Source organism: Oncorhynchus tshawytscha, unplaced genomic scaffold, assembly GCF_018296145.1.
Source record: "Oncorhynchus tshawytscha isolate Ot180627B unplaced genomic scaffold, Otsh_v2.0 Un_contig_2903_pilon_pilon, whole genome shotgun sequence".
Lineage (NCBI taxonomy): Eukaryota > Metazoa > Chordata > Actinopteri > Salmoniformes > Salmonidae > Oncorhynchus > Oncorhynchus tshawytscha.
Window position 1 is genome coordinate 115,001 of NW_024609804.1, and position 65,000 is coordinate 180,000.

General features: G+C 50.5%; 4 protein-coding genes across 9 annotated transcripts in view; 3 read left to right on the forward strand and 1 right to left on the reverse strand.

Moving 5' to 3' along the window:
* LOC121845946 (transmembrane protein 255B-like) overlaps nt 1-7,672 on the forward strand; it is a 20,062-nt gene extending 12,390 nt beyond the window's left edge. Inside the window, exons 4-6 of the mRNA XM_042318394.1 lie at nt 4,530-4,610; nt 6,546-6,631; nt 7,447-7,672. Coding sequence (XP_042174328.1) covers nt 4,530-4,610; nt 6,546-6,631; nt 7,447-7,672 — 393 coding nt within the window. The remainder of the gene's footprint in view (nt 1-4,529; nt 4,611-6,545; nt 6,632-7,446) is intronic.
* An 891-nt stretch (nt 7,673-8,563) lies between these two features.
* Nucleotides 8,564-10,095, forward strand: LOC121845943 (transmembrane protein 255B-like). The gene is made up of 2 exons (XM_042318341.1): nt 8,564-8,671; nt 9,577-10,095. The coding sequence occupies exons 1-2, from the start codon at nt 8,573-8,575 to the stop codon at nt 9,820-9,822; spliced, it is 345 nt and encodes a 114-aa protein (XP_042174275.1). The 5' UTR covers nt 8,564-8,572; the 3' UTR covers nt 9,823-10,095.
* An 11,239-nt stretch (nt 10,096-21,334) lies between these two features.
* On the reverse strand, nt 21,335-53,855 carry gas6 (growth arrest-specific 6). Of its 2 annotated transcripts, none has more exons than XM_042318391.1 (15): nt 53,177-53,855; nt 52,774-52,934; nt 41,482-41,506; nt 40,367-40,429; nt 36,888-37,010; nt 33,511-33,630; nt 33,251-33,373; nt 29,603-29,721; nt 28,806-28,924; nt 27,966-28,155; nt 27,501-27,665; nt 27,250-27,418; nt 25,909-26,051; nt 24,340-24,547; nt 21,335-22,947 (listed from the first exon to the last, which is right to left on the reverse strand). In XM_042318391.1, exons 1-15 carry the CDS (start codon nt 53,244-53,246, stop codon nt 22,796-22,798), a joined length of 1,950 nt encoding a protein of 649 aa, XP_042174325.1. In that variant the 5' UTR covers nt 53,247-53,855; the 3' UTR covers nt 21,335-22,795. The 2 variants fall into 2 exon arrangements, with proteins under 2 accessions (XP_042174325.1, XP_042174326.1); XM_042318392.1 differs by having other exon boundaries at nt 25,909-26,048; nt 53,177-53,851.
* Nucleotides 53,856-59,841: 5,986 nt separating this feature from the next.
* The window catches only part of LOC112254764 (LIM and senescent cell antigen-like-containing domain protein 1), a 17,624-nt gene continuing 12,465 nt past the window's right edge, over nt 59,842-65,000 (forward strand). The window contains exons 1-4 of one of the 5 annotated variants that reach the window (XR_006082886.1): nt 59,842-59,937; nt 63,651-63,810; nt 64,040-64,106; nt 64,375-64,495. Coding sequence is in view for 1 of the 5 variants with exons in the window: in XM_042318393.1 (XP_042174327.1) it covers nt 61,748-61,776; nt 63,651-63,810; nt 64,040-64,106; nt 64,375-64,495 (377 nt within the window). In the remaining 4 variants the exon portion in view is untranslated. Of the gene's footprint in view, nt 59,938-61,574; nt 61,796-63,650; nt 63,811-64,039; nt 64,107-64,374; nt 64,496-65,000 lie in introns of those variants that run through there. The other 4 variants (XR_006082884.1, XR_006082885.1, XR_006082883.1 and 1 more) reach the window with 4 other exon arrangements.

Consider the following 65,000-nt stretch of genomic DNA (forward strand, 5'->3'; position numbering starts at 1 on the left):
CTGTGTTCTTGGGGACCTTCATTGCTGCAGACACTTTTTGGTACCCTTTCCCAGATCTGTCCCTTGACACCATCCTGTCTCGGAGCTCTACGAACAATTCCTTCAACCTCATGGCTTGGTTTTTGCTCTGACATGCACTGTCAACTGTGGGACCTTATAAAGACAGGTGTGTGCCTTTCCAAATCATGTCCAATCAATTGAATTTACCACAGGTGGATTCCAATCACGTTGTAGAAACATCTCAAAGATGATCAATGGACACAGGATGCACCTGAGCTCAACTTCTAGTCTCAGAGCAAAGGGTCTGAATACTTATGTAAAAAGGGCTTTATAAATACATTTGATTGATTGATTGATTTATGCAAACAATCCATTTGCCACAAGGACCTGCCAGGGCCTCCCGAGTGGTCTAAGGCGTTGCATCACAGTGCTAGCTGTGCCACTAGAGACCTGCCAGGGCCTCCCCAGTGGTCTAAGGCGCTGCATCACAGTGCTAGCTGTGCCACAAGGACCTGCCAGGGCCTCCCCAGTGGTCTAAGGCGCTGCGTCACAGTGCTAGCTGTGCCACTAGAGACCTGCCAGGGCCTCCCCAGTGGTCTAAGGCGCTGCATCACAGTGCTAGCTGTGCCACACCTGCCAGGGCCTCCCCAGTGGTCTAAGGCGCTGCATCACAGTGCTAGCTGTGCCACTAGAGACCTGCCAGGGCCTCCCCAGTGGTCTAAGGCGCTGCATCACAGTGCTAGCTGTGCCACAAGGACCTGCCAGGGCCTCCCAGTGGTGGCTGCATCACAGGCGCTGCATCAGGGCCTCCCCAGTGGCTAAGGCGCTGCATCACAGTGCTAGCTGTGAGGACCTGCCAGGGCCTCCCCAGTGGTCTAAGGCGCTGCATCACAGTGCAGCTGTGCCACAGAGACCTGCCAGGGCCTCCCCAGTGGTCAGGCGCTGCATCACAGTGTGAGACCTGCCAGGGCCTCCCCAGTGGCTAAGGCGCTGCATCACAGTGCTAGCTGTGCCACTAGAGACCTGCCAGGGCCTCCCCAGTGGTCTAAGCTGCATCACAGTGCTAGCTGTGCCTGACCTGCCAGGGCCTCCCGAGTGGTCTAAGGCGTTGCATCACAGTGCTAGCTGTGCCACCAGAGACCTGCCAGGGCCTCCCCAGTGGTCTAAGGCGCTGCATCACAGTGCTAGCTGTGCCACTAGAGATTCTGGGTTCGAGTCCCGGCTCTGTCACAGCCGGCCGCGACCGGGAGACCCATGGGGCGGTGCACAATTGGCCCAGCGTCGTCCGGGTTAGGGGAAGGTTTGGCCGGCAGGGATGTCCTTGACCCATCACTTGCGGGTTAAGTTGTCATTGTTTCAAGAAGCAGTGCTGCTTGGTTGGGTTGTGTTTCGGAGGACACACGGCTCTTGACCTTCTCCTCTCCCGAGTCCGTACGGGAGTTGCAGCGATGAGACAAGACTGTAACTACCAATTGGACACCACGAAATTGGGGAGAATATTTAAAAACAAAGGACCTGCCATCATTCACTTTGAACTGGACTGTGTGTTTACAGGCAGTAGGACCTGCCATCATTCACTATGAACTGGACTGTGTGTTTACAGGCAGTAGGACCTGCCATCATTCACTATGAACTGGACTGTGTGTTTACAGGCAGTAGGACCTGCCATCATTCACTATGAACTGGACTGTGTGTTTACAGGCAGTAGGGCCTGCCATCATTCACTATGAACTGGACTGTGTGTTTACAGGCAGTAGGACCTGCCATCATTCACTATGAACTGGACTGTGTGTTTACAGGCAGTAGGACCTGCCATCATTCACTATGAACTGGACTGTGTGGTTACTGGCAGTAGGACCTGCCATCATTCACTATGAACTGGACTGTGTGTTTACAGGCAGTAGGACCTGCCATCATTCACTATGAACTGGACTGTGTGTTTACAGGCAGTAGGACCTGCCATCATTCACTATGAACTGGACTGTGTGTTTACAGGCAGTAGGACCTGCCATCATTCACTATGAACTGGACTGTGTGGTTACTGGCAGTAGGACCTGCCATCATTCACTATGAACTGGACTGTGTGTTTACAGGCAGTAGGACCTGCCATCATTCACTATGAACTGGACTGTGTGTTTACAGGCAGTAGGACCTGCCATCATTCACTATGAACTGGACTGTGTGTTTACAGGCAGTAGGACCTGCCATCATTCACTATGAACAGGACTGTGTGTTTACAGGCAGTAGGACCTGCCATCATTCACTATGAACTGGACTGTGTGTTTACAGGCAGTAGGACCTGCCATCATTCACTATGAACTGGACTGTGTGTTTACAGGCAGTAGGACCTGCCATCATTCACTATGAACTGGACTGTGTGGTTACTGGCAGTAGGACCTGTCATCATTCACTTTGAACTGGACTGTGTGTTTACAGGCAGTAGGACCTGTCATCATTCACTATGAACTGGACTGTGTGTTTACAGGCAGTAGGACCTGCCATCATTCACTATGAACAGGACTGTGTGTTTACAGGCAGTAGGGCCTGCCATCATTCACTATGAACAGGACTGTGTGTTTACAGGCAGTAGGACCTGCCATCATTCACTATGAACTGGACTGTGTGTTTACAGGCAGTAGGACCTGCCATCATTCACTATGAACAGGACTGTGTGTTTACAGGCAGTAGGACCTGCCATCATTCACTATGAACTGGACTGTGTGTTTACAGGCAGTAGGACCTGCCATCATTCACTATGAACTGGACTGTGTGTTTACAGGCAGTAGGACCTGCCATCATTCACTATGAACTGGACTGTGTGTTTACAGGCAGTAGGACCTGTCATCATTCACTATGAACAGGACTGTGTGTTTACAGGCAGTAGGACCTGCCATCATTCACTATGAACTGGACTGTGTGTTTACAGGCAGTAGGACCTGCCATCATTCACTATGAACTGGACTGTGTGTTTACAGGCAGTAGGACCTGCCATCATTCACTATGAACTGGACTGTGTGTTTACAGGCAGTAGGACCTGCCATCATTCACTATGAACTGGACTGTGTGTTTACAGGCAGTAGGACCTGCCATCATTCACTATGAACTGGACTGTGTGTTTACAGGCAGTAGGACCAGCGCCGCTTTAGATCATTAGAACGCATTCGCAAAAAGCCACAAAATACACCTTAAATACATTCAGAAAGTATTCAGACCCCTTGACATTTTCCACGTTTTGTTACGTTACAGCCTTATTCTAAAATTGATTAAATAAAAACAATTCCTCAGCATTCTACACACACTACTCCATATTGACATCACAATACCCCATAATGACATCACAATACCCCATAATGACATCACAATACCCCATAATGACATCACAATACCCCATAATGACAAAGCAAAACATGTTTTTTAGATTTTTGGGGGGCAAATTGATTGAAAATAAAAAACAGATGCCTGATTTACATCAGCCAATGTCACAAATTGCTATCAAGAAACCCAGCCTCAATCCCCAAACAGCAAGCAATGCAGGTGTAGAAGCACGGTGGCTAGGGAAAACTCCCTAGAAAGGCAGGAACCATGGAAGAAACCTAGAGAGGCACCAGGCTCTGAGGGGTGGTCAGTCCTCTTCTGGCTGTGCCGAGTGGAGATTATAAACCTAGAGAGGAACCAGGCTCTGAGGGGTGGCCAGTCCTCTTCTGGCTGTGCCGAGTGGAGATTATAACAGAACATGGCCAAGATGTTCAAACGTTCCTAGATGACAAGCAGGGTCAGATAATAATAATCACAGTGGTTGTAGAGGGTGCAACAGGTCAGCACCTCAGGGGTAAATGTCATTTAGCTGATCATTCAGAGTTAGAGACAGCAGGTGCGGTAGAGAGAGAGAGTCGAAAACAGCAGGTCTGGGACAGGTAGCACATCCGGTGAACAGGTCAGGGTTCCATAGCCGCAGGCAGAACAGTTGAAACTGGAGCAGCAGCACGACCAGGTGGACTGGGGACAGCAAGGAGTCATCAGGCCAGGTAGTCCCGAGGCATGGTCCTAGGGCTCAGGTCCTCCGAGAGAGAGAGAGAAAGAGAGAATTAGAGAGAGCATACTTAAATTCACACAGGACACCAGATAAAACAGGAGAAATACTCCAGATATAACAGACTGATCCTAGCCCCCGACACAGAAACTATATGACTACTGTCGCTCTGATTGGCTGTAGCACACCGAACAGTCTGCGTAGACTCCGGTCTGTTATTAGGTTTGATGTCCTGCAGTGTCTATTAATTGTCCAAACACACAGCCATGTTCCCACTATATATTGCTATAGAATGTTCATATATGCCTGACTCTACGTAATTCCTAAACATTCTAAGAATTTATGAAAACGTCAAAATTACCATATCTAATGGCTCGCTTGTCAGATAATGATTCATATTCTTCCTGGGGGTGTATATATGAACACATTTCAATAAGATTTCATGTTGTTAAAATGCTGTTAGTTTCAACTTGAATCTCCTCTCTGTTTCCTCTCTCAGGACAGTAGGCCTCTGCTGGAGGACAGGTGTGAGTTCTACGCCAGTGGATCAGGGTACGCCTACGACAACTATTATACTGAGGTGAATCAGAGCACACACACACACACACCACACACCACACACACACACACACACACACACACACCACGTCCTCACACACACACACACCCCACCACACAAACACACACACACACACACACCACACACACACCCCCTCACCACACACACACACCTCCACCCCCTCCCACCACACACACCTCCACCTCCCACCACACACACACCCACCACACACACCTCCACCTCCCACCAGACACATCCTTCCTAAGTATACTGTGTGTGAGAAACGTTGAATGACTTGCTTATGGCTTTCAGAATTCATTAAAGCTCGATGAAGTCTTTACAGAGTTAGTAAAAGTCGTGGGATCTTTCCCTTCCCACTCAGTACAGCGTGTTCACAGTGTTACCATGGAGATTGAGCCTGTGTCCGAAATAACACCCTATTCCTTTAATAGTGGGGGGGGAGGGGTCTATTTTTAATAGTGGAGGGGGAGGCGTAGGTCTATTTTTAATAGTGGAGGGGGGGGAGGTCTATCTTTAATAGTGGAGGGGAGGCGTAGGTCTATTTTTAATAGTGGAGGGGGAGTGGGGGGCGTAGGTCTATCTTTAATAGTGGAGGGGGGCGTAGGTCTATTTTTAATAGTGGAGGGGAGGCGTAGGTCTATTTTTAATAGTGGAGGGGGCGTAGGTCTATTTTTAATAGTGGAGGGGGGGGTCTATCTTTAATAGTGGAGGGGGGTAGGTCTATTTTTAATAGTGGAGGGGGGGGTTGTAGGTCTATCTTTAATAGTGGAGGGGGGCGTAGGTCTATCTTTAATAGTGGAGGGGGACGTAGGTCTATCTTTAATAGTGGAGGGGGGTAGGTCTATCTTTAGAGTCTGAAATAACACCCTAATCCTTTAATAGTGGGGGGGGCGTAGGTCTATCTTTAGAGTCTGAAATAACACCCTAATCCTTTAATAGTGGAGGGGGGACGTAGGTCTATCTTTAATAGTGGATGGGGGGGGGCGTAGGTCTATCTTTAGAGTCTGAAATAACACCCTATTCCTTTAACAGTGGAGGGGGGGGGCGTAGGTCTATCTTTAGAGTCTGAAATAACACCCTAATCCTTTAATAGTGGAGGGGGGACGTAGGTCTATCTTTAATAGTGGAGGGGGCGTAGGTCTATCTTTAGAGTCTGAAATAACACCCTAATCCTTTAATAGTGGAGGGGGGGGGTAGAGTCTGATAATAATATGGGGGGGTAGGGGGGGGTAGATAATACATAGTTAGGGGTTATGGGGGTAGATTACATAGTTAGGGGTTATGGGGGTAGATAATACATAGTTAGGGGTTATGGGGGTAGATAATACATAGTTAGGGGTTATACATAGTTAGGGGGGGGGTAGATAATACATAGTTAGGGGTTATGGGGGGTAGATAATACATAGTTAGGGGTTATGGGGGTAGATAATACATAGTTAGGGGTTATGGGGGTAGATAATACATAGTTAGGGGTTATGGGGGTAGATAATACATAGTTAGGGGTTATGGGGGGGTAGATAATACATAGTTAGGGGTTATGGGGGTAGATAATACATAGTTAGGGGTTATGGGGGTAGATAATACATAGTTAGGGGTTATGGGGGTAGATAATACATAGTTATGGGGGGGTTATAGGGGTTATGGGGGTAGATAATACATAGTTAGGGGTTATGGGGGTAGATAATACATAGTTAGAGGTTATGGTTAGGGACGGGTTCGCTGGTTGGGGTTTTGGGCTCTCTGGCACCATCTACTGACAATGACACATTCTGTTATTTGCTGCCATAGTAATGTAATGTAATGTAATGTAATGTAATGTAATGTAATGTCTGTCTGTCTGTCTGTCTGTCTGTCTGTCTGTCTGTCTGTCTGTCTGTCTGTCTGTCTGTCTGTCTGTCTGTCTGTCTGTCTGTCTGTCTGTCTGTCTGTCTGTAGGTGATGTGCAGCTCATTCAACAGTGAGTGTAAAGTGAGAATGAAGAGCAACACCTGCTACTGCTGTGACCTGTACAACTGTGAGAGGTAAGGAAAAACACCTGTGTGTGTGTGTTCGCGTTCAAGCACGGAGGTGTGTGTGTGACTGTCTGTTGTCTCCTCTCTCTCCTCCAGTCCAGACTACCATACCCATTACTATGAGTTCACTCTGTCTCCTGTCTCTCCTCCAGTCCAGACAACCATACCCATTACTATGAGTTCACTCTGTCTCCTGTCTCTCCTCCAGTCCAGACAACCATACCCATTACTATGAGTTCACTCTGTCTCCTGTCTCTCCTCCAGTCCAGACTACCATACCCATTACTATGAGTTCACTCTGTCTCCTGTCTCTCCTCCAGTCCAGACTACCATACCCATTACTATGAGTTCACTCTGTCTCCTGTCTCTCCTCCAGTCCAGACAACCATACCCATTACTATGAGTTCACTCTGTCTCCTCTCTCTCCTCCAGTCCAGACTACCATACCCATTACTATGAGTTCACTCTGTCTCCTCTCTCTCCTCCAGTCCAGACTACCATACCCATTACTATGAGTTCACTCTGTCTCCTCTCTCTCCTCCAGTCCAGACTACCATACCCATTACTATGAGTTCACTCTGTCTCCTGTCTCTCCTCCAGTCCAGACTACCATACCCATTACTATGAGTTCACTCTGTCTCCTGTCTCTCCTCCAGTCCAGACTACCATACCCATTACTATGAGTTCACTCTGTCTCCTCTCTCTCCTCCAGTCCAGACTACCATACCCATTACTATGAGTTCACTCTGTCTCCTCTCTCTCCTCCAGTCCAGACTACCATACTCAGTACTATGAGTTCACTCTGTCTCCTCTCTCTCCTCCAGTCCAGACTACCATACCCATTACTATGAGTTCACGGGGGTGAGTAGCTGCTGGGATGTGGTCCATCTCCATCGTCTGCTGTGGGCCTGTGTGGTGCTCAACATAATGGGCCTGTTCCTGGGAATCATCACAGCTGCTATACTGGGGGCTTACAAGGACCTGGTGGGCACACACACACACACACACACACACATACACACATACCTAGAACACACGTCTGTTTGTTAGGTACCTATTTCATTTGTTATTGTTTACACTAACTATATGTATTACCCTCTCTCTTCCCCCTTCTCTCCCCTCTCTCTTTCTCCCCCTTCCCCCCCCTCCCCTCCCCCCCTCTCTCTTTCTCCCTTCTCCCCTTCTCTCTCCTCCCCAAATCTCTCCCCTCTCCCTCTCCCCTTCTCTCCCTTCCTCCTTCCCTCCCCTCTCTCTTTCTACCTCCCTCCCTCCCCCCCCTCTCCTCCCTTCACCCTCTCTCCCTCCCTTCGCTCTCCCTCTTTCCCTCCTCTCTCCCTTCGCCCCTTCTCTCCCCTCTCCCTTCCCCTTCCCTCCCCTCTCCCTTCACCCTCTCTCCCTCCCTTCCTCTCCCTCTTTCCCTCCCCCTCTCCCTCCCTTTCCCTCCCCTCTCCCCTTCCCTCCCCTCCCTCTCCCTCTCCCTCTCCCCCTCCCCTTCCCTCTCTCTTTCTCCCTCCCCTCCCCCTTCCCTCTCTCTTTCTCCCTCCCCTCCTCCTTCCCTCTCTCTTTCTCCCTCCCCTTCCCTCCTCTTTCTCCCTCCCCTCCTCCTTCCCTCTCTTTCTCCCTCCCCTTCCCTCTCTCTTTCTCCCTCCCTGCCCTCTCCCTTCCCCTCTCTCTTTCTCCCTCCCTCCCTGCCCTCTCCCTTCCCCTCTCTCTTTCTCCCTCCCTCCCTCCCATCTCCCTTCCCCTCTCTCCTTCTCCCCCTCCTCTCCCCTCTCCCTTCCCTCTCCCCTTTCCCCCTCCCCTCCCCCTTCCCTCCCCTCTCCCTCCCTCCTCTCCCTCCCTCCCTCCCTCCCCCCCCTCCCTTCCTCCCCCTCCCTTCCCTCCTTCTGTCTCCCTTTATCTCAGGCTCCCGCCCCCAGATGTCCCCCAGTCCGGCCCCACCCCCACATCATGTATAACCCCACCCAGCATGTGGTGACCTACGCTGGCTTCTGCCCCAACGGACAGGCCCTGCCCGCCTACCCCAACTACCCCGCTTTGCCCATGCAGGTAAAAAAATACCCCAACTACCCCGCTCTGCCCCTGCAGGTTAGACCCCAACTACCCCACTCTGCCCCTGTAGGTTAGACCCCAACTACCCCACTCTGCCCCTGTAGGTTAGACCCCAACTACCCCACTCTACCCCTGCAGGTTAGACCCCAACTACCCCACTCTGCCCCTGTAGGTTAGACCCCAACTACCCCACTCTGCCCCTGCAGGTTAGACCCCAACTACCCCACTCTGCCCCTGCAGGTTAGACCCCAACTACCCCACTCTGCCCCTGTAGGTTAGACCCCAACTACCCCACTCTGCCCCTGTAGGTTAGACCCCAACTACCCCACTCTGCCCCTGTAGGTTAGACCCCAACTACCCCACTCTGCCCCTGTAGGTTAGACCCCAACTACCCCACTCTGCCCCTGTAGGTTAGACCCCAACTATCCCAATCTGCCCCTGCAGGTTAGACCCCAACTACCCCACTCTGTCCCTGTAGGTTAGACCCCAACTACCCCACTCTGCCCCTGTAGGTTAGACCCCAACTACCCCACTCTGTCCCTGTAGGTTAGACCCCAACTACCCCACTCTGCCCCTGTAGGTTAGACCCCAACTACCCCACTCTGCCCCTGTAGGTTAGACCCCAACTACCCCACTCTGCCCCTGTAGGTTAGACCCCAACTACCCCCACTCTGCCCCTGTAGGTTAGACCCCAACTACAATAGTATTTCCAAAGCTCCTCGTCACCCAGTGATATGAATGTCTCCTCTCTGTCGTCTCTCTCCTCTGTTGTCTCTCTCTCCTCGCTCTCTTCTCTCTATGTCTCTCTCTCTCGACCTCGGTCTCTCTCTCTTGACCCCGGTCTCTCTCTCTCTCGTCTGTTGTCTCTCTCTCCTCTCCTCTTCTCTCTCTGTCTTTCTCAGCACCACAGCAGTTACCAGGCCCCCTCCACCCCCCAGCCCGGCCTGGAGATGACCCTAACCCCCTCCTCTCCGTCAGAGGAGAGCCAGAGCCAGCCTTCTGCCCAGGCCCCCAGCCAGCCCACCTTCCAGACTGGCTCCCAGGACCCTGGTCAGGGTTACATGCTAACACCCAACGCCCCTGCCCTCTACCCTGGCCCCGTCTACGGGCCCTCCGGCTTCGAGAAGCCCCCTCCTTATGCATGCTGAATGCCAACCTGACCTTTAGGCCAGGGTAAGAGAGGCTAATGTCCAGAAACAACACCTAGCCTCTGTCACCGGGTCAGCACAGACATGAAGGAATCAGCTCGGTGTGACAGCTTCCATATATACTTCCAACCAATCAGATATGGCTTCCATATAACAAATATATCCTTTCAACCAATCAGATATGGCTTCCATATAACAAATATATCCTTTCAACCAATCAGATATGGCTTCCATATAACAAATATATCCTTTCAACCAATCAGATATGGCTTCCATATATATCCTTTCAACCAATCAGATATGGCTTCCATATAACAAATATATCCTTTCAACCAATCAGATATGGCTTCCATATAACAAACATATCCTTTCAACCAATCAGATATGGCTTCCATATAACAAACATATCCTTTCAACCAATCAGATATGGCTTCCATACAACAAACATATCCTTCCAATCATTGCTTCTTACGGCCAGCTATGTGATTCCTTTAGATCTGCACACAACAACGAGTTAGGGAATAAAAGGGACTAGGAGACATGGGGCTAGGAGACAAGGGACTAGGATAAGGGACTAGGAGACATGGGGCTAGGGGATAAGGGACTAGGGCTTCTTTCTGGACTAGGCCAGAGAATGTAGCACAAGCAGGGTTGGGGAGGTTACTTTTAAAATGCACCTGTCCAAAATAGTAATGATTGGATTACTCAAACTAAGTCATGTAATCTGATTACTTTTACTGTTGCAATTAGATTAGAAGCATTTGAAGAAGACAAACTGGCATACTACCAATTGAACAACATTTATTGCAGGATAAATCAATGGGAAGAGGTCCAGATACAGCCTCTAGCCTCTCAACTGGTTAGCAGTTAGCACAGACCTGAAGGAACCAGATGGTGTGATGGCTTCCATATACCCTTCCAACCAATCAGATATGGCTTCCATTTACCCTTCCAATCAATCAGATATGGCTTCCATATACCCTTCCAATCAATCAGATATGGCTTCCATATACCCTTCCAATCAATCAGATATGGCCTCCATATACCCTTCCAATCAATCAGATATGGCCTCCATATACCCTTCCAATCAATCAGATATGGCCTCCATTTACCCTTCCAATCAATCAGATATGGCCTCCATATACCCTTCCAATCAATCAGATATGGCCTCCATATACCCTTCCAATCAATCAGATATGGCCTCCATTTGGCTTCCAATCAATCAGATATGGCCTCCATATACCCTTCCAATCAATCAGATATGGCCTCCATATACCCTTCCAATCAATCAGATATGGCCTCCATCTACCCTTCCAATCAATCAGATATGGCCTCCATTTACCCTTCCAATCAATCAGATATGGCCTCCATATACCCTTCCAATCAATCAGATATGGCCTCCATCTACCCTTCCAATCAATCAGATATGGCCTCCATATACCCTTCCAATCATTGCTTCTTACCCAGCTATCAGATTTATCCAGAACTCCACACAACAACGAGGTAAGAACTAGAAGGGACTAGGAGTCTAGGGACTAAGAGATTATGGGCTAGGAGACAAGGGGCTAGGAGACAAGGGGCTAGGAGACAAGGGGCTAGGGCGTGTTTTTGGACCAGGCCAGAGAATGTAGCAGAAGACACCTCACAGACAGATAAGCCATGACAGAGAGAAGACCTCTGGACTTTAATAATCATCTATTAATGTAGTGCAGGTTAGACCCCAACTACCCCAAACTACCCCAAACTACCCCACTCTGCCCCTGTAGGTTAGACCCAAACTACCCCAACTACCCCAAACTACCCCACTCTGCCCCTGTAGGTTAGACCCCAACTACCCCCAACTACCCCATTCTGCCCCTGTAGGTTAGACCCCAACTACCCCCAACTACCCCACTCTGCCCCTGTAGGTTAGACCCCAACTACCCCCAGCTACCCCACTCTGCCCCTGTAGGTTAGACCCCAAAACTCTGCCCCTGTAGGTTACCCAAACTACCCCAACTACCCCAAACTACCCCACTCTGCCCCTGTTGGTTATACCCCAACTACCCCAACTACCCCACTCTGCCCCTGTTGGTTATACCCCAACTACCCCACTCTGCCCCTGTAGGTTAGACCCCAAACTACCCCAAACTACCCCACTCTGCCCCTGTAGGTTAGACCCCAACTACCCCAAACTACCCCACTCTGCCCCTGTAGGTTAGACCCCAACTACCCCAAACTACCCCACTCTGCCCCTGTAGGTTAGACCCCAACTACCCCACTCTGCCCCTGTAGGTTAGACCCCAACTACCCCACTCTGCCCCTACAGGTTAGACCCCAACTACCCCAAACTACCCCACTCTGCCCCTGTAGGTTAGACCCCAACTACCCCACTCTGCCCCTACAGGTTAGACCCCAACTACCCCAAACTACCCCACTCTGCCCCTGTAGGTTAGACCCCAACTACCCCAAACTACCCCACTCTGCCCCTGTAGGTTAGACCCCAACTACCCCAAACTACCCCACTCTGCCCCTGTAGGTTAGACCCCAACTACCCCACTCTGCCCCTGTAGGTTAGACCCCAACTACCCCCTACCCCACTCTGCCCCTGCAGGTTAGACCCCAACTACCCCACTCTGCCCCTGTAGGTTAGACCCAAACTACCCCAACTACCCCAAACTACCCCACTCTGCCCCTGCAGGTTATACCCCAACTACCCCAACTACCCCCTCTGCCCCTGCAGGTTAGACCCCAACTACCCCACTCTGCCCCTGTAGGTTAGACCCCAACTACCCCAAACTACCCCACTCTGCCCCTGTAGGTTAGACCCCAACTACCCCAAACTACCCCACTCTGCCCCTGTAGGTTAGACCCCAACTACCCCAAACTACCCCACTCTGCCCCTGCAGGTTAGACCCCAACTACCCCACTCTGCCCCTGTAGGTTAGACCCCAACTACCCCACTCTGCCCCTGCAGGTTAGACCCCAACTACCCCAAACTACCCCACTCTGCCCCTGCAGGTTAGACCCCAACTACCCCACTCTGCCCCTGCAGGTTAGACCCCAACTACCCCAAACTACCCCACTCTGCCCCTGTAGGTTAGACCCCAACTACCCCACTCTGCCCCTGCAGGTTAGACCCCAAACTACCCCACTCTGCCCCTGTAGGTTAGACCCCAACTACCCCACTCTGCCCCTGCAGGTTAGACAACCCAACTACCCCACTCTGCCCCTGTAGGTTAGACCCCAACTACCCCACTCTGCCCCTGTAGGTTAGACCCCAACTACCCCACTCTGCCCCTGCAGGTTAGACCCCCAAACTACCCCACTCTGCCCCTGTAGGTTAGACCCCAACTACCCCACTCTGCCCCTGCAGGTTAGACCCCAACTACCCCACTCTGCCCCTGTAGGTTAGACCCCAACTACCCCACTCTGCCCCTGTAGGTTAGACCCCAACTACCCCACTCTGCCCCTGCAGGTTAGACCCCAACTACCCCACTCTGCCCCTGTAGGTTAGACCCCAACTACCCCACTCTGCCCCTGTAGGTTAGACCCCAACTACCCCACTCTGCCCCTGTAGGTTAGACCCCAACTACCCCCACTACCCCAAACTACCCCCCTGCCCTAGGTTAGACCCCAACTACCCCACTCTGCCCCTCTAGGTTAGACCCCAACTACCCCACTCTGCCCCTGTAGGTTAGACCCCAACTACCCCAAACACTCTGCCCCTGTAGGTTAGACCCCAACTACCCCAAACTACCCCACTCTGCCCCTGTAGGTTAGACCCCAACTACCCCAAACTACCCCACTCTGCCCCTGTAGGTTAGACCCCAACTACCCACTCTGCCCCTCTAGGTTAGACCCCAACTACCCCACTCTGCCCCTGTAGGTTAGACCCCAACTACCCCCACTCTGCCCCTGTAGGTTAGACCCCAACTACCCCACTCTGCCCCTACAGGTTAGACCCCAACTACCCCCTACCCCACTCTGCCCCTGTAGGTTAGACCCCAACTACCCCAAACTACCCCACTCTGCCCCTGCAGGTTAGACCCCAACTACCCCAAACTACCCCACTCTGCCCCTGTAGGTTAGACCCCAACTACCCCACTCTGCCCCTGCAGGTTAGACCCCAACTACCCCAAACTACCCCACTCTGCCCCTGTAGGTTAGACTACCCCAAACTACCCCACTCTGCCCCTGCAGGTTAGACCCCAACTACCCCACTCTGCCCCTGCAGGTTAGACCCCAACTACCCCAAACTACCCCACTCTGCCCCTGTAGGTTAGACCCCAACTACCCCACTCTGCCCCTGCAGGTTAGACCCCAACTACCCCACTCTGCCCCTGTAGGTTAGACCCCAACTACCCCACTCTGCCCCTGCAGGTTAGACCCCAACTACCCCACTCTGCCCCTGCAGGTTAGACCCCAACTACCCCACTCTGCCCCTGTAGGTTAGACCCCAACTACCCCACTCTGCCCCTGCAGGTTAGACCCCAACTACCCCACTCTGCCCCTGTAGGTTAGACCCCAACTACCCCACTCTGCCCCTGTAGGTTAGACCCCAACTACCCCACTCTGCCCCCTAGGTTAGACCCCAACTACCCCACTCTGCCCCTGTAGGTTAGACCCCAACTACCCCACTCTGCCCCTGCAGGTTAGACCCCAACTACCCCAAACTACCCCACTCTGCCCCTGTAGGTTAGACCCCAACTACCCCACTCTGCCCCTGCAGGTTAGACCCCAACTACCCCCCCCTGGCCCTGCAGGTTAGACCCCAACTACCCCACTCTGCCCCTGTAGGTTAGACCCCAACTACCCCACTCTGCCCCTGTAGGTTAGACCCCAACTACCCCACTCTGCCCCTCTAGGTTAGACCCCAACTACCCCACTCTGCCCCTCTAGGTTAGACCCCAACTACCCCACTCTGCCCCTGTAGGTTAGACCCCAACTACCCCACTCTGCCCCTGTAGGTTAGACCCCAACTACCCCACTCTGCCCCTGCAGGTTAGACCCCAACCCCAACTACCCCACTCTGCCCCTGTAGGTTAGACCCCAACTACCCCACTCTGCCCCTGTAGGTTAGACCCCAACTACCCCACTCTGCCCCTCTAGGTTAGACCCCAACTACCCCACTCTGCCCCTCTAGGTTAGAGACCCCAACTACCCCACTCTGCCCCTCTAGGTTAGACCCCAACTACCCCACTGCCCCTCTAGGTTAGACCCCAACTACCCCACTCTGCCCCTGTAGGTTAGACCCCAACTACCCCACTCTGCCCCTGTAGGTTAGACCCCAACTACCAAACTTCCCCCTCTGCCCCTGTAGGTTAGACCCCAACTACCCCAAACTTCCCCACTCTGCCCCTGTAGGTTAGACCCCAACTACCCCACTCTGCCCCTGTAGGTTAGACCCCAACTACCCCACTCTGCCCCTGCAGGTTAGACCCCAACTACCCCACTCTGCCCCTGCAGGTTTGAACACGTTTTAAATGCCCTACTGTGTGGCTACGATGTTGACTTTGGCATGTTATTTATCAATCTGTTAATAGCAATATTGAAATGCTTATAACGTTGTTATAATAATCATGTATTGACCTATTGCCTTTATCGTGGATGTCATACAGATTTACCTTTCAACAGTTCCTGTCTCTAGACTTCCAGGCTGACTGTCCACAGTATTTATCAAACCGTCATGTGCAATTATTAAACTGAACCAGTAGCTTTTAGAGTCTTCTAACTATATAGTGTATATAAAATTATATATATACCAACAGACTGGTGATCCCAGTAACTTATAGACCTACTGTATCTCCTATGTTATAATATACCACCAGACTGGTGATCCCAGTAACTTATAGACCTACTGTATCTCCTATGTTATAATATACCACCAGACTGGTGATCCCAGTAACTTATAGACCTACTGTATCTCCTATGTTATAATATACCACCAGACTGGTGATCCCAGTAACTTATAGACCTACTGTATCTCCTATGTTATAATATACCACCAGACTGGTGATCCCAGTAACTTATAGACCTACTGTATCTCCTATGTTATAATATACCACCAGACTGGTGATCCCAGTAACTGAGACATACTGTATCTCCTATAATGGTTATTAACAGTCTTATTTAATCTTCATATATAGTTTATAAAGTGAATATACAGTACCAGTCAAAAGTTTGGACACACCTCCTCATTCCAGGGTTTTTCTTAATTTTTTAAACCATTTTCTACATTGTAGAATAATAGTGAAGACATCAAAACTATAAAATAACGCATATGTAATCATGTAGTAAGCAAAAAAGTGTCAAACAAATCTAAATATATTTTAGATTCTTCAAAATAGCCACCCCTTTGCCTTGATGACAGCTTTGCACACGCTTGGTATTCTCTCAACCAGCTTCACCTGGAATACTTTTCCAACAGTCTTGAAAGAGTTCCCACATATGCTGAGCACTTGTTGGCTGCTTTTCCCTCACTCTGTGGTCCCAACTCATCCAAACCATCTCAATTGGGTTGAGTTCGGGTGATTGTGGAGGCCAGGTCATCTGATGCAGCACTCCATCACGTTCCTTCTTGGTAAAATAGCCCTTACACAGCCTGGAGGTGTGTTGGGTCATTGTCCTGTTGAAAAACAAATGATAGTCCCATTAAGCGCAAACCAGCTGGGGTGGCATATCGCTGCAGAATGCTGTGGTAGCCATGCTGGTTAAGTGTGCCTTGAATTCTAAATAAATCAGACAGTTCACCGGCAAAGCAACCCCACACCATCACACCTCCTCCTCCATGCTTTACGGTGGGAACCACACATGTGGAGATCATCCGTTCACCTACTCTGCGTCTCACAAAGACATAGCGGTTGGAACCAAAAATCGAACATTTTCACTCATCAGACCAAAGGACATATTTCCACCGGTCTAATGTCCATTGCTCGTGTGTCTTGGCCCAAGCAAGTCTCTTCTTCTTATTGGTGCCCTGTAGAAATTTGACCGTGAGGCCACAAGGCTCCCTAAATTCTATCAGCATATCGAATGCGTGACACGAGCTGGTAGCATTCTGGACCATTGCTACTCTAACTTCCGCGATGCATACAAAGCCCTCCCCCACCCTCCCTTCAGCAAATCTGACCATGACTCCATTTTGTTGCTCCCAGCCTATAGACAGAAACTAAAACAGGAAACGCCCATGCTCAGGTCTATCTAATGCTGGTCTGACCAATCAGATTCCACGCTTCAAGATTGCTTCGATCATGTTCCGGGTAGCCTCAGACAATAATATTGGTGTATACGCTGACTCAGTGAGGGAGTTTGTTAGCAAGTGCATCGGTGATGTTGTACCCACTGTGACTATTAAGACCTTCCCCAACCAGAAACCGTGGATTGATGGCAGCATTCGTGCAAAACTGAAAGCTCGAACCACAGCTTTTAATCATGGCAAGGCAACTGTAAACATAACCGAAAACAAACAGTGTAGCTATTCCCTCCGCAAGGCAATCAAACAAGCAAGGCGTCAGTATAGAGACAAAGTAGAGTTGCAATTCAATGGCTCAGACACAAGACGTATGTGGCAGGGTCAACAGTCAATCACGGATTACAAAAAGAAAACCAGCCCCGTCGCGGACACCGATGTCTTGCTCCCAGACAAACTAAACAACTTCTTTGCTCGCTTTGAGGACAATACAGTGCCACTGACACGGCCCGCTACCAAAGCCTGTGGGCTCTCCTTCACCGTGGCCAACGTGAGTAAAACATTTAAACGTGTTAACCCTTGCAAGGCTGCCGGCATCCCCAGCCGCGTCCTCAGAGCATGCACAGACCAGCTGGCTGGTGTGTTTACGGACATATTCAATCAATCCCTATCCCAGTCAGCTGTGTCCACATGGTTCAAGATGGCCACAATTGTTCCTGTTCCCAAGAAAGCGAAGGTAACTGAACTAAATGACTATCGCCCCATAGCACTCACTTCTGTCATCACGAAGTGCTTTGAGAGACTAGTCAAGGATCATATCACCTCCACCCTACCTGATACCCTAGACCCGCTCCAATTTTCTTACCGCCCCAAGAGGTCCTATCCCACCCGGACAAGAGGAATACCTATGTAATGCTGTTCATTGACTACAGCTCAGCATTCAACACCATAGTACCCTCCAAACTCGTCATTAAGCTTGAGACCCTGGGTCTCGACCCCACTCTGTGCAACTGGGTCCTGGACTTTCTGTCGGGCCGCCCCCAGGTGGTGAGGGTAGGTAACATCTTCACCCCGCTGATCCTCAACACTGGGGCCCCACAAGGGTGCGTTCTCAGCCCTCTCCTGTACTCCCTGTTCACCCTTGACTGCGTGGCCATGCACACCTCCAACTCAATCATCAAGTTTGCGGACGACACTACAGTGGTAGGCTTGATTACCAACAACGATGAGACGGCCTACAGGGAGGAGGGAGGGAGGAGGTGAGGGCACTCGGAGTGTGGTGTCAGGAAAACAACCTCTCACTTAACGTCAACAAAACAAAGGAAATTATTGTGGACTTCAGGAAACAGCAGAGGGAACAGCTCCCCATCCACATCGACGGGAACGTGGAACATCACCGTCTGGTACGGCAACTGCTCCGCCCACAACCGTAAGGCTCTCCAGAGGGTAGTGAGGTCTGCACAACGCATCACCGGGGGCAATCTACCTGCCCTCCAGGACACCTACACCACCCGATGTCACAGGAAGGCCATAAAGATCATCAAGGACAACAACCACCCGAGCCACTGCCTGTTCACCCCGCTGTCATCCAGAAGGCGAGGTCAGTACAGGTGCGTCAAAGCTTCTATCTCAAGGCCATCAGACTGTTAAACAGCCATCACTAACATTGAGTGGCTGCTGCCAACATACGGACTCAAATCTCTGGCCACTTTAATACATTTCATAAATGGATGTAATAAAGGTATCACTAATCACTTCAATAATGTCTACATATCCTACACATCTCATGTATACTGTATACTGTACCATCTACTGCATCTTGTCTATGCCGCACGGCCATCTCTCATCCATATATTTATGTACATATTCTTAGTCATCCCTTTACATTTGGGTGTGTAAGGCAGTCATTGTGAATTTGTTAGATATTACTGCACTGTCGGGACTAGAAGCACAAGCATTTCGCTACACTTGCATGAACATTTGCTGAACATGTGAATGTGACCAATAAAATTTGATTTGAAGGCCTGTCTCTGAATAGTTGATGTTGAGATGCATCTGTTACTTGAACTCTGTGAAGCATTTATTTGGGCTGCAATTTCTGAGGTTGGTACCTCTAATGAACTTATCCCCTGCAGCAGAGGTAACTCTAATGAACTTATCCCCTGCAGCAGAGGTAACTCTGGGTCTTCCTTTCCTGTGGCGGTCCTGATGAGAGCCAGTTTCATCATAGAGCTTGACAGTTTTTACGACGGCACTTGAAGAAACTTCCAAAGTTCTTGACATGTTCCGTATTGACTGACCTTTATGTCTTAAAGTAATGATGGACTGTCATTTCTCTTTGCTTATTTGAGCTGTTCTTGCCCTAACATGGACTTGGTATTTTACCAAATAGGCCTATATTCTGTCACAACACAACTGATTGGCTCAAACGCATTAAGAGGGAAAGACATTACACAAATTAACTTAAGGCACACCTGTTAATTAAAATGCATTCCAGGTGACTACCTCATGAAGCTGGTTGAGAGAATGCCAAAATTGTGCAAAGCTGTCAAGGCAAAGGGTGGATACTTTGAAGAATCTCATATTTGGTTACTACATGTTTCCATATGTGTTATTTCATAGTTTTGATGTCTTCACTATTATTCTACAATGTAGAAAATAGTTACACAAAAAAAACTAGAATGAGTAGGTGTGTCCAAACTGAAATAGAAATTAGAGTTATATACACACTGCTGTAGAGAGAAGGAAGGGCCTGGGTCAGAAAGTAGGAAGGGCTTGGTTCAGAGAGTAGGAAGGGCTTGGGTCAGAAAGTAGGAAGGGCTTGGGTCAGAGAGTAGGAAGGGCTTGGTTCAGAGAGTAGGAAGGGCTTGGGTCAGAGAGTATGAAGGGCTTGGGTCAGAGAGTATGAAGGGCTTGGGTCAGAGAATAGGAAGGGCTTGGGTCAGAGAGTAGGAAGGGCTTGGGTCAGAGAGTAGGAAGGGCTTGGGTCAGAGAGTAGGAAGGGCTTGGGTCAGAGAGTAGGAAGGGCTTGGGTCAGAGAGTATGAAGGGCTTGGGTCAGAGAGTAGAAGGGCTTGGGTCAGAGAGTAGGAAGGGCTTGGGTCAGAGAGTATGAAGGGCTTGGGTCAGAGAGGAAGGGCTTGGGTCAGAGAGTAGGAAGGGCTTGGGTCAGAGAGTAGGAAGGGCTTGGGTCAGAGAGTAGGAAGGGCTTGGGTCAGAGAGTAGGAAGGGCTTGGGTCAGAGAGTATGAAGGGCTTGGGTCAGAGAGTAGGAAGGGCTAGGAAGGGGGTCAGAGAGTAGGAAGGGCTTGGGTCAGAGTAGGAAGGGCTTGGGTAGGAAGGGCTTGGGTCAGAGAGTAGGAAGGGCTTGGGTCAGAGAGTAGGAAGGGCTTGGGTCAGAGAGTAGGAAGGGCTTGGGTCAGAGAGTAGGAAGGGCTTGGGTCAGAGAGTAGGAAGGGCTTGGGTCAGAGAGTAGGAAGGGCTTGGGTCAGAGAGTAGGAAGGGCTTGGGTCAGAGAGTAGGAAGGGCTTGGGTCAGAGAGTAGGAAGGGCTTGGGTCAGAGAGTAGGAAGGGCTTGGGTCAGAGAGTAGGAAGGGCTTGGGTCAGAGAGTATGAAGGGCTTGGGTCAGAGAGTAGGAAGGGCTTGGGTCAGAGAGTAGGAAGGGCTTGGGTCAGAGAGTAGGAAGGGCTTGGGTCAGAGAGTAGGAAGGGCTTGGGTCAGAGAGTAGGAAGGGCTTGGGTCAGAGAGTAGGAAGGGCTTGGGTCAGAGAGGAAGGGCTTGGGTCAGAGAGGAAGGGCTTGGGTCAGAGAGTAGGAAGGGCTTGGGTCAGAGAGTAGGAAGGGCTTGGGTCAGAGAGTAGGAAGGGCTTGGGTCAGAGAGTAGGAAGGGCTTGGGTCAGAGAAGGGCTTAGGAAGGGCTTGGGTCAGAGAGTAGGAAGGGCTTGGGTCAGAGAGTAGGAAGGGCTTGGGTCAGAGAGTAGGAAGGGCTTGGGTCAGAGAGTATGAAGGGCTTGGGTCAGCGATTAACTGGAACATAAATTGAGAGAACCAAATGTTTGAAATGTGAACCAACTTCTCTCACTGTGGTGGGATCCTGGTATTAAAATGTTTTACATGATAAAAAAAACACTGACTGAACCATGTGATTTGTTATTACGCTTCTGGTTCCACCTAGTGGTCATATGATGTAGTTGCAGTGTTCAGCTCTGATGACCAGGGCCCTGTTCAAAACTAGTGGACTACATCGGGTCCCATTTGGGACATTATCATAGTCACACTGGGCTAAGACATAATGAGCAGCACAATGAAAAAAAATAAAGAAAAATAAATCTCTCCACAACCAGTTTTAAAACTCCCATGTCATCATCTTTATTACGTTTTCAAATCAGACTGAATTGATGTGATCAGGGATGTAAAGACTTAAAGACAGGAGAACAAATCAGCAGCCAAACAAACCTATAGTATAATAACACACAACGCAGAAGAGAAAACCATTGATCGCTCCATTGTGAAACTCATCAAGAAACTCTAGATCCCAGAGGAGGAAATACCTTTCTGGCCTAATGAAATGATGAAAGAGGTTTGTTCTGACATTCTGTAGAGAAGTGAAACTGTTTTGGGTGATTCTCTCAATGTGTTCAGGTCTTTGTTTGTTTCCTTTTGTCTTTTTTTCTAAAAAGCATCACATTATTTACACATACAGTATATTACAACACTTCCACTCCTATTCTCTCAGTAGCTCAGTGGGGTGAAGCAGTGCTCCCTTCCCGTGTGTCTGATTGGTTACTGCATGTTAATTAGCCTCGTCTGATTGGCTTAAAGTGTGTTCCTGGCGTGTGCTGATTGGTGATACTGAGGGAAGGAGGGCGGGGCATGTGAAAGGGGGACAGTATGGAGTGTTTCATTGGCTGACGGTGGGTGGATGTAACTGTGGAGGACTAGAAGCATGGTTTGGGAGGGGAAGGAAGGGTCTTTAATGGGGTCATATTAACAGAAGGCCTTATGTTGTAATCTGTAGGCAGTGTGCAGAGCTAAATTGCAGGTAGACTAAGTTTGCATTAAGTTGGAAAGCACCGAACAGATGTTTTTATTAAACTCAGTCCATTTTCACCTGCGATGGTGTGCAAGTTTTACAACAACAAAGCCTTGTGCTACTGAATTACACCCCACACACCTTATAGGGTTTGTTCCACAATGGACTGGGTCAGTTGACCAAACCTCTTCTGGAGTACTGCCAGTTATTCCACTTATGGATCCAGTTTGATCACCGTGAGCTCTGACGAAGGCCGTGAGGCCGATACATAAGCTTATTACACTAAAACATACTGTCAAGAGCCGTGTGAAATATTGGCTTTTTGTTTTCAAGATATCACTGAATTTTCCTCTACGCACCTGCAACCTCAGATGTGAGAGTGCTGCTCCTACATTCAATCACGCTGAGGGCAGAATGACTGAGGGTTGGTCAGGAGAAGGGTTGGCCACTCGGCCAGCTCCTGGGTACATTCCAAATGGCACCCTATTCCCTAAATAGTGCACTAGTTTTGACCAGAACCCATAGGGGTCATATAGGGAATAGAGTGCTATTTTGGACTCAATCCTTGCTTAGGTTAAGGCCCTGTGGGTTATGGTGGACTGTAGTGGACAGGGTGAAGTCTCCCCTTGCTACAGATCTAGGATCAGCTTCCACTCCCCCTAATCCTAACCTTAACCATCTGTGGGGGAAATGTCAAACTGACCCAAGATCAGTGTCTAGGGGCAACTCCCCCCTGCTCCATTGAGGACGGGGCTGAAGGGGACTGCAGCGGTCACAAGGCCCCCCCCAGCAGAGGACAGGAGTGGGAGCGGATGTCGTTGTGTTTGTGGAAGGCCTCGTCCAGGTCCAGAGCCAGGCCGTTGATCGTCACCTCCATGCAGCCGCGGTAGAACGACGACACCAGGGTCGACACCAGGGGCACGTCTGGTACAGGGGTTAGAGGTCACAGGTCAGGGGTCAGAACGGAAATTAATGACACCAGGAGAAGTGGTTAATGGTAATGGCGAAACTCTGTGTGTGTGTGTGTGTGTCTCTTTATTCGTAACTGGGTGTTTGTCTAGAGTACAGTAGTAATGAGTGTGTGTTGTTGCATGTCTCTCTCTGCCTATACCCGTCTAACTCACCGGGGAGCCCTCCCATACCCGTCTAACTCACCGGGGATCCCTCCCATACCCGTCTAACTCACCGGGATCCCCCCATACCCGTCTAACTCACCGGGGATCCCCCATACCCGTCTAACTCACCGGGGATCCCCCCATACCCGTCTAACTCACCGGGGATCCCCCCATACCCGTCTAACTCACCGGGATCCCTCCCATACCCGTCTAACTCACCGGGGATCCCTCCCATACCCGTCTAACTCACCGGGGATCCCTCCCATACCCCGTCTAACTCACCGGGGATCCCTCCCATACCCCGTCTAACTCACCGGGGATCCCTCCCATACCCCGTCTAACTCACCGGGGATCCCTCCCATACCCCGTCTAACTCACCGGGGATCCCTCCCATACCCCGTCTAACTCACCGGGGATCCCTCCCATACCCCGTCTAACTCACCGGGGATCCCTCCCATACCCCGTCTAACTCACCGGGGATCCCTCCCATACCCCGTCTAACTCACCGGGGAGCCCTCCCATACCCGTCTAACTCACCGGGAGCCCTCCCATACCCGTCTAACTCACCGGGATCCCCCCATACCCGTCTAACTCACCGGGATCCCCCCATACCCGTCTAACTCACCGGGATCCCCCCCATACCCGTCTAACTCACCGGGATCCCCCCATACCCCGTCTAACTCACCGGGGATCCCCCATACCCGTCTAACTCACCGGGATCCCCATACCCCGTCTAACTCACCGGGATCCCTCCCATACCCGTCTAACTCACCGGGATCCCTCCCATACCCGTCTAACTCACCGGGGATCCCTCCCATACCCGTCTAACTCACCGGGGATCCCTCCCATACCCGTCTAACTCACCGGGGATCCCTCCCATACCCGTCTAACTCACCGGGGATCCCTCCCATACCCGTCTAACTCACCGGGGATCCCTCCCATACCCGTCTAACTCACCGGGAGCCCTCCCATACCCGTCTAACTCACCGGGAGCCCTCTATACCCGTCTACCTCACCGGGAGCCCTCCTATACCCGTCTACCTCACCGGCGAGCCCTCCTATACCCGTCTACCTCACCGGGGAGCCCTCCTATACCCATCTAACTCACCTGGGAGCCCTCCTATACCCATCTAACTCACCGGGGAGCCCTCCTATACCCATCTACCTCACCGGGGAGCCCTCCTATACCCATCTAACTCACCGGGGAGCCCTCCTATAAAGGTGGTTGAAGGCAGGCTGAGGTCAACCGTCTCCTGTCCAGGTGTGGTGTGACTCTGTCCAGGCTGACCGTCCACCTCTAGTATGGTCAGGTTCCCACTGACCGTCACATTGACCTCATGAACCTCTGCATCACACAGGAAGGCCGGGGCGCTGGCCACAATCACGTCACCCACAGAGACCAGGACATACTGGGGGGGGGAAGAGAGAAACAGACAGTCAGACAGACATCACACTCGAGACAAACAAAACATGAATTCAGACAGCCAGAGAGAGGTCAGAGTCAGACAGACAGAGAGAGGTCAGAGTCAGACAGACAGACAGAGGTCAGAGTCAGACTGCGAGTCAGACAGCCAGACAGAGAGAGGTCAGAGTCAGACAGCCATGCAGGGCAGAATTAGACCAATATCCATTTATAATAAAAACTAAAAAAAGAACAATTCAGTTTCGGAAACATACAGTGACATATCATATCATTACCGAGCCCTGCAATACCAAGAGCTGAGCAAAGAAGAGAGTCCCTTCATCCAGCTGGTCCTGAGTTCACACACCTGTTCTACTAACAAACTGAAGCCTCAGTCCCCTCATCCAGCTGGTCCTGAGTTCACACACCTGTTCTACTAACAAACTGAAGCCTCAGTCCCCTCATCCAGCTGGTCCTGAGTTCACAAACCTGTTCTACTAACATACTGAAGCCTCAGTCCCCTCATCCAGCTGGTCCTGAGTTCACACACCTGTTCTACTAACATACTGAAGCCTCAGTCCCCTCATCCAGCTGGTCCTGAGTTCACAAACCTGTTCTACTAACATACTGAAGCCTCAGTCCCCTCATCCAGCTGGTCCTGAGTTCACAAACCTGTTCTACTAACATACTGAAGCCTCAGTCCCCTCATCCAGCTGGTCCTGAGTTCACACACCTGTTCTACTAACACACTGAAGCCTCAGTCCCCTCATCCAGCTGGTCCTGAGTTCACACACCTGTTCTACTAACACACTGAAGCCTCAGGACCAGAACATCCAATCAATCAGAATAAACCAAATTACAACACAGTCAAAACAAAACTATATTGCTTATTGTGAAACACAAACACAAAGCAGTGCTATCTGGCCCTAAATCGACACAACAGCAGAACCTGAGACGGAGCTGCATTTCCTGACAAAATGTAAAAAATATAAAACAATTAGAGAGTTTAATTTCCCCAAATATGAAACCCTTATTCAAGGTTTCAAAGACCTCTCTGATGAAGATAGGCTACCCGTCCTGTTGGGGGAGGAGGCAGAGAGCTGTGGGTTGACAGAGCACTACATTGCTGCCTGCCACAGTGTCTGACTGACCAACCAACCTGCACATGTCCTCCATTGTTATTATCGTTCAATGGTTGTTTTGACCCTTGATTATTGTTGTTACTGTTGTCCCTGACAATATTATGTTAATTATGTTAATATTCTAAATCTCCAAAGTAAGCTTTCTCAACATCTACATTGTTACATCATGCCAATAAAGCAAATTGAGTCAGACAGACCGACAGCGTCGGGCCAAGTAACCTCTCACCTCCCGCCACTCCTGGTTGTCTCTGTGGTAGTCGGAGAGAGAGATGGAGAGAGGGACGCTGTCCTGATAAACCAGGGCCAATAGAACCCCAACAGTGGAGGCTGGTCTCAGAGTCAGCTGGATACTCAGAGACTGGGACTCTGCTGGGGAGAGAGATGAGAGTCAGCTGGATACTCAGAGACTGGGACTCTGCTGGGGAGAGAGGAGAGTCAGCTGGATACTCAGAGACTGGGACTGTACTGGGGAGAGAGGAGAGTCAGCTGGATACTCAGAGACTGGGACTCTGCTGGGGAGAGAGGAGAGTCAGCTGGATACTCAGAGACTGGGACTCTGCTGGGGAGAGAGATGAGTCAGCTGGATACTCAGAGACTGGGACTCTGCTGGGGAGAGAGGAGAGTCAGCTGGATACTCAGAGACTGGGACTCTGCTGGGGAGAGAGGAGAGTCAGCTGGATACTCAGAGACTGGGACTCTGCTGGGGGAGAGAGAGTCAGCTGGATACTCAGAGACTGGGACTCTGCTGGGGGAGAGGGAGAGTCAGCTGGATACTCAGAGACTGGGACTCTGCTGGGGAGAGAGATGAGTCAGCTGGATACTCAGAGACTGGGACTCTGCTGGGGAGAGAGGAGAGTCAGCTGGATACTCAGAGACTGGGACTCTGCTGGGGAGGGGAGAGTCAGCTGGACTCAGAGACTCAGCTGGATACTCAGAGACTGGGACTGTACTGGGGAGAGAGGAGAGTCAGCTGGATACTCAGAGACTGGGACTCTGCTGGGGAGAGGGAGAGTCAGCTGGATACTCAGAGACTGGGACTCTGCTGGGGAGAGAGGAGAGAAGCTGGATACTCAGAGACTGGGACTCTACTGGGGAGAGAGATGAGTCAGCTGGATACTCAGAGACTGGGACTGTACTGGGGAGAGAGATGAGTCAGCTGGATACTCAGAGACTGGGACTCTGCTGGGGAGAGAGATGAGTCAGCTGGATACTCAGAGACTGGGACTGTACTGGGGAGAGAGATGAGTCAGCTGGATACTCAGAGACTGGGACTCTGCTGGGGAGAGAGATGAGTCAGCTGGATACTCGAGACTGGGACTCTGCTGGGGAGAGAGATGAGTCAGCTGGATACTCAGAGACTGGGACTCTGCTGGGGAGAGAGATGAGTCAGCTGGATACTCAGAGACTGGGACTCTGCTGGGGGAGAGAGATGAGAGTCAGCTGGATACTCAGACGGGGACTCTGCTGGGGGAGAGAGATGTGGTTATACACACACAGGTCAATGTGTAAACGATACATACAAATCAGAAGATGCATAGAGACGTACACACACACACACCAGACCCACCGTATGTGATGTTGAACAGAGCGAAGCCTGTCCCAGGGTAATAGGTTCCGGGGTTTTCTGTACTGAAACACTGCATGTTGTCATTAGACCTGATGGTCTCCTGAATGGACGTATCCTCTCCGGTTAACCAGCGCCACTCACGCATACAGCCATCAAACCTCGGGTTCACCTGGAGAACACACATTAGGCAGAGAACACGCACATCTCCCCATAACAGAGATTCTAGAGAGAACAGACCCCACCCCTCTAACCTGGTTGATGAGACTGTCCTCTTTGAAAGGGACGCCCCCTACAGTCAGGTTGAGTTCATGCATGCCTTTCTTCAGGGTGAACAGATCTCCATTCACAGCTATCTTCATCACTGCCTCCCTGTCAATCTTTATCACCAGACTCCGCCCCTGCTCCTCCACTGAGATCTACAGACCAATCAGAAAAGACAGGAGCTCAAATTGTAAAAAAAACAACATTTGACAGGTTCTTATCCTACAGTGTCTCAGTCCCAAATGATATCCTACTTCCTATACAGCACACATTCTGACCAGGTCCCCAGTAACACCTCCTCCAAAAAGTAGTGCACTACATAGGGAATAGGGGGCCATCTGGGATGCACCCCTGAGTCAACGACCCCTCAGGAGAGATGCCACTTTAGACTATTGAGACCCAACCCATAAGTTACCCCCCCCCCCCACCTTGTAAACCCCAGAATAACCTCTGACCTTTCTCCACTGTCCGTCGTTGACGGCAGGCCCGCTGCTGGTGACCCGGCTGACCGCCCCGTACCTCAGCTGCAGCTCCAGTTTCCCATGATGCATTGCAAGAACAATCCAAGAACTGTTCAGGTGACCACCAGCGAAGAAGATGACCCCCTCTGGGTCAAAGGTACGGAGGTCAAACTCAGCTGAGAAGCTAGAGGAGGGAGAGACAAAGACAGGATGTAATATAATTCTACAATGGTACAAGACTATGGTTGGAACTATGAACCCTTACAATGCTTATGCCTTGCTGGCATCTTTCCAGGTCTCTTGGAAAAGAGGTTGAAACCTCAGGAGACTTGTAAGGTTAAAAAGGTTAGAGGTCAAAGGTAAGGCCTACCCAGTCTGGACTCTCATGCGGTAAGGTTAAAAGGTTAGAGGTCAAAGGTAAGGCCTACCCAGTCTGGACTCTCCTGCGGTAAGGTTAAAAGGTTAGAGGTTAAAGGTAAGGCCTACCCAGTCTGGACTCTCCTGCGGTAAGGTTAAAAGGTTAGAGGTTAAAGGTAAGGCCTACCCAGTCTGGACTCTCCTGCGGTAAGGTTAAAAGGTTAGAGGTCAAAGGTAAGGCCTACCCAGTCTGGACTCTCCTGCAGTAAGATTAAAAGGTTAGAGGTTAAAGGTAAGGCCTACCCACTCTGGACTCTCCTGCGGTAAGGTTAAAAGGTTAGAGGTTAAAGGTAAGGCCTACCCAGTCTGGACTCTCCTGCGGTAAGGTTAAAAGGTTAGAGGTTAAAGGTAAGGCCTACCCAGTCTGGACTCTCCTGCGGTAAGGTTAAAAGGTTAGAGGTTAAAGGTAAGGCCTACCCAGTCTGGACTCTCCTGCGGAAGCGTAGCCTGACCACTGGGACTCCGCTGAACATTCGGCCCAGGTAGAGAGAACGGGAGTTCCTCTTCATGGTGAGAGAGACGCATGTAGTGATCTCCTGGAGAGGGGGAGAGAGAGGGGGGGGGAGAGGGGGGGGGAGGGGGGGGGAGAGAGGGGGGAGGAGAGAGGGGGGAGGAGAGAGGGAGGAGGAGAGAGGGGGGAGGAGAGAGGTGGGGGAGGATAGAGGGAGGAGGAGAGAGGTGGGGGAGGATAGAGGGAGGAGGAGAGAGGGAGGGAGGAGGAGAGAGAGGGGGGAGAGAGTGGGGGAGGAATTAGTCTAGTGTTGCAGCAGTAAATTCACTCTGGCTATCTACTCCGATTTCAGAGCGCAGAATGACTGAGGAATTTGCGAACGCGCTACACTGTTGAATATAACCAGTGTCGGCAAAAAAACAATTAAATTGTTACAAGCAGCACAGTTCCAGTCACCAACGCTCTGGATAACATGACAACAGCCTAACCAGCTCTGCTACGGTGAGTAACAGGCTCAGAGTGAGGTGTTCTCCCATTTGTGTCTGGAAGTAGCTCGTAGACTGAACATCCACAGGACGGTAGATCTCCAGGAAGAGGGTTGGGAGCCCTGGTCTAGAGTACAGTGCTGCTTGTCGATAATGAACCTTTGACTGAATCCCGGACTAATAGATGGGGGGTGTTTTCTATGGGTCTTGATAATGTTTTCTACGGGTCTTGATAATGTTTTCTACGGGACTTGATAATGTGAGTGGGGACTTTTTACCTGACAGCTCCTGAGGTCGTGGCTCAACTTCTTGCCCTGCCGACCGTCACAGAAACACCGGAAACTACCGGGTGTGTTCACACACTCCTCACACACTCCCTGCTCACACTCGTCCACATCTGACAGAGAGGGGGAGAGAGAGGGAGGGAGAGAGAGAAAAAACAGAGGGAGGGGGAGAGAGAGGGAGACAGAGAGAGGGGGAGAAAGAGGGAGGGAGAGAGAGAAAGAGAGAGAAAAACAGGGAGGGGGAGAAAGAGGGAGGGAGAGAGGGGGAGAGAAAGAGAGAGAGAAAAAACAGAGGGAGGGGGAGAGAGAGGGAGACAGAGAGAGGGGGAGAAAGAGGGAGGGAGAGAGAGAAAGAGAGAGAAAAACAGGGAGGGGGAGAAAGAGGGAGGGAGAGGGGGAGAGAAATAGAAAAAACAGAGGGAGGGAGAGAGAAAAAACAGAGAGAGGGAGGGGGAGAGAGAGAGAAAGAGGGAGGGGGAGAAAAAAACAGAGAGAAGGGTGTCCCATTGGTCCATCTCTGGAACTACAACCCCCAGACAAGGCTGGGGGAGAAAACCACTGAAGTGAAAAACAACGTCTCTAAAATGTTATCGGCATCAACAGATGGAGGAACAACTCCTGACTTAGATCTCTCCTGATGTCAACTGAACCATGTCCCAAATGGCACCTTATTCCCCTACAGCCAGGGTCTAAAGTAGTGCACTACATAGGGAATGGGGAACCATTTGGGATGAAGCCAGAACATCTGTCCCCGTCTGTCTGAATGACCTTAGAAGGCCATGAGGTTTATTATGATACAGATGGATAAATGTTAGTTCTTCTAAAGAGTAACTCTGTGACCACCTCCCCCCCCCTTCCTCGCTCCCTCCCTCCCTTCCTCGCTCCCTCCCTCCCCCTCCTCGCTCCCTCCCTCGCTTTCCCTTTTTCTCTTCCTCCCTCCCCCGCTTTCCCTCCCTCCCTCCCTCTCTTCCTCCCTCTCTTCCTCCCTCCCTCCCTCTCAGTAAGTTAAATCCAAGACAGGAACAAACTTGTTTGACAAATAAAAGACTAGGATTACATTTCCCAATGACATTTATAAGGACCATTGAGCGTTTGGCAGGAGAGGATGTCGTGCAGATAGAGATCGGTCTTGTAAAAAAAAAAAATAATAATAATTAAACAGAATGTTTTGACTATAAATAAAAAGATGACGTGCTAACAGCTTACTTTGGCAGTCATCTGTGTGTGTGTGTGTGTGTGTCTCAGAGTGTGTGAGAGAGAGATTGTGTATGTCAGTGGAGGCTGGTAGGAGGAGCTATTGGAGAACAGGCTCATTGTAAATGACTGGAATTAGTATCCAAAAACATGAAACGTTGGACTCCATTTATTACATACCATTACAATGAGCCGGTCCTTCTATAGCGCCTCCCACCAGCCTCCACTGGCGTGTGTGTGTGTGTATGACAGTGTGTGTGTTGGTATGTATGAAGGACAGCTGGCTGTGCCACTAGACTAGCTACACCTGGCTGTGTCACACACACTGCATTCAAAATGTATTCAGACACCTTGACTTTTTTTTATTTATTTTTTTAAATGAAGTTTTCCAACTTTTTACTTTGTTGAAGCAACTTTGGCAGCGATTACAGCCTCAAGTCTTCTTGGGTATGAAGCTACAAGCTTGGCACACCTGTAGTCGGGGAGTTTATCCCATTCTTCTCTGCAGATCCTCTCAGGTTGGATGGGGAGCGTCGCTGCACAGCTATTTTCAGGTCTCTCCACAGATGTTTGATCGGGTTCAAGTCCGGGCTCTGGCTGGGCCACTCAAGGACATTCAGAGACTCATTGTCCTGTTGGAAGGTGAACCCTTTTCCCCCAGTCTGAGGTCCTGATCGCTCTGGAGCAGGTTTTCATCAAGGATCTCTCTGTACTTTGTTCCGTTCATCTTTCCCTCCATCCTGACGAGTCTCCCAGTCCCTGCCGCTGAAAAACATTCCCACAGCATGATGCTGCCACCACCATGCTTCACTGTAGGGATGGTGCCACCACCATGCTTCACCGTAGGGATGGTGCCCGGTTTCCTCCAGACGTGACCCTTGGTATTCAGGACAAAGAGTTCAATCTTGGTATCATCATACCAGAGAATCCAAGCGAGAATCCGTCTGGCCACTCTACCATAAAGGCCTGATTGGTGGAGTGCTGCAGAGTTGGTTGTCCTTCTGGAAGGTTCTCCCATCTCCACAGAGGAACTCTGGAGCTCTGTTAGAGTGACCATTGGGTTCTTGAACACCTCCCTGACCAAGGCCCTTCTCCCCCGATTGCTAAGTTTGGCCGGGTGGCCAGCTCTAGGAAGAGTCTTGGTGATTCCAAACATCTTCCATTTAAGAATGATGGAGGCCACTGTGTTCTTGGGGACCTTCAATGCTGCAGAAATGTTTTGGTACCCTTCCCCAGATCTGTGCCTACGACACAATCCTGTCTCAGAGCTCCACGTACAATTCCTTCGACCTCATGGCTTGGTTTACTTTGCTTGGTTTACTTTGTCATTATGGGGTACTGTGTGTAGATTGATGACATACGGTTTTAATTTTAATCAATTTTAGAATAAGGCTGTAACGTAACAAAATGAGGAAAAAGTCAAGGGGTCTGAATACTTTCTGAATGCTCTGTATATAATGTATTCTATAGATTATAGTTTGTATTACATGTATATAATGTGTCAGTACGGAGTAATGTGTTTTTGGTGTACTGCTCACCTAGGCAGGTCTTGGTGTATATAATGTGTCAGTACTGAGTAATGTGTTTTTGGTGTACTGCTCACCTAGGCAGGTCTTGGTGTATATAATGTGTCAGTACTGAGTAATGTGTTTTTGGTGTACTGCTCACCTAGGCAGGTCTTGGTGTATATAGTGTGTCAGTACTGAGTAATGTGTTTTTGGTGTACTGCTCACCTAGGCAGGTCTTGGTGTATATAATGTGTCAGTACTGAGTAATGTGTTTTAGGTGTACTGCTCACCTAGGCAGGTCTTGGTGTATATAATGTGTCAGTACTGAGTAATGTGTTTTAGGTGTACTGCTCACCTAGGCAGGTCTTGGTGTATATAGTGTGTCAGTACTGAGTAATGTGTTTTAGGTGTACTGCTCACCTAGGCAGGTCTTGGTGTATATAGTGTGTCAGTACTGAGTAATGTGTTTTTGGTGTACTGCTCACCTAGGCAGGTCTTGGTGTATATAATGTGTCAGTACTGAGTAATGTGTTTTAGGTGTACTGCTCACCTAGGCAGGTCTTGGTGTATATAATGTGTCAGTACTGAGTAATGTGTTTTAGGTGTACTGCTCACCTAGGCAGGTCTTGGTGTATATAATGTGTCAGTACGGAGTAATGTGTTTTTGGTGTACTGCTCACCTAGGCAGGTCTTGGTGTATATAATGTGTCAGTACTGAGTAATGTGTTTTTGGTGTACTGCTCACCTAGGCAGGTCTTGGTGTATATAATGTGTCAGTACGGAGTAATGTGTTTTTGGTGTACTGCTCACCTAGGCAGGTCTTGGTGTATATAATGTGTCAGTACTGAGTAATGTGTTTTTGGTGTACTGCTCACCTAGGCAGGTCTTGGTGTATATAATGTGTCAGTACGGAGTAATGTGTTTTTGGTGTACTGCTCACCTAGGCAGGTCTTGGTGTTGTGGTCGTAAACATATCCCGTCTCACACAGACAGTCATAGGCTCCATCCTGGTTCACACACCTCGCTGTCCCACACATACCTGGATCCTGGCACTCATCCACGTCTGAAACACACACACACACACACACACACACACAGTAAGGACAGTTCAATACTTCCTTCAGGTAAGGTGTGTGTGTGTGTGTGTGTGTGTGTGTGTGTGTGTGTGTGTGTGTGTGTGTGTGTGTGTGTGTGTCTTACCGTTACACATCTGGCGTCCAACCAGCATGTAACCGCGGCGACAGGAGCAATGGTAGCTACCTATAGTGTTGTTACACTCGTGGTCACATTCTCCATTCTTCTTGATGCACTCGTTGACATCTGCCAATCACAGGAGAGACACAGAGGACATGTGACAATATGAACCAATCACTTTATCCATCAACTACATTGAACGTAGCTAAGTGTCACATGACACTTTAATGTGAGTTCTGATTAAAACGTTTATACATAGTCTTTAACTAAATAAATCACACACACACACACACGTCTCTTTTCCGGCGGCTTAGAGTGACTGCTCTGATGAGCTGAATGGTTTCTGTGTGCGTGTGGTTGGTCAGTGGAAAAGCCTCCGCCTCAGAGTCAGTCAGACACGTTGATGTTCTGGCTTCCCCCGCCGACCAACGGCTGGGTGGCAGGATGAGTCACCACAGAACAGTGAGAGATGGAGTCTGCATTCCAAATGGCTCCCTATTCTCATGGTGTTCTGGTCAAAAGTAGTGAGACAGGTCCCCAGCCCCCCGCGTGCAAAATTATTCAGCCTCTTTACTTTCAGTGCAGCAAACTCTCTCCAGAAGTTCAGTGAGGATCTCTGAATGATCCAATGTTGACTAAAATGACTAATGATGATAAATACAATCCACCTGTGTGTAATCAAGTCTCCGTATAAATGCACCTGCACTGTGATAGTCTCAGAGGTCCGTTAAAAGCGCAGAGAGCATCATGAAAAACAAGGAACACACCAGGCAGGTCCGAGATACTGTTGTGAAGAAGTTTAAAGCCGGATTTGGATACAAAAAGATTTCCCAAGCTTTAAACATCCCAAGGAGCACTGTGCAAGCGATAATATTGAAATGGAAGGAGTATCAGACCACTGCAAATCTACCAAGACCTGGCCGTCCCTCTAAACTTTCAGCTCATACAAGGAGAAGACTGATCAGAGATGCAGCTAAGAGGCCCATGATCACTCTGGATGAACTGCAGAGATCTACAGCTGAGGTGGGAGACTCTGTCCATAGGACAACAATCAGTCGTATATTGCACAAATCTGGCCTTTATGGAAGAGTGGCAAGAAGAAAGCCATTTCTTAAAGATATCCATAAAAAGTGTCGTTTAAAGTTTGCCACAAGCCACCTGGGAGACACACCAAACATGTGGAAGAAGTTGCTCTGGTCAGATGAAACCAAAATTGAACTTTTTGGCAACAATGCAAAACGTTATGTTTGGCGTAAAAGCAACACAGCTCATCACCCTGAACACACCATCCCCACTGTCAAACATGGTGGTGGCAGCATCATGGTTTGGGCCTGCTTTTCTTCAGCAGGGACAGGGAAGATGGTTAAAATTGATGGGAAGATGGATGGAGCCAAATACAGGACCATTCTGGAAGAAAACCTGATGGAGTCTGCAAAAGACCTGAGACTGGGACGGAGATTTGTCTTCCAACAAGACAATGATCCAAAACATAAAGCAAAATCTACAATGGAATGGTTCAAAAATAAACATATCCAGGTGTTAGAATGGCCAAGTCAAAGTCCCGACCTGAATCCAATCGAGAATCTGTGGAAAGAACTGAAAACTGCTGTTCACAAATGCTCTCCATCCAACCTCACTGAGCTCGAGCTGTTTTGCAAGGAGGAATGGGAAACAATTTCAGTCTCTCGATGTGCAAAACTGATAGAGACATACCCCAAGCGACTTACAGCTGTAATCGCAGCAAAAGGTGGCGCTACAAAGTATTAACTTAAGGGGGCTGAATAATTTTGCACGCCCAATTTTTTAGTTTTTGATTTGTTAAAAAAGGTTTGAAATATCCAATAAATGTCGTTCCACTTCATGATTGTGTCCCACTTGTTGTTGATTCTTCACAAAAAAAATTGTTTTATATCTTTATGTTTGAAGCCTGAAATGTGGCAAAAGGTTGCAAAGTTCAAGGGGGCCGAATACTTTCGCAAGGCACTGTAGAGAAAGAAAGGGAGCGAGAGAGAGAGGCATATAGAGAAAGGGAGAGAGAGACATATATATATAGAGAGAGAGAGAGAGAGAGAGAGAGAGAGAGGCATATAGAGACAGGGAGAGAGAGGCATATAGAGAAAGAGGGAGAGAGAGAGAGAGATATAGAGAAAGAGAGAGAAAGAGAGAGAGATATAGAGAGAGAGAGAGAAAGAGAGAGAGAGAGAGATATAGAGAAAGGGAGAGAGAGAGAGAGAGATATAGAGAAAGAGAGAGAGAGAGAGAGAGAGAGAGAGAGAGATAGAGAAAGGAGAGAGAGAGAGATATAGAGAAAGGGAGGAGAGAGAGAGAGAGAGAGAGAGAGATATAGAGAAAGATATAGAGAAAGGAGAGAGAGAGAGAGAGATATAGAGAAAGAGAGAGAGAGAGAGAGAGAGAGAGAGAGAGAGGCATAGAGACATATAGAGAAAGGGAGGCATAGAGACATAGAGAAAGGGAGAGAGAGAGAGGGAGAGAGGGCAGAGACAGAAAGGGAGGGAGAGAGAAAGGGCAGAGAGAAAGGGAGAGAGGGCAGAGAGAAAGGGAGAGAGGGCAGAGAGAAAGGGAGAGAGGGCAGAGACATATAGAGAAAGGGAGAGAGAGAGAGAAAAAGGGAGAGAGAGAGAGAGAACAGAGAGAAAAGGAGAGAGAGAGAGAACAGAGAGAAAGGGAGAGAGAGAGGGCAGAGAGAAAGGGAGAGAGAGAGGGCAGAGACATATAGAGAAAGGGAGAGAGAGAGAGAGAGAGAGAGAGAGAGAGAGAGAGGGCAGAGAGAAAGGGAGAGAGAGGCATAGAGACATATAGAGAAAGAGAGAGAGAGAGAGAGAGAGAGGCATAGAGACATATAGAGAAAGGGGAGAGAGAGAGAGGGCAGAGACAGAAAGGGAGGGAGAGAGAGAAAGGGCAGAGAGAAAGGGAGAGAGACATACAGACAACTCACACAGAGCCCAGTGGCACTCCAGGGACGGTGCGTGTGTGTCTGTGTGGATGGAGACAGCTTCGTCACGGTCTATCCAAGTCAAGGTCAGACAGGACTCACCCTGTACCGATCATTGTCACATTCTGGAGACAGTGTGACACTGCAGAAAATCCTCTCTGTCCCCACCTCGGTCACTTTGTATGTGTGACGAACAATAACACAGTAGCCTTCTCCCTGGCCATGTGGCCAGACTCTATGTCCCCAATACACTGGTCCTATTCCTCAGCATCACATCGGGGATTGTGGGTAAATTGTGACTGACTGATCTCCAACTAGTAATGAGTAGTTATTTCTGACGCCAGGTGATTGGTGGATCAGCCACCAATCTTTATAGAGGGCTGCAACGTGGAACAAGTCCACTGAGTTTCTGTAGATCGTGTCACAGTACCTTTCTCACAACGGACTCCTGTCCAGCCAGTGAAGCAGTGGCAGAGGAAGTCGCCCTTTTGGTCCTCACAGCGCACCGTACCTCGAGGATTACAGGGAGATGGAGAGCACTGGTCTGGAATATCTGAGAGACGGGGAGGGAAAGGGAGAGAGGGGGAGGCAGAGAGGGGGAGGGAAGGGAGAGGGGGGGGGAAGGGAGAGAAGGGAAGGGAGAGAGGGGGAGGGAGAGGGGGGGGAGAGAGGGAGAGAGAGAAGGGAAGGGAGAGAAGGGAGAGAGAGAGGGGGGGAGGGAGAGGGGGAGGGAGAGAGGGAAGGGAGAGAGAGGGGGGGGGAGAGAGAGAAGGGGGAGGGGAGAGGGGGAGGGAGAGAGAGGGGAGGGAGAGAGGGAAGGGAAGGGAGAGAGGGGGGAGGGAGAGAGAGGGAAGGGAAGGGAGAGAGGGGGAGGGAGAGAGAGAAGGGAAGGGAGAGAGGGGGAGGGAGAGAGAGAAGGGAAGGGAGAGAGGGGGAGGGAGAGAGAGAAGGGAAGGGAGAGAGGGGGAGGGAGAGAGAGGGGGAGGGGAGAGAGAGAGGGGGAAGGGAGAGAGAGAAGGGAAGGGAAAGGGAGAGAGGGGGAAGGGAAAGGGAGAGAGGGGGAAGGGAGAGAGAGAGACAGGGAGGGGAGGGGAGAGAAAGAAAGAGAGCATTAGAGGTCATCCTGTCAGGGAAATAACATCCTACAGTACAGCAAGTCATTGATTGTGAAGGTACATAGCTCTGTTACTATATAATGTGACGTGTTTTAGCCAGGCTGGTCCATAGCTCTGTTACTATATAATGTGACGTGTTTTAGCCAGGCTGGTCCATAGCTCTGTTACTATATAATGTGACGTGTTTTAGCCAGGCTGGTCCATAGCTCTGTTACTATATAATGTGACGTGTTTTAGCCAGGCTGGTCCATAGCTCTGTGTTACTATATAATGCCTCCTGTGATGCCATTGATAAAGGCCCTGATCTAAAGCAGTGCACTACATAGGGAATAGGGCCCTGATCTAAAGCAGTGCACTACATAGGGAATAGGGCCCTGATCTAAAACAGTGCACTACATAGGGAATAGGGCTCTGATCTAAAGCAGTGCACTACATAGGGAATAGGGCTCTGATCTAAAGCAGTGCACTACATAGGGAATAGGGCTCTGATCTAAAGCAGTGCACTACATAGGGAATAGGGCTCTGATCTAAAGCAGTGCACTCATAGGGAATAGGGCTCTGATCTAAAGCAGTGCACTACATAGGGAATAGGGCTCTGATCTAAAGCAGTGCACTACATAGGGAATAGGGCTCTGATCTAAAGCAGTGCACTACATAGGGAATAGGGCTCTGATCTAAAGCAGTGCACTACATAGGGAATAGGGCTCTGATCTAAAGCAGTGCACTACATAGGGAATAGGGCCCTGATCTAAAGCAGTGCACTACATAGGGAATAGGGCTCCGATCTAAAGCAGTGCACTACATAGGGAATAGGGCTCTGATCTAAAGCAGTGCACTACATAGGGAATAGGGCCCTGATCTAAAGCAGTGCACTACATAGGGAATAGGGCCCTGATCTAAAGCAGTGCACTACATAGGGAATAGGGCTCTGATCTAAAGCAGTGCACTACATAGGGAATAGGGCCCTGATCTAAAGCAGTGCACTACATAGGGAATAGGGTGCCATCTGTGACAGACTAAAATGCCTGCTGTGATGCCATTGAATAGAGTTATTTTCCCCTCCCAGGATCTGAGTACAGCATAAATAGCTCTACTGCCTGTCTCTCTCCCCCTCCCGTCTCTCTCTCCCCCTCCCGTCTCTCTCTCCCTCTCCCTCTCCCGTCTCTCTCTCCCTCTCCCCCTCCCCCCTCCGTCTCCCCCTGTCTCCCGTCTCCCCCTGTCTCCCGTCTCCCCCTCTCTCTCTCCCTCTCCCGTCTCTCTCTCCCGTCTCTGTCTCTCTCTCCCCCTCCCGTCTCCCCCTGTCTCCCGTCTCCCCCTCTCTCTCTCCCCCTCCCGTCTCCATCTATCCATCCTGGAGTGTTATATATAAACTAGTAGTTCCTGCAGTTCTTTCTCCTTCCATTACTGCTGACTGTGTGCTGACGGGGGGGGACGACAATCTCTCTGTCCTGGACGCACGGCTGAGTCATATCAACTCCCTGGCTGACTCTGACTAGAGTTCCAACAACCAATCAGCAGACAGGATGGGCAGGCCCACTCATTCCTGGACTCAGCAGCCCTGATGCAGCAGAATACTCCAGCCTTTCTCTCTCCTCCTCTTGCACCCCCCCACCCTCACTGGCGTCACAGCTTGCTCACGTCACTGATCTCAGATCTGCAGTCACGGAGTGCGTGATGCTGAAAGGAGGTGTGTCACGCACACTTGGTTACTACTGCAGAGTTCCACACGCATGCATCCCTCCCTCCCTCTCTCCCTCTCTCTCCCTCCCCCCTCTCCCCCTCTCCCCCTCTCCCTCCCCCCTCTCCCCTCTCTCCCTCCCTCTCTCTCCCTCCCCTCTCTCCCCTCTCTCCCTCCCTCCCTCTCTCCCCCTCTCCCTCCTCTCTCTCCCCCTCTCTCCCCCCCCTCCCTCTCCCCCTCTCTCTCTCCCCCTCCGTCTCAAAGTCACAGCAGCTGTCTTGCCGCGTCATGCTGGCTGACGCCCAGTAGACACTGACCCATAGACATGAAGAGACATCCCTCCTCTTATCTTCACCTTAAATCAGATAACTTTCTCTCAGTGTTCTGCAGTAGTGAGGTGGTGCAGTGCAGCCTGCCCTGCCCAACAGAAGGAACTGTGTGCTCACTGCTCCTCATACACAACGTTTATAAACCACACAGAGAGGGAATGAGGAGAGAGAGGGAATGAGGAGAGAGAGGGAATGAGGAGAGAGAGGGAATGAGGAGAGAGAGGGAATGAGGAGAGAGAGGGAATGAGGAGAGAGAGGGAATGAGGGAATGAGAGAGAGGGAATGAGGAGAGAGAGGGAATGAGGAGAGAGAGGGAATGAGGAGAGAGAGGGAATGAGGAGAGAGAGGGAATGAGGAGAGAGAGGGAATGAGGAGAGAGAGGGAATGAGGAGAGAGAGGGAATGAGGAGAGAGAGGGAAGAGGGGGAATGAATGAGGAGGAGAGGGATGAGGAGAGAGGGGAATGAGAGGGAGAGGAGAGGGGGAATGAGAGAGAGAGGGGGAAAGAGGGGGGGAGAGAGAGAGGGGGAATGAGAGGGGAGAGAGAGGGGGAATGAGAGAGGGGGAAAGAGGGCGAGAGAGAGAGGGAAAGAGGGCAAAAGAAGGGGAATGAGAGGGTGAGAGAAAGAGGGAATGGGAGAGGAGAGAGGTTGAATGAGAGTATGGTAGAAAGAGGTGTGAAATAAAAGTAGAGTAGAGAGAGGAGCTACATGCTCATATGTACTGTACGTGAGTCAGTTTGTCTGTCTGCAGCCCTAGTCAGGAGGACAGACAGACGAGGAACTCACTGTGAACACAGGTGATCAGGTCTTGTTTCTTCTTGTCCGTGTCCCCAAACTTCTCCATGCACGCTAATCAGAGAGACAGGGCAGAGAGAGAGAGCAGAGACAGGGCAGAGAGAGAGAGCGAGACAGGGCAGAGAGAGAGCGAGACAGGGCAGAGAGAGAGAGCGAGACAGGGCAGAGAGAGAGAGCGAGACAGGGCAGAGAGAGAGAGCGAGACAGGGCAGAGAGAGAGCGAGCAGGGCAGAGAGAGAGAGCGAGACAGGGCAGAGAGAGAGAGCGAGGCAGGGCAGAGAGAGAGAGAGCGAGACAGGGCAGAGAGAGAGAGGGAGACAGGGCAGGGAGAGAGAGAGCGAGACAGGGCAGAGAGAGAGAGCGAGACAGGGCAGAGAGAGAGAGCGAGACAGGGCAGAGAGAGAGAGCAGAGAGAGGGCAGGGCAGAGAGAGAGCGAGACAGGGCAGAGAGAGAGCGAGACAGGGAGCGAGACAGGGCAGAGAGAGAGCGAGACAGGGCAGAGAGAGAGCGAGACAGGGCAGAGAGAGAGCGAGACAGGGCAGAGAGAGAGCGAGACAGGGCAGAGAGAGAGCGAGACAGGGCAGAGAGAGAGCGAGACAGGGCAGAGAGAGAGCGAGACAGGGCAGAGAGAGAGCGAGACAGGGCAGAGAGAGCGAGACAGGGCACAGAGAGAGCGAGACAGGGCACAGAGAGAGCGAGACAGGGCACAGAGAGAGCGAGACAGGGCACAGAGAGAGCGAGACAGGGCACAGAGAGAGCGAGACAGGGCACAGAGAGAGCGAGACAGGGCACAGAGAGAGCGAGACAGGGCACAGAGAGAGCGAGACAGGGCACAGAGGGAGCGAGACAGGGCACAGAGGGAGCGAGACAGGGCACAGAGAGGAGCGAGACAGGGCACAGAGAGAGCGAGACAGGGCACAGAGAGAGCGAGACAGGGCACAGAGAGAGCGAGACAGGGCACAGAGAGAGCGAGACAGGGCACAGAGAGAGCGAGACAGGGCAGAGAGAAGATAGTTAAACACCATACAACAGATGCTAATAACCTAATCATGTAATAACAATCTCACCCAATGCTGAAGAGGTTGGGAACAGGAACCAAACTTACCCAAGTACTTTGGAAAGAAGTAGTCCTGAAGGAGAGAGAACAGAAGGAGAGAGGCTGTTAGTGATGTTTGAAAACAGTCTATGAGGTCAAACATGACAGATTGAGACTAAATGTGTCTGATGATAGATATGCATCATGTCATCTCATGTTAACGGGGTGTGGCACCACACAGACGAGTAGCCCCTCCAGGGCTTCCTGGGAACGTTCTACAACTCTCTCTCCTGCAGAATAGCCCGAGTGCCAGTCTGTTTGTGCTGTTATGACAAACTCCTCGTTAGCATGTGTTGGGTTTCACTATGACAGCAATGGAGTTAGCTAGAGCACAAACAGTTCTGGGACCGAGCTGCCTGCCTTCCTACCTACCTACCTGCCTTCCTACCTGCCTGTCTTCCTACCATCCTACCTGCCTGTCATCCTACCTACCTGCCTGTCTTCCTACCTGCCTGTCTTCCTACCATCCTACCTACCTGCCTTCCTACCTACCTACCTGCCTTCCTACCTGCCTGTCTTCCTACCATCCTACCTGCCTGTCTTCCTACCTGCCTGTCTTCCTACCATCCTACCTACCTGCCTTCTTTCCTACCTACCTACCTACCTGCCTGCCTTCCTACCTACCTACCTGCCTGCCTGCCTTCCTACCTACCTGCCTGCCTACCTGCCTTCCTACCTGCCTGCCTACCTGCCTGCCTTCCTTCCTGCCCGCCTTCCTTCCTACCTGCATTCCTACCTGCCCGCCCCCGCCCTCCTTCCTACCTACCTACCTGCCCGCCTTCCTACCTGCCTGCCCGCCCTCCTTCCTACCTACCTACCTGCCCGCCTTCCTACCTGCCTGCCCGCCCTCCTTCCTACCTACCCACCATCCTACCTGCCTGCCCGCCCTCCTTCCTACCTACCTACCTGCCTTCCTACCTACCTGCCCGCCTTCCTACCTACCCGCCTTCCTACCTGCCCGCCCGCCCTCCTTCCTACCTACCTGCCCGCCTTTCTACCTGCCCGCCTTCCTACCTACCTTCCTACCTACCTGCCCGCCTTCCTACCTACCTTCCTACCTACCTGCCTTCCTTCCTACCTACCTACCTACCCGCCCGCCCTCCTTCCTACCTGCCCGCCTTCCTACCTACCTACCTGCCCGCCTTCCTACCCCGCCTTCCTACCTTCCTACCTACCTACCTGCCTGCCTTCCTACCTGCCCGCCCTCCTTCCTACCTGCCCGCCTTCCTACCTGCCTGCCTTCCTACCTGCCTACCTGCCTTCCTACCTGCCCGCCCGCCCTCCTTCCTACCTGCCCGCCTTCCTACCTACCTACCTGCCCGCCTTCCTACCTACCTGCCTTCCTACCTACCTACCTGCCCGCCTTCCTACCTACCTGCCCGCCTTCCTTCCTTCCTACCTACCTACCTACCTACCTACCTGCCCGCCTTCCTACCTGCCCGCCTTCCTACCTACCTGCCTTCCTACCTACCTGCCCGCCTTCCTACCTACCTGCCTGCCCGCCTTCCTACCTGCCCGCCTTCCTACCTACCTGCCCGCCTTCCTACCTTCCTACCCGCCTTCCTACCTTCCTACCTACCTGCCTGCCTTCCTACCTGCCCGCCCTCCTTCCTACCTACCTACCTGCCCGCCTTCCTACCTACCTGCCTTCCTGCCTTCCTACCTACCTGCCTTCCTACCTACCTGCCCGCCTTCCTTCCTACCTACCTACCTACCTGCCCGCCTTCCTACCTGCCCGCCTTCCTACCTACCTGCCCGCCTTCCTACCTACCTGCCTGCCCGCCTTCCTACCTGCCCGCCTTCCTACCTACCTGCCCGCCTTCCTACCTACCTGCCTGCCCGCCTTCCTACCTACCTACCTGCCTGCCTTCCTACCTGCCCGCCTTCCTACCTACCTACCTACCTGCCTTCCTACCTGCCTTCCTACCTACCTACCTGCCTGCCTTCCTTCCTACCTGCCTTCCTACCTTCCTACCTGCCCGCCCGCCTTCCTACCTACCTACCTGCCTACCTGCCTTCCTACCTTCCTACCTACCTACCTGCCTGCCTGCCTGCCTTCCTACCTACCTACCTGCCTGCCTACCTACCTGCCTTCCTACCTGCCTGCCCGCCCTCCTTCCTACCTACCCGCCCGCCTTCCTACCTGCCCGCCCGCCCTCCTTCCTGCCCGCCCGCCCTCCTTCCTACCTACCTACCTACCTACCTGCCCTCCTTCCTACCTACCTACCTGCCCTCCTTCCTACCTACCTACCTGCCCCTCCTTCCTTCCTACCTACCTACCTACCTGCCCTCCTTCCTTCCTACCTACCTGCCCGCCTTCCTACCTACCTACCTTCCTACCTGCCCTCCTTCCTTCCTACCTACCTTCCTTCCTACCTGCCCGCCTTCCTACCTACCTACCTTCCTACCTGCCCTCCTTCCTTCCTACCTACCTTCCTTCCTACCTACCTACCTGCCCTCCTACCTACCTACCTGCCCTCCTACCTACCTACCTTCCTACCCTCCTTCCTACCTACCTACCTGCCCGCCCGCCTTCCTACCTACCCGCCTTCCTACCTACCTGCCCGCCTTCCTACCTACCTACCTGCCCGCCTTCCTACCCGCCTTCCTACCTACCTACCTACCTACCTGCCCGCCTTCCTACCTACCTACCTGCCCGCCTTCCTACCTACCTACCTACCTACCTGCCCGCCTTCCTACCTACCTACCTACCTGCCCGCCTTCCTACCTACCTACCTGCCCGCCTTCCTACCTACCTACCTACCTACCTGCCCGCCTTCCTTCCTACCCACCTACCTACCTTCCTCCCGCCTTCCTACCTACCTACCCGCCTTCCTACCTACCTACCCGCCTTCCTACCTACCTACCCGCCCTCCTACCTACCTGCCTGCCTTCCTACCTACCCGCCCTCCTTCCTACCTACCTACCTGCCCGCCTTCCTACCTACCCGCCCGCCTTCCTACCTACCTGCCCGCCCTCCTTCCTACCTGCCCGCCCTCCTTCCTACCTACCTGCCCGCCCTCCTACCTACCTGCCCGCCCTCCTACCTACCTGCCCGCCCTCCTTCCTACCTGCCCGCCCTCCTTCCTACCTACCTGCCCGCCCTCCTTCCTTCCTACCTACCTGCCCGCCCTCCTTCCTACCTGCCCGCCCTCCTACCTACCTGCCCGCCCTCCTTCCTACCTACCTGCCCGCCCCGCCCTCCTACCTACCTGCCCGCCCTCCTTCCTACCTACCTGCCCGCCCTCCTTCCTTCCTACCTACCTGCCCGCCCTCCTTCCTACCTACCTGCCCGCCCGCCCTCCTTCCTTCCTACCCGCCCTCCTTCCTACCTACTTACCTGCCCGCCCGCCCTCCTTCCTACCTACCTGCCCGCCCTCCTTCCTACCTACCTGCCCGCCCGCCCTCCTTCCTTCCTACCCGCCCCCTCCTTCCTACCTACTTACCTGCCCGCCTTCCTACCTACCTACCTGCCCGCCTTCCTACCCGCCTTCCTACCTACCTACCTGCCCGCCCTCCTACCTACCTACCTGCCCGCCTTCCTACCTACCCGCCTACCTACCTACCTGCCCGCCTTCCTACCTACCTGCCCGCCTTCCTACCTACCCGCCCGCCTTCCTACCTACCTGCCCGCCCACCTGCCTTCCTACCTACCTACCTGCCCGCCCGCCTTCCTTCCTACCTACCTGCCTTCCTACCTACCTGCCTTCCTACCTGCCCGCCTTCCTACCTGCCCGCCTTCCTACCTACCTACCTACCTACCTACCTGCCCGCCTTCCTACCTACCTGCCCGCCTTCCTACCTACCTGCCCGCCCACCTGCCTTCCTACCTACCTACCCGCCCGCCCTCCTTCCTACCTACCTGCCTTCCTACCTACCTGCCTTCCTACCCTACCTGCCCGCCTTCCTACCTGCCCGCCTTCCCACCCACCCACCCACCCTCCCTCCCTCCCTCCCTCCCTCCCTCCCTCCCTTCCTCCCTTCCTTCCTTCCTTCCTTCCTTCCTTCCTTCCTTCCTTCCTTCCTTCCTTCCTTCCTTCCTACCCGCCCGCCCGCCTTCCTACCTACCTGCCCGCCCTCCTTCCTACCTGCCCGCCCCTCCTTCCTACCTACCTGCCCGCCCTCCTACCTACCTGCCCGCCCTCCTACCTACCTGCCCGCCCTCCTTCCTACCTGCCCGCCCTCCTTCCTACCTACCTGCCCGCCCTCCTTCCTACCTGCCCTCCTTCCTAGTACCCCGCCCTCCTACCTACCTGCCCGCCCTCCTTCCTACCTACCTGCCCTTCCCCGCCCTCCTACCTACCTGCCCGCCCCCTCCTTCCTACCTACCTGCCCGCCCTCCTTCCTTCCTACCTACCTGCCCGCCCTCCTTCCTACCTACCTGCCCGCCCGCCCTCCTTCCTTCCTACCCGCCCTCCTTCCTACCTACTTACCTGCCCGCCCGCCCTCCTTCCTACCTACCTGCCCGCCCTCCTTCCTACCTACCTGCCCGCCCCTCCTTCCTACCTACCTGCCCGCCCGCCCTCCTTCCTTCCTACCCGCCCTCCTTCCTACCTACTTACCTGCCCGCCTTCCTACCTACCTACCTGCCCGCTTCCTACCCGCCTTCCTACCTACCTACCTGCCCGCCTTCCTACCTACCTACCTGCCCGCCTTCCTACCTCCTACCTACCTACCTGCCCGCCTTCCTACCTACCTGCCCGCCTTCCTACCTACCCGCCCGCCTTCCTACCTACCTGCCCGCCCACCTGCCTTCCTACCTACCTACCTGCCCGCCCGCCTTCCTTCCTACCTACCTGCCCCTACCTACCTGCCTTCCTACCTACCTGCCCGCCCACCTGCCTTCCTACCTACCTACCCGCCCGCCCTCCTTCCTACCTACCTGCCTTCCTACCTACCTGCCGCCTTCCTACCTGCCCGCCTTCCTACCTGCCCGCCTTCCCACCCCCACCCTCCCTCCCACCCTCCCTCCCTCCCCCTCCCTCCCTCCCTCCCTCCCTCCCCCCTCCTCCCTTCCTTCCTTCCTTCCTTCCTTCCTTCCTTCCTTCCTTCCTTCCTTCCTTCCTTCCTTCCTTCCTTCCTTCCTTCCTTCCTTCCTTCCTTCCTTCCTTCCTTCCTTCCTTCCTCCTTCCTCCCTCCTCCCGCCCGCCCTCCCGCCCCGCCCGCCTTCCTTCCTTCTCCTACCTACCTGCCTTCCTACCTACCTGCCTTCCTACCTGCCCCCCCGCCTTCCTTCCTTCCTACCTTCCTGCCCGCCCGCCCGCCTTCCTTCCTGCCTACCTGCCTTCAGTACAGTTCAGTACAGTACATGGAGGTAACTGGGGAAACTTAAAATTAGAACAAGACTTGATGGGACAATGACATGTTTCTCCAGAGAGTTCTGCTGCACTGAAAGAGAAAGATGAAGAACAGTACATGAAATGGAAGGATAAGAGACTCCTGACTGTGTGTCGTTCTACTGAGACACTTCTAAAACATCATTATCCTTCATCTGATCTCCTTTTAGAGAGAGAGACAGAGGGAGGGGGAACAGGCAGAAACTTCCCAACTGCTGCAGAGAGAGAGACAGAGGGAGGGGGAACAGGCAGAAACTTCCCAACTGCTGCAGAGAGAGACAGAGGGAGGGGGAACAGGCAGAAACTTCCCAACTGCTGCAGAGAGAGAGACAGAGGGAGGGGGAACAGGCAGAAACTTCCCAACTGCTGCAGAGAGAGAGACAGAGGGAGGGGAACAGGCAGAAACTTCCCAACTGCTGCAGAGAGAGAGACAGAGGGAGGGGGAACAGGCAGAAACTTCCCAACTGCTGCAGAGAGAGAGAGACAGAGGGAGGGGGAACAGGCAGAAACTTCCCAACTGCTGCAGAGAGAGAGACAGAGGGAGGGGGAACAGGCAGAAACTTCCCAACTGCTGCAGAGAGAGAGACAGAGGGAGGGGGAACAGGCAGAAACTTCCCAACTGCTGCAGAGAGAGAGACAGAGGGAGGGGGAACAGGCAGAAACTTCCCAACTGCTGCAGAGAGACTAAGGATACAATTGAAGACTTCGTTGCTAGGGAGACTAGGTTAGGGGTATGGTAACCAGGAACACTCCTCTGCAGAGCCAGAGAACTGCAGAGTCAGAGAGGCACGTTTAGAATGAATAATGGATCTGTGAATGAGGCTGCAGTCCTGTCACGATACAACCCCCCGATCTCACCACCACTAGTACCACACATCCTCCTCTCTGATCCCATTAACCCCCCGATCTCACCACCACTAGTACCACACATCCTCCTCTCTGATCCCATTAAACCCCCGATCTCACCACCACTGGTACCACACATCCTCCTCTCTGATCCCATTAACCCCCGATCTCACCACCACTAGTACCACACATCCTCCTCTCTGATGCCATTAACCCCCGATCTCACCACCACTAGTACCACACATCCTCCTCTCTGATGCCATTAAACCCCCGATCTCACCACCACTAGTACCACACATCCTCCTCTCTGATGCCATTAACCCCCGATCTCACCACCACTAGTACCACACATCCTCCTCTCTGATGCCATTAACCCCCGATCTCACCACCACTAGTACCACACATCCTCCTCTCTGATCCCATTAAACCCCGATCTCACCACCACTAGTAGCACACATCCTCCTCTCTGATCCCATTAAACCCCCGATCTCACCACCACTAGTACCACACATCCTCCTCTCTGATCCCATTAACCCCCCGATCTCACCACCACTAGTACCACACATCCTCCTCTCTGATGCCATTAACCCCCGATCTCACCACCACTAGTACCACACATCCTCCTCTCTGATGCCATTAACCCCGATCTCACCACCACTAGTACCACACATCCTCCTCTCTGATGCCATTAACCCCCGATCTCACCACCACTAGTACCACACATCCTCCTCTCTGATGCCATTAACCCCCGATCTCACCACCACTAGTACCACACATCCTCCTCTCTGATCCCATTAACCCCCCGATCTCACCACCACTAGTACCACACATCCTCCTCTCTGATGCCATTAAACCCCCGATCTCACCACCACTAGTACCACACATCCTCCTCTCTGATGCCATTAACCCCCGATCTCACCACCACTAGTACCACACATCCTCCTCTCTGATCCCATTAACCCCCGATCTCACCACCACTAGTACCACACATCCTCCTCTCTGATCCCATTAACCCCCGATCTCACCACCACTAGTACCACACATCCTCCTCTCTGATCTCACCACCACTAGTACCACACATCCTCCTCTCTGATGCCATTAACCCCCGATCTCACCACCACTAGTACCACACATCCTCCTCTCTGATCCCATTAAACCCCCGATCTCACCACCACTAGTACCACACATCCTCCTCTCTGATCCCATTAACCCCCCGATCTCACCACCACTAGTACCACACATCCTCCTCTCTGATCCCATTAACCCCCCGATCTCACCACCACTAGTACCACACATCCTCCTCTCTGATCCCATTAACCCCCGATCTCACCACCACTAGTACCACACATCCTCCTCTCTGATGCCATTAACCCCCGATCTCACCACCACTAGTACCACACACATCCTCTCTGATGCCATTAACCCCCCGATCTCACCACCACTAGTACCACACATCCTCCTCTCTGATCCCATTAACCCCCGATCTCACCACCACTAGTAGCACACATCTGATCCCATTAACCCCCGATCTCACCACCACTAGTCCTCCTCTCTGATCCCATTAACCCCCTGATGATCTCACCACCACTAGTACCACACATCCTCCTCTGATCATTGATCTCACCACCACTAGTACCACACATCCTCCTCTCTGATCCCATTAACCCCCGATCTCACCACCACTAGTACCACACATCCTCCTCTCTGATCCCATTAACCCCCGATCTCACCACCACTAGTACCACACATCCTCCTCTCTGATCCCATTAACCCCCCGATCTCACCACCACTAGTACCACACATCCTCCTCTCTGATGCCATTAACCCCCGATCTCACCACCACTAGTACCACACATCATCCTCTCTGATGCCATTAACCCCCGATCTCACCACCACTAGTACCACACATCCTCCTCTCTGATCCCATTAACCCCCGATCTCACCACCACTAGTAGCACACACATCCTCCTCTCTGATCCCATTAACCCCCGATCTCACCACCACTAGTACCACACATCCTCCTCTCTGATCCCATTAATCCCCCCGATCTCACCACCACTAGTACCACACATCCTCCTCTCTGATGCCATTAACCCCCGATCTCACCACCACTAGTACCACACATCCTCTCTGATGCCATTAACCCCCGATCTCACCACCACTAGTACCACACATCCTCCTCTCTGATGCCATTAACCCCCGATCTCACCACCACTAGTACCACACATCCTCCTCTCTGATGCCATTAAAACCCCGATCTCACCACCACTAGTACCACACATCCTCCTCTCTGATGCCATTAAACCCCGATCTCACCACCACTAGTACCACACATCCTCCTCTCTGATCCCATTAACCCCCGATCTCACCACCACTAGTAGCACACATCCTCCTCTCTGATCCCATTAACCCCCGATCTCACCACCACTAGTACCACACATCCTCCTCTCTGATGCCATTAACCCCCGATCTCACCACCACTAGTACCACACATCCTCCTCTCTGATGCCATTAACCCCGATCTCACCACCACTAGTAGCACACACATCCTCCTCTCTGATCCCATTAAACCCCGATCTCACCACCACTAGTACCACACATCCTCCTCTCTGATCCCATTAAACCCCCGATCTCACCACCACTAGTACCACACATCCTCCTCTCTGATCCCATTAACCCCCGATCTCACCACCACTAGTAGCACACACATCCTCCTCTCTGATCCCATTAACCCCCGATCTCACCACCACTAGTAGCACACACATCCTCCTCTCTGATCCCATTAACCCCCGATCTCACCACCACTAGTAGCACACACATCCTCCTCTCTGATCCCATTAAACCCCCGATCTCACCACCACTAGTAGCACACACATCCTCCTCTCTGATCCCATTAAACCCCGATCTCACCACCACTAGTACCACACACATCCTCCTCTCTGATCCCATTACAACCCCGATCTCACTACCACTAGTACCACACATCCTCCTCTCTGATCCCATTACAAACCCCCGATCTCACCACCACTAGTAGCACACACATCCTCCTCTCTGATCCCATTAACCCCCGATCTCACCACCACTAGTAGCACACACATCCTCCTCTCTGATCCCATTAACCCCCGATCTCACCACCACTAGTAGCACACACATCCTCCTCTCTGATCCCATTAACCCCCGATCTCACCACCACTAGTAGCACACACATCCTCCTCTCTGATCCCATTAACCCCCGATCTCACCACCACTAGTAGCACACACATCCTCCTCTCTGATCCCATTAACCCCCGATCTCACCACCACTAGTAGCACACACATCCTCCTCTCTGATCCCATTACAACCCCCCGATCTCACTACCACTAGTACCACACATCCTCCTCTCTGATCCCATTACACACCCCGATCTCACCACCACTAGTAGCACACACATCCTCCTCTCTGATCCCATTAAACCCCCGATCTCACCACCACTAGTACCACACATCCTCCTCTGATCCCATTAAACCCCCGATCTCACCACCACTAGTACCACACATCCTCCTCTCTGATCCCATTAAACCCCCGATCTCACCACCACTAGTACCACACATCCTCCTCTCTGATCCCAATACAACCCCCGATCTCACCACCACTAGTACCACACACATCCTCCTCTCTGATCCCATTACAACCCCCGATCTCACTACCACTAGTACCACACACATCCTCCTCTCTGATCCCATTACAAAACCCCGATCTCACCACCAATAGTACCACACATCCTCCTCTCTGATCCCATTAAACCCCCGATCTCACCACCACTAGTACCACACATCCTCCTCTCTGATCCCATTACAAACCCCCGATCTCACCACCACTAGTACCACACATCCTCCTCTCTGATCCCATTACAAACCCCCAATCTCACAACCACTAGTACCACACATCCTCCTCTGATCCCATTACAAACCCCCGATCTCACAACCACTAGTACCACACACATCCTCCTCTCTGATCCCACACCACCACTAGTACCACACATCCTCCTCTCTGATCCCACACCACCACACACATCCTCCTCTCTGATCCCATTACAAACCCCCGATCTTACCACCACTAGTACCACACACATCCTCCTCTCTGATCCCACACCACCACTAGTACCACACACATCCCCCTCTCTGATCCCACACCACCACACACATCCTCCTCTCTGATCCCATTACAAACCCCGATCTTACCACCACTAGTACCACACACATCCTCCTCTCTGATCCCACACCACCACTAGTACCACACACATCCCCCTCTCTGATCCCACACCACCACTAGTACCACACACATCCTCCTCTCTGATCCCACACCACCACTAGTACCACACACATCCCCCTCTCTGATCCCACACCACCACTAGTACCACACACATCCTCCTCTCTGATCCCATTACAAGTCTCTATGGGCCCTGGTCAAAAGTAGTGCACTGTATAGGGAATGGGGAGGCGTTTGGGATGTAGAATGATTAATAGCATGGATGCTGGAGGCTGCTCAACACATTCATGAAGCTAGCTGGCAGAACCTAGACCCTAACGTATATATCCCTGAGGGGATAGGAGCCCTGTGTGACAGGCACACGTCAGATTAAAACCTGTGTGTGAGCGCATTGTTGCTCTGTCTGTTAAAACACATTCCCCCGAGGAGTCACCTTCCATCCGCTTACTATAAGCAGCCTCCCCAAGGACCAATCAAAAACACAGCAGTACAGCGCTCATTAGCATAATCACTCCCATGTATGAGCCCATCACGCATGAAGCAGGATCATTTACATAATCACAAACCTTACAGTAGTATGCAAATGTACATAATCTGGCATGTTCCCCATAGCCCAATGTGCCAGTTGAATACCGTGCAATGAATTGATCGGACTGGTGAGTGTTTGCCAGTAATTAGTCATATCTAATTTTAGAGCTTGAACACCTTACACAGAATCGCAATGTTATAAACAAGTCCGCTATATAGGATCGGTCATTACGGCAAGACAAACAGCTAGTCCGTGTCTATATGCAATGGAAAGAAGTGCAATGAGTGCCATTTGATTTGACACGATCAAGTGTGTAGTGAATAAGTGTGTAGTGTACTCACTGTTTCAGGGTCGTTCTCGAATACTTCTCTCGCCTCCTCTTTGCTACACTTCTCTTCCACACACTCTCGCTCCAGGTGCCCTTGTTTCGTCTCCTCGAAAACGTGATTCGCTCTCCTGTGTCTCCTCAAGAACTGGTTAGCTTCTTCCGGGGACAAGGAAACTGAAAATAACCACAAGCACAGAACAGAATTTCCCATGAGTTACCGTACTACATTTTAGTTGTTAAAATGACCCAGCCCCTAATTTACTGGCATAAAGTCCTGGGCGTGAGGTTTCAAAGCATCAGCTAAGCAGAAAACAAATGACATTATTCAACAACAATTAACTAGCTGGCAAGCTAAACAACAATGTTATCCCCACGCAGTGCCAAAAATAGCTTAGTGGGCTTTGTTGTTTACTTACGGCTGTCGGACCACGGGACAAGGAGCAGGATCAGGAAGGTTCCTGAACCAAGGATCTCTGTCAACTGCATGTCTGCGGTTCTGCGTCAGGCTGGAAAGTTTCTCCCTCTCTCTCTCTCTCTCTCTCTCTCTCTCTCCCTCTGTGTGTTCAATGTAGCTTCTAGCTAGCAACCAGGTAGCAGTCGTGTATAAAACACACTGCAAGTTCAAACATTCACTTCACAGCAGGCGAGAATGCAGTTACACTTAACTCAGCGTTTTCCTTCTTCACTCGTATCCTTGCTTCCTAGCTACTTAGTCCGCATACCACAACCAAGGCTTCCCACCGCCACTGCAGTACAGACAGTCCAACCTTCACTCTTATCTGGCGAGCCACCTACTTCGCCCCCATCTCGTTTGGTTGTTCCAGCTACTAACGTAGCAGGCGTAAAATACACCCAGCGACGAGCCCGAACTGTGGACAAAGGACACAACCTACACATCCGAAGGGGAGTTGCTTTTTTTGTTGGAAAAGTTACGTCGACTGCACGCAGGCGGGAGTTAGCAATGAAGAGTCGCTTTTGCTCTGCCGTTCGGCAGTGCTATGGGAGCTCTCTCTCTCTCTCTCTCTCTCTCTCTCTCTCTGTGTGTGACTGCAGTCTTTCTGCCCCTGCCCAGCTACCTGCAGTGACTTTGCGTAGCCTTGGCATTATACAGACTATTCCAACCTAGTTTATAGCATGCCAGACATCGTAGAGGGAAGGAGGAGTGCTGAGGGTGTTGTAGCACCTCATTATAAATCAACACAACATTTTTAAGTATTTCACAATAGTGCAATGGGCCTTTATTACTCCCGTATGAGCGGACCAAAATAGCCATCAGCAGCGCAGGGAGAAACAAAATAATCTCAGCTAAATTAAACAACTGAACCTAATCTTCCTCTGTTTGTGACATTAGTTGAAAACTAAATCTCGACCCAGATTCTCCTCCCTTTCTTCCCAGCAGTTTATTTTAAGCCTCAACGTTCCTGTCATTTTCTCATCAATCCACAGAAATTCTCTTTATTTTTTTTGGACTCACTTTCTGTTATGATTTCTCAGAAATCTTCTCTCTCTCTGTGTTAAGGCTCACATTTGCGCAACAAATACCCTCTGCCAAGAACTATGTTAAGCTGTTTTTCTAATCACTTGTTCTTTTGACTCACTTTCTGTTACGATTCCTCAGAAATCATGTTTCTCTCTTTCTCGCAATTGCAAATAGTACGAATGGGAAGGGAAAATAAATAAACATAAGTATAGGTTGAGGCTCTCTGTCTCTCTCTTCCATGTCCTCCACATGTTAGTCCAGATCTGAGTCAGGTCGTGGAACAATGTCACAACAGAATCAAATCAAAATCACATTGTATTTGTCACATGAGCTTGAATACGATGAGTGTAGATTTTGCTGTGAAATGCTTGTTTATGAACCCAACCTGACCATGCAGAGTAAAACACATTAAAACAGCAACTCAAGAGGAATGAAATACACAACAATGGAGCTATATACAGGAGTACCAGATCAATGTGGAGGTATATACAGGAGTACCAGTACCAGATCAATGTGGAGGTATATACAGGGAGTACCAGATCACTGTGGAGCTATATACAGGGAGTACCAGATCAATGTGGAGGTATATACAGGGAGTACCAGTACCAGATCAATGTGGAGCTATATACAGGGAGTACCAGATCACTGTGGAGCTATATACAGGAAGTACCAGATCACTGTGGAGCTATATACAGGGAGTACCAGATCACTGTGGAGCTATATACAGGGAGTACCAGATCACTGTGGAGCTATATACAGGAAGTACCAGTACCAGATCAATGTGGAGCTATATACAGGGAGTACCAGTACCAGATCAATGTGGAGCTATATACAGGAGTACCAGTACCAGATCAATGTGGAGCTATATACAGGAGTACCAGATCAATGTGGAGGTATATACAGGGAGTACCAGATCACTGTGGAGCTATATACAGGAAGTACCAGTACCAGATCAATGTGGCGCTATATACAGGGAGTACCAGTACCAGATCAATGTGGAGCTATATACAGGGAGTACCAGATCAATGTGGAGGTATATACAGGGAGTACCAGATCACTGTGGAGCTATATACAGGAAGTACCAGTACCAGATCAATGTGGAGCTATATACAGGGAGTACCAGTACCAGATCAATGTGGAGGTATATACAGGAAGTACCAGTACCAGATCAATGTGGAGGTATATACAAGGAGTACTAGTACCAGATCAATGTGGAGGTATATACAGGAGTACCAGTACCAGATCAATGTGGACCTATATACAGGGAGTACCAGTACCAGATCAGTGTGGAGGTATATACAGGAGTACTAGTACCAGATCAATGTGGAGGTATATACAGGGAGTACCAGTACCAGATCAATGTGGAGGTATATACAGGGAGTACCAGTACCAGATCAATGTGGAGGTATATACAGGGAGTACCAGTACCAGATCAATGTGGAGGTATATACAGGGAGTACCAGTACCAGATCAATGTGGAGGTATATACAGGGAGTACCAGTACCAGATCAATGTGGAGGTATATACAGGGAGTACCAGTACCAGATCAATGTGGAGGTATATACAGGGAGTACCAGTACCAGATCAATGTGGAGGTATATACAGGAGTACCAGTACCAGATCAATGTGGAGGTATATACAGGGAGTACCAGTACCAGATCAATGTGGAGGAGGTAGTATACATGGGAGTACCAGTACCAGATCAATGTGGAGCTATATACAGGAGTACTAGTACCAGATCAATGTGGAGCTATATATATGGAGTACCAGATCACTGTGGAGCTATATGCAGGGAGTATCAATGTGGAGCAATATACATGGAGTACCAGATCAATGTGGAGCTATATACATGGAGTACCAGTACCAGATCAATGTGGAGGTATATACAGGGAGTACCAGTACCAGATCAATGTGGAGCTATATACAGGAGTACCAGTACCAGATCAATGTGGAGGTATATACAGGGAGTACCAGTACCAGATCAATGTGGAGGTATATACAAGGAGTACTAATACCAGATCAATGTGGACCTATATACAGGGAGTACCAGTACCAGATCAGTGTACTGGGGTACGAGCTATTTGAGGTAGATATGAACATGAAGGCAGGATAGATAATAATAAGAATAAAACAATGAACAGAGTAGCAGAAGCATATGATGAGTGTAAAAGTGTGTTTGTATGTATGTTTGTGTTGTGTCGGTGTGTGTGTGTGTGGGCAATTAATGAACTATTTATCAGTCTAATGGCTCGAGGGTAGAAACTATCTGGTAGCCTGTTGGACCAAGAGCTGATGCTCCGGTACCATTTGCTGGACGGAAGCAGAGTGAACTATCTATGGCTTCAAGTTTGGGGTCATTTTTGGGGCCTTTCTCTGGCACGCCTGATATAGACGTCTGGGATGGCAGGGAGCTCGGCCCTGGTGATGTACTGGGCTGTTGGCACTACCCTCTGTAGTGCTTTGCGGTCGAGAGCAGTACATTTGCCATACCAAGCTGTGATGCAGCCAGTCAAGATGCTCTTGATGGTGCAGCTGTAGAACATTTTGAGGATCTGATGGCCCGTGCCAATTCTCTTCATCTTTTGAGGGGGAAGAGGCACAGTCATGCCCTCTTCAGGACTGTGTGGGTGTATGTGGACCATGTTAAGTCTTGAGTTATGTGGATGCCAAGGAACTTGTAGCTCTCGACCTGCTCCACTACAGCCCCGTCAATGTGAATGGGGGTGAGCTCCCCACTTTCTCCTGTAGTCCACGATCAGCTCCTTGATCTTACTGACGTTGAGGGAGAGTTGTTGTCCTGGCACCACACTGCTAAATCCATAACCTCTTCCTTGTAGGCTGTCTCATTGCCATCTGTGATCACTGTTGTGTCGTCAGAGAACATGATGATGGTGTTGGAGTCGTTCCTGGCCATGAGGTTGTAGGTGAACAGAGAGTACAGGAGGGGGACTAAGCACACACCCCTAAGAGGACCTCGTGTTGAGGATCAGTGTGGCAGCAGTGTTGTTGCCTACCCTCACCAGTAAGGGCCGGCCCGTCAGGAAGTCCAGGATCCAGTTGAAGAGGGAGGTGTTCAGTCCCAGTGTCCCTAGCTTGGTGATGAGCTTGGAGGGGACTATGGTGTTGAACGCTGAGCTGAGGTCTATGAACAGCATCCTCACGTAGTTATTTCCCCTCTTGCCCAGGTGGGAGAGGGCAGTGTGAAGTGCCATTGAGATTGCGTCATCTGTGTATCTGTAGGGGGGCGGTATGCAAACTGGACTGGGTCCAGGGTGTCTGGGATGATGGTGTAGATGTGTGTCATGACCAGCCTTTCAAAGCACTTTATAATTACAGGCATTTAGGCAGGTTACCATGGAGTTCATGGAAACAGGGACAAATGGTGGTCAGCTTGAAACATGTTGGGATTATAGACTGGGACAAGGACAGATTGAAAATGTCAGTGAAGACACTTTGCCAACTGGTCAGCTTTGAGAACACGCCCTGGAGTTCCATCTGGCCCGGCGGCCTTGCGATCTGAAAATCGAGGTGGAAGGTTAATAACTGTCAATCTGATGTCCAGTAGTGCTTGACGGTCATATGTGATAATGGTATGAACTCCCTGTACAAGAAAAGTAAAGATGAACATGAAAAAAAAAGTCACAAACTGGCAAAGTGGGTTTGGAACTCATAAGACCTTCTCCTTCTGTGCCATCTGTCTCGTTCATGTTACACCTGAGACTCACAAGGTGGTTTCAGATCAGATGTCACGTGTAACACATTTGAACCACATAGCAGGGGGGTATGTTTTAAAGGACACTCGCTGCAAAAAAGTGTGTTGATTACATTCCAAGCTGTGTGGGGGGGGTCGACCCAGGTTTACACTGCATTCAGAAAGTATTCAGACCCCTTGACTATTTCCACGTTGTTACGTTACAGCCTTATTCTGAAATGGATGACATTCATTGTTTCCTCAATCGACACACAACACCTCATAATGACGAAGCAAAAACAGGTTTTAGAAATGTTTGCAAATGTATTACAAATAAAAAACAGAAACATATTATTTACATCAGTAATAATAATAAGTATTCAGACCCTTTGCCATGAGACTCGACATTGAGCTCAGGTGCATCCTGTTTCCATTGATCATCCTTGAGCTGTTTCTAACAACTTGATTGGAGTCCCCCTGTGGTAAATTATTTTTGATTGGACATGATTTGGAAAGGCACAAACCTGTCTATATAAGGTCCCACAGTTCATGTCAGAGCAAAAACCAAGCCGTGAGGTTGAAGGAATTGTTCGTAGAGCTCCGAGACAGGATTGTGTCGAGGCACAGATCTGGGAAAGGGTACCAAAAAAAGTCTGCAGCATTGAAGGTCCCCAAGAACACAGTGGCCTCCATCGTTCTTAAATGGAAGAAGTTTGGAACCACCAAGACTCTTCCTAGAGCTGGCCCGCCGGCCAAACTGAGCAATCGATGGAGACACGTCAGGATCGAGGGAAAGATAAACGGAGAAAAGTACAGAGAGATCCTAGATGAAAACCTCAGACTGGGGCAACGGTTCACCTTCCAACAGGTCAACACGACCTTAAACACACAGCCAAGACAACGCAGGAGTGGCTGCGGGACAAGTCTCTGAATGTCCTTGAGTGGCCCAGCCAGAGCCCTGACTTGAACCCCATCTAACATCTCTGGAGAGACCTGAAAATAGCTGTGCAGCGTCGCTCCCCATCCAACCTGACAGAGCTTGAGAGGATCTGCAGAGAAGAATGGGAGAAACTCCCCAAATACAGGTGTGCCACGTTTGTAGCGTCATCCCCAAGAAGACTCAATGCTGTAATCGCTGCCAACGGTGCTTCAACAAAGTGCTGAGTAAAGCGTCTGAATAGTGATGGAAATGTGATATTTGTTTTTTCTTTTTAATACATTTGCAAAAATGTCTAAACTTGTTTTGCTTTGTCATTGTGGGGTACTGTGTGTAGATTGATGAGGAAAAAAAATACAATTTCATCAATTTTAGAATATAACGTAACAAAATGTGGAATTATCAAGGGGTCTGAATACTTTCCTAATCCACTGTGTCTCAAATGTCCAGTTGCAGAAACTACAGAACAAATACTCCTCCACTAGCATGGTCTCAGATCTGGTTGTGGTCTCAGATCTGGTTGTGGTCTCCGATCTGGTTGTGGTCTCAGATCTGGTTGTGGTCTCAGATCTGGTTGTGGTCTCCGATCTGGTTGTGGTCTCCGATCTGGTTGTGGTCTTGCAACATTGCTCATTGTCAAGCCAATGAGTGACAAGGAGTTGGCATGATATCACAAACAGACTAGCACTCCAGCTACTCATCCACAACTATACATATGAAAATCAAAGTTTGATACCAAAAAGTGCAATAACCTCTTTAGGAAAAAGTTTAAATCTTTCCGGTTTCTACATGTAGGTTAGAAAACACAATTTAGATTGCAAGGGTGGGATTGAAACTTCTCTTTTACAGTAAATGCCAGTTCAGTATTCACTGGTGCATTCATGATACAACTACTCCCCCTGCCGGATATTCACTGTAAGATCAGGCCTCCATGTTGATTTCCCATGACACCTGGCAGTTAAAGCGATGGGCCAGTCACGGAGAGGTTGCTGGTTAGAATCCCAGCTCCGACTAGGTGAAAACTCTGTCAATGTGCCCCTGAGCAAGGAACTGAATCCTAACTGATCTTGTAAGTCGCTCTGGATAAGAGCAGCTGCTAAATTAATCAAATGTTTAAAAAAAAAATGTTTTTTTAAATGTACCTGTTGCACAACGTTCGGCGCAGGTGTTGGTAACTGGTTCTCCATACACCTGAGCCGAACGTTGTGCAACAGGTAATATGTATGTTTATCCAAGTAGTTAGATGGTTTGTGATTAAATGTAGTAGATAGACATGCTTCTAATATCCGTACATTATTGACCGATGACTGACAATTTGAAGTACGTTAGCTAAAATGAGGTGACGTCAGGCCGTCTATTTAAATAGGCAATAGAAAAAAAGCCTGTCATGTTCATTGATTGGGTTAAGGCGAACCGTCACTCCAAAACTAGCGGACCTACAATTCTTTACATTTTGCTTTCAATTGACAGATTTTTGATTTCAACATCCTTTATTTCACCCGTCCTCGAAAATGTTTACATTCTCATCTTTATTTTTCATCTTCACGATTTATTTTATTTTGAATTCAATACATATGGCGTGAAATTGACCCCGTAAAAGCGTTCCACAGGGATGCTGGCCCATATTGACTACAATGCTTCCCACAGTTGTGTCAAGTTGGGTGGTGGACCGTTCTTGATACACACGGGAAACGGTTCGAGTGTGAAGAACTCAGCAGCGTTGCAGTTCTTCACACAAACCAGTGCTCCTGGCACCTACTACCATACCCCGTTCAAAAGCACTTAAGTATTTGTCTTGCCCATTCACCCTCTGAATGGTGCACATACACAATACATGTTTCAAGATTTAAAAATCCTTCATTAACCCATTTCCTCCCCTTAATCTACACAGATTGATGTGGATTTAACACCTGACATCAATAAATGATCATGGCTTTCACCTGGTTTCACCTCTTCAGTCTGTCAGCTCCTCGGGACCCCAGGGATTACACGTTTTGGTTTTGCCCTAACATTACACAGCTGATTCAAATGATCAAAACTGGATGGTGAGTTGATTATTTGAATCAGTTTTGTAGTGTTAGGGCAAAACCCCCAAAGTGCCCCCTTGGGGTCTCCAGGACTGAGTTTGGGAAACGCTGGTCTATATCATGAAAAGAGCAGTACTTAAGTAAACAGCTAATGGGGATCCTAACAAAATACCACAATTCCAAATACTACCTTTTGCCTGGTCAAACTTCTGTGACAAGCGTTTCGCAGCATCTGCAATGACATCTGCAAATCTGTGTACACAACCAATAAATGTTGATTTGACACATTCAGACATGTCTATCCAGTCATTGCAGAGGTGTGATGCATATTCAAAGTATTGGAACAGCTAGTTAGGGGTCTAGAACAGGGGTGGAAATTGTTGTCTCAAGGGCCACATCAGAGTTTCAAAATTCAGAAAAGCTGCAGTTATTTGAAAATGGTCCATTATATTTTCTACATACTCTCTATCTAGTTTTAGACGTTCACGAGTGGCCTGGAGTGTTTACATAATTTATTTTTTAACCCAAAATAATCATTATTCAAACCTCCCGCCGCCCAGGGGGATGTATGTCGTCCACCCCTGGTTCAGAAGAACTTCAGGGCCGCTGCAGTCAGTGCAACAGGAGTGCTATCAATGTAATAGCCGGTAGAGGGCGCTATTCCGCCCCTTTTCTTTAGGAAACGCCAGCTACCAAGGAAAGGGTGGCTCCACCAAGATACTGGAGGAGAAAAAAATATATATGCTAGTTGGTTAGGCGAGGAGTCACCGCTCGGATCAATCCATTACTCGTCCTATTTGAGGACCCCGGGGAAAAGTCGATACGTTTCTGAAACGGTGGTGTTGATAGGTGATGCTGGGAGTAGTAGAAATGACGGGCAGGTAAGAGCTTGGATTACAAGTAAGAACACTCGAATTTCACAGCAGGTTACCATGCTAACGGCTAGCCGGGCAGCTAACGGCTAGCCGGGCAGCTAACGGCTAGCCGGGCAGCTAACGGCTAGCCGGGCAGCTAACGGCTAGCCGGGCAGCTAACGGCTAGCCGGGCAGCTAACGGCTAGCCGGGCAGCTAACGGCTAGCCGGGCAGCTAACGGCTAGCCGGGCAGCTAACGGCTAGCCGGGCAGCTAACGGCTAGCCGGGCAGCTAACGGCTAGCCGGGCAGCTAACGGCTAGCCGGGCAGCTAACGGCTAGCCGGGCAGCTAACGGCTAGCCGGGCAGCTAACGGCTAGCCGGGCAGCTAATGTTAGCTCATTTGTTCGGTGCGGTACTGTATGTGATAAAGTGTAACACCTATAGTGATTTTATTTTATTTTATGATGGGCGTGGGAATCGTCTTGAAACATTAAATAGCTTTTAAATAAAGTTAACTAACTAGTTAACCCGAATGCTACAGTAGGCTAGTAACGTCAAGTGAGTGGACGTGTGTGTTGTTGTGAACTTGCTAACGTTAGCTACTTCAAACTCTGTTTTTCCCCTCTCTAGCTTGGTAACGTTAGCCTCTTAGTTGGTTAGTTTCTTTAACACCTTTTAGGTCGAAACATTCAATATATTTTCAAATTTAAACCAGTTTGATTATTTGGATCATTACACGCGGTCTATTTGTAGACCGTGTTGTAATTTCTTGGCACTTGATTTGGGGTGTAAACGTTAGGAATTAGCCAATGAGTGTTGAGACGACACAAGTACAGTACTTGTCTCTGATCAATTATGTGATAAACCAACACGGAATACCACCAGACAGCTATGATCTATCATGTCTGTCTGACTGCTCTCAGATGACCAAATTAGGACACAGACCCTGAGCAACGTGTCTCCATGGTGACAGCAGTGTTCTGTGAGTAAGATGATTTGAGTAAGAGACTGTCTGAGGGACAGCAGTGTTCTGTGAGTAAGAGACTGTCTGAGGGACAGCAGTGTTCTGTGAGTAAGAGACTGTCTGAGGGACAGCAGTGTTCTGTGAGTAAGAGACTGTCTGGGGACAGCAGTGTTCTGTGAGTCAGAGACTGTCTGAGGGACAGCAGTGTTCTGTGAGTAAGAGACTGTCTGGGTGACAGCAGTGTTCTGTGAGTAAGAGACTGTCTGGGTGACAGCAGTGTTCTGTGAGTAAGAGACTGTCTGGGTGACAGCAGTGTTCTGTGAGTAATATGATTTGAGTAAGAGACTGTCTGGGTGACAGCAGTGTTCTGTGAGTACTCGACTGTCTGAGGGACAAGGCCCCGCCCCTAAAACCATGCTTGTCTTTGTGTCCCAAATGGCTCCCTATTACCTATGTAGTGCACTACCTTTAACCAGCCATAGGGCTGTGGTTAAAATGAGTCCACCATATAGGGAATAGAGTGCTATTTGGGATGCAACCCCCACTCTGCAAAACACTGATCTGTAGTAGAGAGGAACATGTTTACTCAAACCTTTGCCAGTGTTATTTCTGTCGACACTCAAGGCAGATTTCCAACAGCCCAGCAGTTCCCTGTCGGAGTAACTTTATCTTTGGATTTCTTTTCACATTGCATTGGCCTATTCAAGCCCCCTCCAGGAGAACCTGCTGCTGTGTGGTAGCCAGAGTGCCAGTCTCTTGTCGTTATTGTGCCAACTCCTTGCCAATGACTGCAGACAGTTGAGTTGCGCAAGACCACAAACAGATTTGGGCTAATTTCACAGGGATTTCTGTGTCAAAGTGATCAACAGAAGAGCAGCAAATAATTCTGGAGTCGTCGTCTGTTCTGATCTTCATACTTTCATTTTTGTCACCATAGCAACATGGCGAACGCCCTGGCGAACGCATCGTGCGAGCGCTGTAAGAGCGGCTTCGCCCCGGCAGAGAAGATCGTCAACAGCAATGGGGAGCTGTACCACGAGGGCTGCTTCGTCTGCGCACAGTGCTTCCAGCAGTTCCCCGAGGGGCTCTTCTATGAGGTAGACTAACACAGGGCATAAAATGTAGGGTTGCAAAATTCCTGTAATTTCCCGCAAAATTCCCAGGTTTTTCCAAAAATCATGGTTGGAGGATTCTGGATTTCGAGTTTATGCCCTCCAGGATTTCTGGAGAACTGGGGAATTTGAGGAAAGTTGCCACTATTCAAATGTCAAACTGTTCAATGTTTGGGTTTATTGTGTGAGTGAAGCACCCTTTTTCTCCTGACAGTTTGAAGGCAGGAAATACTGTGAACATGACTTTCAGATGCTCTTCGCTCCCTGCTGCCACCAGTGTGGTGAGTAACACACACACACACATACACACACACACACACACACCACATACACATACACTACACACACACACACACACACACCACACACACACACACACCACACCACACAAACACATACCCACACACACACCACATACGCATACGTACATATACACACACACACATATACATACACACATACATACACACACACACACACACCAAATCTCTTTGTAAATCCACTGAGTGTGTGTATTCTCATGTTGTATTGGTGGGTCTATGTTCTCAGGGGAGTTCATCATTGGCCGTGTGATCAAGGCCATGAACAACAGCTGGCATCCTGATTGTTTCTGCTGTGACATCTGCCAGGCTGTGCTCGCTGACGTCGGCTTCGTCAAGAACGCTGGCAGGTGGATCTCCAACCAATCACACTGCACATTATGCAGAGGAGTCCCCAACCAATCACACTGCACATTATGCAGGGGAGTCCCCAACCAATCACACTGCACATTATGCAGGGGAGTCCCCAACCAATCACACTGCACATTATGCAGGGGAGTCCCCAACCAATCACACTGCACATTTGCAGGGGAGTCCCCAACCAATCACACTGCACATTATGCAGGGGAGTCCCCAACCAATCACACTGCACATTATGCAGGGGAGTCCCCAACCAATCACACTGCACATTATGCCATGGTAGATGAGTCCCCAACCAATCACACTGCACATTATGCAGGGGAGTCCCCAACCAATCACACTGCACATTATGCAGGGGAGTCCCCAACCAATCACACTGCACATTATGCAGGGGAGTCCCCAACCAATCACACTGCACATTATGCCAGGGGAGTGACTATTTAACCAATCACAATGCACATTATGCAGGGGAGTCCCCAACCAATCACACTGCAC

Coding starts and splice junctions, on each gene's coding strand:
- LOC121845943 (XM_042318341.1), top strand. CDS start 8,573: ATGTATAACCCCACCCAGCATGTGGTGACCTACGCTGGCTTCTGCCCC. Junction 8,672..9,576: donor ACCCCGCTTTGCCCATGCAG/GTAAAAAAATAC, acceptor TGTCTTTCTCAG/CACCACAGCAGTTACCAGGC.
- gas6 (XM_042318391.1), bottom strand. CDS start 53,246: ATGCAGTTGACAGAGATCCTTGGTTCAGGAACCTTCCTGATCCTGCTC. Junction 29,722..33,250: donor CAACACCAAGACCTGCCTAG/GTGAGCAGTACA, acceptor CCTCTCTGTCAG/ATGTGGACGAGTGTGAGCAG. Junction 24,548..25,908: donor ACAACCAGGAGTGGCGGGAG/GTGAGAGGTTAC, acceptor TCCCCCCCCCAG/TATGTCCTGGTCTCTGTGGG.